Below are 72,089 nucleotides of genomic sequence, written 5' to 3'. Positions count from 1 at the left end.
AACACATGCTTAAATAAATACTACGCCCAGAGTCATAAAGCAAATTAGAAGAGCAGAGACCACTTTTTTACAGTTAGATTTCTTGACAATTTTAAACTTTCCTTTTGCATTCAATGTTTCTCTTGCCTATTTTTGCTAGTAGCAAAATCTCTTAGAAAGCCTCATGAGGGTTGTTTGCTTTCCTCAGGTACAAGAGGACAGAGAGAGGCTATAAAACAACTTTCTGTCTAGCAGTGGCCCAAGGACAAGCGACACCCTGTACAAAACCATTAAGACAAATCTACAGAATCTTAGGAAGACAAAAATGGAATGGTTTCTCATGTTTAAATTAAGATAAACTACAGAGCTGTGGAAAATTGGACTTTATTCCACTCTTTGTTTTAATCTGATTGTTAAAATGGTATTTTTATAATGAACACGCACAGCTTATATAACAAAAAGGGAAGTCGAAGAGAAAGTATTTTCATTTTTATGCCATACTAAAAATTACTACTCTTGAAGGTTTTCAGAGTGAAAAGTGGGAATTCCCATGACTACCCTCCCTAAGAGACCTACCAACTTCACAGCTGAGCATTCATCTGTATGGTCTGTTCCACAGGATTTCCACCTGCTCTCTAGGAACTTGGTACTAGGGGAAGCCTGCTAAGACAGCTTCTACCTAGCCACAGGTGATGTTTCCTTGCCACTAAATCAGTACTCACAATATAGGTCCCAATTAAAGACTTAAAAAAAAAACCCACAATGTCCTCTACTTCACAGATGTATCTAGTCTGTACTACTTACCCATTCTGCACAATCCAAGACATTCTAGACTGAACTTTATGACACTTATGATGTATCACTGCATACATTCTACTAGTATATTTGTCTGTTTCCTTCTATCAGACTATGTGGAGGTTACACTAACTTTTATTATCTGTGTATTCTCACCATACTACAGTGGATAACCCAGACTAAATCATTTTTTCAATTTGAAAGAAAAATAGGAAGAATAGGAGGGAAGAAGTAGAATAAAGAAACAAAGGAGAATGTAAGCATTGCTACATTTATAGTTATAGATTGCTTTATAGTTTGATTAAATTAAACCTAAGAACATTGTAACATTTGAAAATACACAAACATTATACCAACTTACAGTAATGAATTTATGAAAAACCCATTGCCATATTGCAAAACATACATATATAACATAGGCCTTGAAAAGAGACCTGCCTGTACTTTTGGGTGTGCTAAATTGATTAAATTTAAATCTAGGCTTTAATAATAACAATGAACTATATTTTTATATTCTAAACTTTAAATTTTAAAAATTATTTTATTTTTAAAATTTATTTATTTTTAGAGAGAGGGGAAAGGAGAGAGAAAGAGGGAGAGAAACATCAATGTGTGGTTGCCTCTAATGAGCCCTGCACTGGGGATCTGGCCCATAACCCAGGCATGTGCTCCAACTGGGAATCAAATGGGTGACCCTTTGGTTCACAAGCCGGCATTCAATACACTGAGCCACTACAAGGTGGGCTAAACTTTTTAAAAATATCATTGACCTTTAATGAAAGTTGAAAATAAGTTTCACTGAAACTCAATTTTCTGACCACATGGTACAAAATGACATATCAAAGAAGAGTAGTCTCTCTATATCATTAATAAATTACTGAGTTTCTATCAATTTCACGTTAAATTAGTTAAATGTTATATTGATATGTTTGGTATCTGATGGAGTCTACTGATACTGAACATTGAAACAAAAGGAAGGGAGGGTGGAAGGGAGAGAAAGAGAATGTTTTTTGTAAAATAAAATAATAAAATATTCATTCAAGTTTTTGTTTCTTGCATTTTTACTGTTCATTTTACTACTTTTGCAGTTGTATCATATTTAGCTTTAATTCTTACCACTACAACTTAAGCCTTTTCATTTTGTTCTCTCCTTGATGCTGGCTGCCAACACCCTTTATTTACCCTCAATCTCTCTTCAAAACAACACAAATCTCAATATTTCTCACCTCCACCTGACCTGATTGTTTTCCCATCATTAGAAAATGCAGTAGAAAAAAAATGAAAGACAAGCTATACATTATTTTTAAGCATAGTTGATAATAGAATATTATGTTTAAGGAGTACAGCATAGTGCTTCAATATTTATATACCTCAATGTGAATACCATAATAAGTCCATAACCATCTGTCACTGTTCAGAGTTATATGATGGATTTGTTCCCAGTGCTGTATATTGTACCCTAGGTCTTATTTATTTATAACAGGAAGTTTGCTCCTCTTATCCTCTCATCCTCATTCACTTTTTTTCACCTGTTTTTCCAAACCCCTGTGCTCTGGCAATCCTAGTTTGTTCTTTGTATTTGAAAGTCTGTTTCTGTTTTGTTTCATTTGTTTGTTTTTGTTCATTTACGGTTTTTTTTAGATTTCTTATATAAGTGATATCACATGATATTGTCTTTTTCTCTGACTTATTTCATTTAGCAAAATTTCCTCTAGGTTCATTCATGTTGTGACAAGTGGTTATTTTATTTTATTTCTTACTGTAAAGTAATATTCCATTGCACATATACCACATCTTCTTTATTCATTAATATATTGGTCAACATCCAGATTGCTACTCTGTCTTGGCTATTGTGAATAATGCTGCTATAAGCATAGGAGTGTGAATATCTTTTCAAGTTAGTGTATTCCTTCCCTTAGGATAAATACCCAGAAATGGAACTGATGGGTTGTATTATAGTTCTACTTTTAATTTTTTGAGAACCCTCCATACTGTTTCCCACAGTGGCTGCATCTATTTACATGTTCATCAACAGAACACAAGTGCTTTTTTTTCTCATATGCTTGCTGATACTTGCTGTGTGTTGACATTTTGATTATAGTCATTGTAACAGGTGTGAGGTGGTATCTCATTGCGGTTTCAATTTTCATTTTTTGAGGATTAGTAATGTTGAGCATCTTTTCATATGTTTGTTAGAATTTTATGTCTTCTTTGGAAAAATATCTTTTCTGATTCACTCCCATTTTTAACTGGATATTTTTATACTGAGTTTTATGATTTTTGATATATTTTGGATATTATTCCTTATTCCTTATGGAATATGTCTTTTGCAAATATCTTTTCCAGTTCAGCAGTTTTTCTTTTTGTCTTGATGGTTTCCTTTGCTGTGCAAAACTTTTCATTTTGATGTAGTCCCATTTGTTTATTTGTTTTTAGTAGTTTATTTTTAAAAATACCATTCGTTTACTTTTGCTTTTGTTTGCATTGCTCAGGGAGATACATCAAAAAATACACTGCTAAGATTGATGTCAAACAATGTGCTTCCAGTGTTTTCTTCTAGGAGGTCTATGGTTCAGGTCTCTAGGCCACTATCACTCTGACACCACAACCAGACAAAGATACTACAAAAAAAATACAGGTTAATATTTTCAACATAGAAACAAAAACTCATTACAAAATATTAGCAAGACAAATTCAACAATACATTAAAAGAATACACACCATAATCAAGTGAGATTTATTCCATAGATTGCAAGGATGTCTCGATATCCACCAACCAATGTGACACATTAACATAACCAAGCATAACAATCATGATCATCTCAACAGATGCATTCAAAGCTTGGAAAAAAATTCACACTCATTTATGCTAAAAATTCTTTACAAAGTAAGTATAAAGGGAACATGCCTCAGCATAATAAACACTACATATATAAGCCCACAGCTAACAACAAATCAATGGCAAAATGCTGAAAGCTTTTTCTTTAAAATCAGGAATGAGAAAAGGATACCCACTCTCATACCTTTTATTCAACATAATTTTGGAAGTCCTACACACAGCGATCAAACCAAAAATAATAAATAAAAGGCATCCAAACTGGAAAGAAGTAGAACTGTCACTATTTGCAAATGACATGATACTGTACATAGAAAATCCTGAGGACTCCACCAAAAACTATTAGAAATAATAAGTTAATTCAAAAAAGTTATGATACAAAATTGATATGTAGTCTATACTTTACACATTAATAACAAGCTATCAAAAAGAGAAATCAATAAAAACAATTTCATTTATACTGCACCAAAAACAATAACATACCTGGGAATAATTTTAACCAAGATAATAAAATACTAGTTCTCTGAAATAATAAAACATTGGACCTGACTGGTATGGTTCAGTGGTTTGGGCATTGTCCCACAGATTAAAGGTTCAAATCCTGGTCAGGGCACATGCCTGGGTTGCAGGTCAAGTTCCCAGTTGGGGGCAAGAGAGAAGCAACTGATCAATGTCTCTCTCACACATTGGTGTTTTATTCTTTCTCCCTCCCCTTCCTTCTCAGTAAAAATAAATAAATAAAATATTTAAAATAATAATAATAATAATAAGACTGATTAAAGAAATTGGAGATGACATAAATAAATGGAGAGATATACTGTGCTCATGGATTGAAAAGATTAATATATTTTATATGTCCAAACTACTGATGCAATCTGCAGACTTAATGTATTCCCTATCAGAATTCCCAAGGTACTATTCAAAGAAATAAGACAAGCAAATCTAAATTTTTTATGAAATCATAAATGATCCAAATAGCTAAAGCAGCCTTGAGAAAGAACAAAGCTAGAGGTATCATGCTTCCTTATTTCAAAATATACTACAAAGTTTTAATGATCAAAACATTATGGCACTGGAACAAAACAGACACATAGATGAGTGGAACAGAATAGGAGCCCAGAAATAAAGGCATGCTTAGATGGTCAAATAATTAATCTATGACAAAAGAGGCAAGAACATACAATGGGGAAATGCCAGTTCCTTCAATAAATGGTGGTGGGAAAACTAAAAAGACATATGCAAGAAATAAAACTGGACCACTTTTTTACACCATATACCAAAATAAATTCAAAATAGATTAAAGATTTAAATATAATCCCTAAAATTGTACAGCCTTATACTAAGTATATCACATATATGTATTTCTTTTCATTAGGTACTTTAATAATTAAAACTATATTGTATGATATAAATTGATACACATAATGTTATGAAGAAAAAATAAATAGGCATGTATTTATACTTGATTTTTGTTGTGTTTTATTTTATTTACAATAACTGTAGCTGTAGTTTAATTTGAGGAAAAGTTGAAAAACAACCACTGTGAGATTTTTTTAGTGATCACTTTTATGTACTTAAGCAACTTCTCATTGATGAAAGGAAGAAGGAAGTATGAATTGAGAAATCTATACAGTCTAGTAAAATGCCAGTAATTTAAGTCTATTGATTCAATAATCCAGCTCTCATTAAGTCTGACCAAAAATATTCACATTGAAAATTTGTGGAATTAACAGAATCCTTTATGTCTAGTAATTATTTTAAAACTAAACTTTAGGAAAATGGCCAATACTCACAAATTAAAATAAATTAATTTGCACCTATGGAATATGACTGTGTTCATTTGAATATGAAAAAGTGTTATCCTATTCCTCAGATGTGAAATTTTCTCTAGAGTTATCTTTCTAATGCTTCACCATCATTAGCTTGTGTTTCATTGTCCTACACCTGGACTCTTTCACTAGCTTAGATACCAGCATTTATTAGAGGGTTCTAACCAGATGCAGCAAGTAGCAAAGATGTCACATGCCATGTGGGACTGTAATACTGTGCACCTGACAACTGGCAGAGCCCTTGGAAATGAGGCTTAATGGTTAAATGAGTGCAATTAAGTGTGCTGTTGCATCTCTGCTGTCCCTGAGTATGAGAATGCTTAATGTGACTCACCAGCCTCATTCCAAGTTATAGGCGCTTAGAAACTGGATGAGCATAAACAGCAAAAACCACAGTAAATCAGTTGCACAAAAGAATTTATAAATGCAAAAAAAGATAAGCAATTTTGGTCTGGTGGTTTTTTTTCAGTAATACAGCTTAGCATTACACAGTATAGTGATACTAGAATGATTTCTAATTTAACACATTTAACTTTGCTCTATTACAAGTTCATAAAAACGTTATCTTCCTTTGTTAGAGCAGACTAACCACTTGTAAGCCATGCCTTCTCAGGGAGGACAGAAATGTCTTTCAATTCCACTGCCAAACTCAAAATGAGATTGCTAAATTCAGGTTAAGAAATAGTTCTGCATTGACCTACGTTGCAAGTCCTATCCAACAGTCATTTTGAAACAATCAATAGTATAGAAAGCCAAAAGTCCAAGATTACAGAAATTGCCTATTTGGACAGTCAGGCAAAAAAAAAAAAAAGCTAGAACATTATTTTGTGCTTCTCTGATCAATTGTTGTCCTTAGGGGGGGAGAAAGGAAGAAAATATCAACTTTCTCAACTCACAGACAAAGTCATAATTTTAACTTTTGTAGGAAAAAAACACAACTTGGTAAACAGAAAGGAAGATTTCAGACAGAAAGCTGTGTGAACAACCTTGAAGAGGTTTGAAGCAAGGATGTAAGATAATCTGTGCTAAAGACAGCAAGTATAGACAAAAATAAAAGTTATTAACTAGCATGAGCTAAGCCTTTCTATTACAGAACATAGAAAGTGTTCTCTTGCTCCAAAATTATTTTGCACACCAGAAAATTACTTTACTGAAAAATAGTAAGAGAAAGAATGAGTATTTATCATGATTTTCAATTTTAATAAAATTTAAAATCCCAAAATATACTGTGCAAATGAAATAATATGAATGGGCTGAATCGACACTGCTAAGATTGACATAGAAATTTTAGATTTGACTAGATTTGACCTGAAAGTTCACTTGATAATAAAATTTTACATATATATATATATGCTGAAGTAAAACTAAAATTTAACTAAAGGTGAGGAATTAATGTTACTTATTAGCTAGAAATCTGATAATTTAATTATGGTAAGATTTTATGTATTATACATTAATATTTCTATGGCACTCTATAGTCTTTTCCCACAGGAAAAATTAGCAATAAGCAAAAACTAAGAAAATATAGTATTATGCACTTCTGATATATGAAAACAGAGACAAAGACACTCAGTGAGGCCAATGGGATGCAAACACGTGTGGTGTCTGCTAGAGCAGATGGCCCAGCTGATGAGAATTTCAGACAGTTTGCAGCCAGACTTTAGGCCTGACATCAGCTCATTGAGAGAGGAAAAAAAAAAGAGAAAGAAAAGAAAGAAAGAAAGAAAGAAAGAAAGAAAGAAAGAAAGAAAGAAAGAAAGAAAGAAAGAAAGAAGAAAGAAAGAAAGAAAGAAAGAAAGAAAGAAAGAAAGAAAGAAAGAAAGAAAGAAAAAGAAACCCATAAAACACCAACCTGAGAAAGCTTAACTAAACAAAAAAATATATATTGAATTCTAGCTATTGGCTCATTAAGCTTTCATGTTTTTATTTCTGACAATAACCAGGAAAGGAAGATCACAATGAAGAATATGTTAATTGAAAGATTTAGTTTTAGTATAATGATCAACCCTACTTTTCATTTACAAAAATGAATTTGGTCACTTAATAAATGTAACACTGCACAAATTTCATACTCATTGAGTGAGAGAGATGATTTTTTTCTTGTTACACATTAACTAATGAATGGTTAACAGTCGGCATATGGCACATGGTGTTCCTTTCACACCACCGTAAACCATGCCACAGAATGCTATATCACCCTCCTAATAATGCTTTTCTTCTCCTTCTTTCCCATGTGGCATTCAATTCTAAAATAGGTTTTTCTGCACACACTCAGTGTCTCTGATCAATAGTCCATGGTTGGGAATCAGATGTGAATGGAAGTTCTAGTAAACCTTCAATTCCCATCTGGGTCTATAAAGGTTTCATCTGTAGGTACGTATTTTCACAGGATGTGGGATTTCCAGAGAGATCAAGTGGAAAGTAAACTCATCCATTTGCCTCAATGTATAACACCCATGAAAGCAGAACTTTAAGGCTAATTTATTTAGGTCTAATCAACCTCCTTAGTTCAACTCACCTATGTATTCAGGAATTTGACCTTAGAAAGGTGTCAGCAGAACAAAGGCAGGTCAAAGTTAAACACAGGAAATTTTGCCATTACTTCTAATATATAATTAGACTGACAACTCCAAGACTCAATAGTGTAGATTTAAGAGGTGAATTAAATGATAGTGTCATTAGTTATTACTGGCAGCCTCACTCTTTCTCATAATAATTTTTGAAGACATGTTTCTTGGTCAAAGGTATTTGCTTAAGTCATACAGTGAAATTTTTTTTGTCCATAAACATGCAGACAAAAAATTTACTAGTAATCTGTTGTTACACTCAATTCTACAGTTCAGAGGAAAGGTTTTGCCTGAAAATTCCCAGCTTCTGAGGATTTCATGCTAGTGAATGTTGGATGAAGGCTTAATGAAGTTTTTGTCTGCTCCTTTAGTTGTCTGCATCTACTAAGCAGTTTATAAATATTTTTTCTTGTTTAAAATGTAATAGACTTCTTTTTTAATAAAATAACTAGAAGGAATTTATTTTAAAACACACTTTAGGTTCACAGCAAATTAAGCAAAAACTACAGAGTTCCCATATACTCTCTGCCACCATACATGCATAGTCTCCCTCACTGTCAGCATTCCCAACGAGAGTGGTACCTTTGTGACAATCAATGGACCTACGTTGATGATCATTGTCACCCAAAGTCCATTGTTTACATCGGAGTTCGCTCTCACTATCGTAGAATCTATTGGTTTAGACAACTGTGTAATGGCATGTACCTAGCAATATATTAATAGTTTCATAATGAGTAGTGTCACTGCCTTAAAAATCCTCTGTATTTTCATACCTTTTGTATACCTTTTCATACCTTTGTATACTTCTGTATACCTTTTCATCCACCCCTCCTTCATAACTGTTGGCAATCACTGATCATTTTACTGTCCCCATAGTTTTGCTTTTTCTAGAATGGCAGATAGTTGAAGTCATACAGTAAGCAGTCTTTTCAAATTGGATTTTCACTTAATAATATTAATTTGTTTGTCCATGTCTTTTCATGGCTTGCTAGCTCCTTACTTCTTAGTGCTGAATAATATTCCATTGTCTGTATGTACCAGATTATTTATCCTGTCACCTAATGAAGGATATTTTGGTAACTTTCAAGTTTAGACAATTATGAATAAAGCTGCTATAAAGATCAATGTACAGGTTTTTGTGTGGATATAAGTTTCCATTCATTTGGGTAGATACCAAGAAGAACAATGCCTGGAGTGTATAGTCAGAGTAAATTTAGTTTTATAAAAAAACCATGAAACTTGCCCTGGCTGGCGTAGCTCAGTGGATTGAGTAGGGGCTGCGAACCAAAGTGTCGCAGGTTCGATTCCCAGTCAGAGCACATGCCTGGGTTGCAGGCCACGGCCCTCAGCAACCTCACATTGATGTTTCTCTCTCTCTCTCTCTTTCTCCCTCCCTTCCCTCTCTAAAAATAAATAAATAAAATCTTAAAAAAAAAAACATTAAACTCTCTTCCAAAGTGGGTGTACCATTTTCCATTTACCTGCAATGAGTGGGAGTTCCTGTTGCTCACATCTTTGCCAGCATTTGGTGTCAGTGTCCTGGACTTTGGTAGTTCTAGTAGGGCTACTTCATTGTTGCTCTAATTTGCATTTCCCAGAGGGCTTATGCGGAGCTTCTCTGTAGGTCATTCCTTAATAGTGAATTCAAACATTCTTTATTCATACTTGCAGTACATGTCCATTTCTCAATTGGGCAATATTTTTCTGGTAGAAGAAAAGAATAATACATCTGAAATTCACTGGTGCCTACTAAACAATTTGTAAATAGTTCATAATTCTTCTCCCCCATCATATTAAGATGATTTATTTACAATAATTCTACTGTTTTTCCTAGCAGATTATACACCCTAAGAAATATATCATATTTACTTTTGTATCCCCACTTTAAAATACAGATAAGTGCTCAATAAATGTTTTTAATGAGTAAGCATATGTTATAGTTGTACATATTCATGATAACAGAAAATTTTATAAATAAAAATATCATAAATAGAAAAATGTTTTTTTAAATATTTTATTTATTTATTTTTAGAGAAGGAAGGGAAGGAGATAGAGAGAGAGAGAGAGAGAGAAACATCAATGTACGGTTGCTGGGGGTTATGGCCTGCAACCCAGGCATGTACCCTGGCTGGGAATCGAACCTAGGACACTTTGGTTCCCAGCCCAAGCTCAATCCACTGAGCTACGCCAGCCAGGGCTAGAAAAATGTTTTAAACTAAAAATTTCTCACTTTTTTCTATTATCTATTTTTTATTATGACTATACATTAAAACTTACAAGGAAGAAAGTATGAAATAAGATGCAAAATAAGTTACCTGGTGATTTCATATTATGTATTAAGAAGTAGTAAATTCTGTTTTTAAGAAGTTATCTTAATATGTGTTTCTATAAAATTATAACAAACTTTACACTGAAATTCTTTTAAAAAGATAGAATGTTGTTATGAATTAGCATGGCCTTTAGAAAGAAAAACTGTTGGGAACCGCCCTGACTGGTATCAGAGGCTGAAACCCCCGCCTAGCTAAGGCTAAGGGAATGCCCTTGGAACCGTAAGCCGGCAAGGAGATAAAAGCTTATCTTCCTGGCAGGAATGCTGCTTCTGCTGCTGAACCCCAAAAAGCTTGGTCGGTTAGCCAAAGACAGGTAAGATTCCCCACGGGGGGAACGACCCAAGCCAGGCACGATCACTTTTGGGAGGCCCCCCAAAAGAAGGACTTGGGGGGGCTGCAGCAAAAGGGGGGTGATGGACCCTCACTCCTCAGCTTTGACAAAGTCTGAGTTCTCAGCGTCCGGAAGAAAATCTCCTTATCTCTCGGTGGCCTTAGTTCCCGTGCTCCACCTAAGCCTGAAACAATGACAGGGTAGTACAGCTCGGTACTGGGAAGTGCGGATTTCCCGGGGTGATCAGGCCTAAGAAAGAACATGTAAATTACTGTGAAACCTTCTTTGTTTAGAATGCTCTCAGTTGAATGAGAAGGGTCTTAGGAGGAAGCTAGTTTGTTCCTCAGTCTTACAGCTCTTTGACCCCCAACTCAATAGATGGGCAGAGTTCTTTGTTTTCTATAGTTCCTTACTTCCCCTAATGAGTATTGTACTTTACCTGAGTTATTATGTAGCATGAGCCCAATAAAAGCAGGTATGGACTGTAAATCGGCGCGCTCCTCACTAGAAGGGGTGGCCATTTCGTCCCTACTTCTCCACAGAAACTAGTTTGTCTCTGTGCATGTTTTTTCTCGCGTGTTTATCGTCGAGCCATCCACAGCGTTCCGTGGTCACTGCTGGCCGGTGACCCACGCGCAACAAAAAACACTATTTGTACTCATTTATTCATTGTGCAAATGAATATGTAGAAAATAGAAAAATGAAATAAAACACAGCCATTGCTTTATCATGCTTAAAACTTAAAAACTGAATATACTAAAAGGAAGTGTAGAAAAGAAAGATAACTTTCAACTGGGTAGAACATGGAAGCCATCAGAGAAACTAGCAGAAATCTGTGTCCCTTTAGTGGTCTCTTTGCTTCAGGTGAAAAGTGATTTTGTTTAGCAGTATTTATTACTCTTATTATTTGTTTTTGCTGTGTTACTATGCTATTCCTTGAAATGTCATTCTAAAAATAAAATTAAAACACCAAGGGTTTAAAATAACTTTAATTAGGAAATGGGCTTGGCAAACAACACAGCTTCTTTTAAGAAAATTTTAAACAGCCCACAAGGGAAGTGATTAATAGCATATGTTAAATCAGTGGACCTGCATCAAGGAGAATGACCTCTGTCCCTGAGAGCTAAAGAAGGAGATATGTGTCAAATTCTCCTAATTTAATGAAATGCAGTAGTGAATATAAAAAGAAGCTCAAATTGAGCATATTTTGATTATACATTTAGTAAATAAGTTTAGATTTCATAACAAATACTTTCAGGAACCATACTATATAATGATAATTATATGACTTTGTGGTAATATTCAAAGTGTTTAACAAATAACTTCAAAAAACTGAATGGAAAGTTTGATTTCAGTTCAATGATTCAGTCCACTATCGTTTGGAGTACTCTAAATCTATCCTTGAACATTTTTAGGCATTATCCTAAATTGTGTTTCTTTCCACCAGACTTTATTTCAGATTTTTTGAGGCAATGAAAACAGTGGAATGAAAAACAAAAATAATTATAATTGGAAAATGAGAGCATTTGTGAAAAGGACAAAGTAGAAAAAGTATGAGATGAAATAGGATAAAAAATGCATAAAATCCATGCCATGAAGTCTTATAAAACAGCAAGATGTGGGCTATAAGTTTGCTTTTGAGCTTTGTAACAGACAACCCAAAAGGGATTGTGAATTACTTACATGATCAAAGTGTCCATAAGGCAAACATGTATAATTTGAAAAATCATTGGTAATCCTGAAGATAAGATGTGGAATATATTTCCTCCCAGCATTCTGTTCTCTATATGATATGGTTCAGTGTGATGAAATATTCCTGTGATAGACACAGTGATGTGTTTCATACACATCACTGTGTGTATGATGTGTATAACAACATCATACACACAGTGATGTTGTTATACATTTTTCAGTGCACACTAATTATATAATGCTAAAGGTTCAAGCAGAAAATGAGATTTGAATCCAGTCAGAAAACTTCCAATGAATTAGTTTAATCAAAGAATAAAATTAGATTGTCTCCAAAAAATTATTTTTAACTGTGCATCCTCCTGGTATTCTATGATCACTAATTCTTCCTCTTGCACTTTTGGTAACTACTGGGCATTGAAGAGTTTGAGGTTACACTTGCTGTCAAATTCCAGGACAATTCCAAGTGATTTGAAAGCCAGCTGAGTGGTAAGTAGATGCAAAGTTAGATTGTGTAAATTGAAATGACTAATCTGGATTCCAGACCTCTATTAAAAAAAGTAGATAAAAGAAGTACTCATGGTTATGGTCAATATTTTCCCCCTAAAATGTAAAATTTTCTCCAGCAGAGAGAAAAAATATGTAATTAAGTCTTTAAAATTGTATACATATAAGCATAAGTATAATATTTTTAACTTGGAATAAATTTAAAGTGAGCATTACAAAGGTTATTTATAACTACAATAAAATCTTAATAAGTATATCAAATAATTTAGTGGTGAAGATAACAAGACTTTGCAGATAACAAGAGAGTTTAGAACATCACCCTGTTTTGAACTAACTTGCCAAATGATTTCAACAGTGTTTATCAAAGGGATGAGTTTGGTTTTGTCCACTTGTTTACTAAAATATTTTATTTATATCAATAAACCATGTCCTCTGCTTAAAAAATGCTTGATACATATAAATTCAGCAATTAATAATATTCATAAAATGATAACTGTATAAATAGGTATCATTTTGCTAATAGTTTTACAGTGTATCAGACAGGTACTTGCACTGTGCAAGTATTAAATAATTTAATGTTCACAACCAGTCTATGAAGTAGGCACTATTGAAACCTTGATTTAAAGATGAGGAAACTATGGCACAGATTTTCTATGCCTTTTGGCCAGGGTCACCAAATTGTTATGTGGCTGAGGCAGGATGTAAACCCAGGTGGTCTAAATCCAGAGGGCACGATGGAACCACCTCAAACCACAGCTGTGGCAGGTTCAGAAGCCATCTCGATGAGCAGGACAGACATGACATTTTCCTTCACAGAGTTAATGGGAAAGAAATTGCACTTAACGACTAACTACAGTGAAGATGTGTTTGATGCAGGAACTCTAGGAGGGAACTAAGTTCATCTTTAAAAAACAAAGATGAAGAAAAAAAGGAAGAAAGTGTGGGGTGGGAAAGAAAGAACCTTTCAAGAAGAGAAGGGACCTTTCAGGAAAACTTGCAAAGTTCTGCAATTTTATGAATTTACATTCAGTAGTATAGTGTTATCTTTGTTAGTCCTATATGTATCAGATAGTGATCTCTATACTTACTGAATTAATAGACCTACCACTTTATTTTTCACTTCCTACTCTTCCAGATATAAAGTTTAAGTCCTCAGAGTTTTTAAATTACATAATGCTTGCTTGAAAATATTGTAGATTACACAGTGGCATAAATTATCTCATAGCAAATTTCTCTGCTAGTAACATCATTAGCATTACAATGTTTAAATTTTGAAGCATGAACTGCTAAATGCCTAGCATATTTACTTTGTCAGAAAATACATGTTTTCACTTCAAAATATAATCTCATCTATCAGCTAATAATAGTTGCAAGACCCAGACTGCAAAGATATGCAATAATATTTTCAACCCAAGTTGAACACAAAGAATAAGAATTAGTCTCAAAAGCAAGTGACCAGCCCTGGCTGGCATAGCTCAGTGGATTGAGCGCAGGCTGCGAACCAAAGCATCGCAGGTTCGATTCCCAGAAGGGCACATACCTGGGTTTCAGGCCATGGCCCCCAGCAATTGCACATTGATGTTCTTTCTCTCTCTCTTTCTCCCTCCCTTCCCTCTCTAAAAATAAATAAATAAAATATTTTTAAAAAAAGCAAGTGACCTTGTCCACTGGGAGAACATTTTAAGCAACACAGTACAAGCTACACAGTTATACAGCTAGAAATGTCATTTCTACAATGTGAATTTTGAAAGTAAAGGGTTTAAGACACACCCCTAGACCCCTTTGTCTGCCATAATCTAGAGAGCTCAGCAGTATAGAATCAATAATCTTCACTAATACCTGAAATCATTCGTATGGGAAGAAAAAAAAGAAACTCAAAGATCTCAAGGATTTGCAGTTGTAAATAATACCATTGATAAAGGGGAAAATGACAGCAAAAGGTATTAATATTAAAGGTACTATTTTTGTCTTCACAAAATAGGCATCTAGGTTTGAAGATTCCTGGTTAATGAATGGATCAAGTCAATGGCTCAGTCATTGCATGTTAACATTTAGAAGTGTCTACAAGCAAATGTTTTGTTGTTTCTTAGAAACTTACTGTTTAAAAATAAAAACAAGAAACTCATTTGTTACTATGTGTCTTCCATCTCCAAGTACAGTAGACATAACTTTACTTATAATATAAATGAAGTACATTACACAATGTCATTCCAAACAAAAGTTTAGCCTTTCTAACTAAGTGAAATTCTAGATTTCATTTGCTGCACTTTAATTTAAAAAAATCAGTTATTTTTTGAAAGCAAAAGATGTTTTAAACTTCATTAACAGATTTTTACACTTATAAAACATTAAAATATAGTCTCGCCATAACTATGGCTGAATTAGTCTTATAAGAGGCATTGAAATGTTATGATTTTTATGAAACATGCTTTATTTTTCCAATGTGTGAAGGAAATCTTCTATTCTGTGTTTCCTTCCCAACCCTACACTTCATTTGACATTACACATTGATAACTGGTTAATGAACAATGTTAAGCAATATTAAATCTAACTGAAAAATAAATGGAAAGAAACAGGTGACATCATTCCCCTGAAAATCTTGCAGCTTAAAGTTTGCCTATTGGAGCCATAATGATCAGCCCTGCCCCTGCCCCTTTGGTTGTTACGACATCTGTTTTGTCACAATAAAAATGGGCAAAACTCTGACTTAACTTTGGCTACTTGTAGAAGAATTACTTGTGGTAAGAAAATACTCATTATTGCCCTAGCTCATGTGGCTCAGTGGATTGAGCACCGGCCTGCAAACCAAAGAGCTGCCTGTTCAATTCCCACTTTAGTGCACATGCCTGGGTTGTGGGCCTGGTCCCCAGTAAAGGGTGGTGTGCAAGAGGCAACCACACACTGATGTTTCTCTGCCTCTCTTTTTCCCTCCCTTCCCTCTTTCTAAAAATAAATAAAATATTTTTAAAAAGAAAATACTCATTATTAGGCACTATTTTCAAAACAAATAGTTTTTAAAGAGTAAAACTGTAAAATCATGAGAACTGAAAAGAAACAAAATTCAGGCTATTATCTGACCAAGCTCAGTTCACAATTTACAATGTTAATGCATCAATTCCTCTAGTGAAGAAAGCAATCACCAGAAGTGTCACACAGATGGTAACATGTGCTGATGGAGTGATAGGCGCTGTGATAGGTAAAAGTGATAATGTTGAAGATTATAAAGTAACTTTTTGAATGGCAATTTATCAATACATTGTAAAAATCATAAATTATTCCAGCCCTTATTGTGAGAAACCTTTCATCTTAGTCATAATGGGAAATTTGAATAGAAGAAATTAAAGTAATTTGTGTAAAAGTTACTTTTACATTGTTTTATAATAATGATTTTTTAAATTAAGAGTACACATTAAGTCATAGTTATATGATAGATTGAGCTCCCATGAATATGATAAATAATAACCCTATAGAAAGCAGATATTTTATGAATATTTTAAGTAAAACAATTAAGAATTATCATTTTATAGCCACTATAATTGAAACTATTTTTTATAAGATACAAAAAGAAGGAGAAAAAGAGATCAGAATAAGGCATAGATTGATATAAATTGGTTGATAGAGAGGAGAAATTTTGTTTATGGTTAAATGTTTATAAAATATTAATGTAACATTCCATTGGAAACTATAAAATAAAAGTTAATGCTCAGAGTTTTTAAAAATTAAAGGAATTTTCTCATCCAAGTTTCTAAGTTTTTTTAATTAGTAGGTGTCAACATGAATTTGTTTATTTAAAATTTATTTCTCTCATTTTATTTCTATATAAACATATATGTGTAAGTATATATTTCTAGCTTAATGTAAACTTTCATTCTTTCTTCACTAGAATATAAATTCCTAGAGTGAGAATTCTTGTCTGTTTTGTTAACTGAGCTATCAAAATCATCCAGAATAGTGTCTTTCACATAGTAATAGTAAATTTCAGTAAATATCTGCTTGGTGAATGACTGGATCACTTTAAGTAGTTATGAACAGCTCTGTCAGGATTTATATGTTGATGTGTTCATATGTAAATATGTTAGTCTCAGAGTACCCATTCCTCCCCTTTTTAGTGAGTAGGTTGGATTTTATTGTGTTGTATGAAAAAGGAAAATCATGTGGGTACAGTTGGATTCTTTGACAACAAACACATTAAATACTGTACTGATAAAATGTGCATGGCAAGTAGAAAATTTAAAGCTATGTACCAAATATACAGAACATGGCCCACTATATTTCCAAATATTTAGTATGCATATCACTGATGTCAAATAGTAGGGATGGATCCACCAAAAATATGACTGGAAAAAAACTGGATTCTTTGTCCTCTGCAGGATTCCAAGACAGGGAAAATAAAGTATGTTCTTAGACAGAATAACAAATGAGTATTTAATTTAATATATCTGCTCATTTTGAAATATGATGCTTATATTAATATTATAATATTATAAATAGATTCACATATCAAAAGATAATATTATAAGTGGAATATATTAACAGGAAAAAATAAGAATGAAGGTAGGCTTGTGAGTAATGAATGATATTCTACCTAAAGTTCTACCAGAAATCCCATTAACTACATGTTTTGGGTCATTTATTCATAGGCAATAAAATATTCAGTCTGGTAGATGCCAGATACACTTGCAACCAAGCTTATCCTAAGACAATTTCTTTGCCACAATACATATAGATGCTTCTCTGGACCATTAATTTTATATTGCCTTTGCTTAATGCTAAAAATACAATTGTAGGTTTTATTTTTTATGAAGTTATAGGGTTAACTATGCCCTCAAAAAAGTCCTACCTCCAGAATAATTATTTTAACAATGAAGTCATTATAAATATAATTAGTTAAGATGAGATCACAGAGCAGTGGGGTGGGCTCTTAACCCAATGCGTGTGCCCTTATAAGCAAATGATAGGCAGTCACAAGGACAGACTCCCAGGTGAAGATGGAGGCAGAGATCAGAGTTATGCTGCCATCAACCAAAGCATGCCTGGGACACCTAGAGCTGAAGCAGACAAAGCTTCAGTGGGAGCATGGCCCTGCTGATGCCTTGACTTCAGACTTTTAGCCTCCAGAACTGTGAGAGAATACACTTTTACATTTTTCAGTCATCCAGTTCTTGGCACTTTGTAATGGCACGAAGCTATTACAACCCCAGGAAACCATTGCATTAGATAATATCACATAAACAACATTTAAGTTTCAATCCTGGTGCTACCACACCTTATAATCTTTATAATGAGTAATCCTAGTGAGATACTGAACCAAAAAGTCTTAAATTGAAGAGTGACAGTGCCATCTCCATCATCTCCAAACATCTTAGTAACGTTTGCCTCTCTTCTTTCTTCTGTCCTCCGTTCAGCTGCTGTGCATTAAGAGTGCTACCATAGGAGGTAAAGAACACATTCATCTTTTCCTCAAGTTCCTATTATATTTATAAAATCACAATAGGTACTACAGTGTTTTGTATTTTGTACAAACAAAATGTAAACTGATCTCAGAGAATTCAAGTGCTCTGAAAGGAGGTTGAGGTTCCACTCCCTAATGCTAACTAAATTTTCCTGTTCATGTTAGTTCAAAGTAAAGCCAACAGTACCTCTTGAATGCAGATATGTGTGAAGAGCAGACACGCTACACACAGATAAGAATAGCAGGGGAAATCCATATAGCAATACAAGAAAGCATAGCAGACACTTCCTTAGTAACACAGTACTTGTGGTCCATGGGAATGAAGAGAGTATTAACGGAAGAGGTAAGACTAGCAGTCTGCAGGTAACCACAGTCACCGACCTGAGACTGCTGGTCCCCACAAAGTTATCAACAGCAAAAATTTTTAAAGTCAATGCATTTAATGCTTCCCCTTTTGTACCTCATGTCCCAGAGTTTCCTAACAAATTTGACAACATGGGAATCTTTTTGACAGCCCTTTACTGTCTTGGTCCAAGTGTATTGACAGCCTGTATTAATTTCTTGGATAGCACAGAAGGGCAATCTATGGACTAACCACAAGAAAGTAAAGTATTTCAACAACTTTGTCCTGGTATCTGAAGACATGAGATAATTATATTGACCTTTCTCTTGGAAGTTCTAGAGAGAAATGAGATCTTTAGAAAATCTATATTAACATAACCAAAAAACCTCTACATTGTTTATGTGAAAATTTCACATAGTCCCCCCCCAAACTTTCTAGAATTATGACAGTGAGGAAACCAGATACCCAGTGTGATCTTTTAAGTTGCAATCTCTAGCTTTATTCATTACCTACAATTTTAGTGTCTTTCAAACCCTTTCCTGGTGAGTTTATCTTAACAAGTTAAATAGCATGCTAACAATTGTGATCAAATCAAAAGTGAGTGTATGTGAAATTGTTTGTGCTGTGTGTATGTAATACTTTCATATGATATATTAGGGACTTTTCTGATCTTAATAAACACTGATTGCAGTTTTCAAAAAAATGCAAAAAAATATGGTGAATAGTAAATAACTGCACTATTTTCCATAAGTGGAGTATCCGTAAGTATTTGTGAAGACCCTGAGCATTATTAAACTCTTTTTTTTATTTAGATTGAAACAAGTACTTTAATTGATGTATTCTGTAGAGGTATTCGCTTTATATGACACTGCCAAAATACCCTCAAGTTAGTCAAATTTTGAGGAATAAGCTCAAAACATTTGGAAAAATAATTGTTGAATGAAGACTTCACACCTAAGTTTTGGATTGAGATAATAATCCTCCTTACTTTTTGACACTTCCTGCCTAAATCATTTGTTTAATCAACAGCCTGTGGCTTTCTAACAATGTAAAGCTTCTTCAAGCGACAAAGGAAGGCTACCAAATAATTTGAAAATAGTAGTAACAAAGATTAGTTGCACCCCACTAAGCTTGGCCCTCAAAAATCTATACTCATTAGGTTTGCTACGAGTCAACACTGAACCATACACAACTGCTTTACAGTGTACCTGATTATTCTATCACCAATGGTAAAATTTTCTCTTTGAAACTGGTAAACATTAGATTCACATAAGAATTGTGAGCATAATTTGTATGTTTAAATGGTAAACCATTATAATGCCTCCGATGCAGTGTTGTTTATATGAAGTTTACTTGATGCTGAACTTTGAACACAATGACTTCTCATAGAAATTCTTTTGTACTTTAAAATGTTGCAAGTTACAACATTTCACACACAAATGTACACTCACAGCATCTTTGATGAAATCTAATTCTCTCAAGAGATTCACTAGAGACCTAAAAAATCCCTGAAGTGACTAAAGTTTTAACAGTAAGGTTCATTTTGTAAATTCCTATTAAGAAAGGAAATACTAAAAGCCTTCGCTATATTAGAAAGAAAAATTTGATTATTGATTATGAGTGAAAATTTTCTGGGGAACTAAGATATTTAGTACAGTCATAGATAATGTAAGAAGAAAATAAAAAATATGAGAAAGGGAAAAATAAATTGCAGGAAAAAATAATCTTGCCTTATATCATTTTGTATTTATATATTCTATATTTCACATATTTTTCATTAAAAAACAAATCTCATGATGTTATCAAATATCCATTGTAGTCTCAACCACATGTTCACTCACTTTTAATTCTGTCTGCTGATCCTGGATTTCTCTGAAGCTGATACACAAGGTCTGTCTGGGAAAAGTCCAACCACTGTTAATATAACAAGAATGGTGTGCAAGACATTGATGTAACCTGTCAGCCAAGGAGAATGGACTGGAATGTGTATGTGTGAACAATGATGATTTCACCGTACTAGTCAATGGGAGTGGCAGATGCTGTTGAGTGAGCATGCGTAGTGTGTGGCCATCGCATTCAAAATGACTGAGCAAATAGAGAAATAAATCTGCATCAAATTTTGTGTTAAGCTTGAAATTTCTCCTCAGAGACTATTTGGATGATTCAGAAGGCCACAGGTGTGGGAAACTGGTGATTGGCAGTTTTATCACAAAATATGCCTGCTCATGCATTCTGTCTTGTGCAGAGTTTTTTGGCAAAGCATCACATCACCCAGATGACTCAGCCCCCATACAGCCCAGATCTGGTGCCCTGCAACTTCTGGCTTTTCCCAAAACTAAACACCTTTGAAAGGGAAAAGATTTTAGACTGTCAATGAAATCCAGGAAAATACAATGGGACAGTTGATGGTGATTGGGAGAACTGTGTGAGCTCCCAAGGTACCTACTTTGAAAGGGACTGAGGCATCATTGTCCTAGGTACAATGTTCCTCGTGTCTTGTATCTTCTTCAATAAATGTCTCTATTTTTCATAATCTGTGGCTGGATAATTTCTAAACAGGCCTTGGTATGTATGCTTCTATGAGTCAATTTGAATCAGGATATCAGGAAACATACTTAACAATACCATTTTCTTCAGATCACATATTAGAACTAGTGTATGTAAATTAGAACACATATATAAATTTTCTAGAGGTCCTTTATGCTGGTGATCACATTGCTACTAATATCTAGAGGTCTGGCCAGGACTTATTGCACAGACAGCACTGCTAAATGCAGTGCTTTTTCATATGCACAAATTTTCTAGATGCCATTGTAGATCTAGATGATTTGGTAGTCTTCCGTATACTTTGACTTGCTTCTTGGGTGTGATCTTCAAGTTTTTCACTTTATCTGAAGACATGAGGAGCGGTGATGCTATTTTTCTGTTTCCAGAGTCTTTATACACACAGGGCTATTAGTATACACCTTCTGCTCTCTGCAGGATGCAGCTACCTCTGCAATTTCTTTTTTTTTTTATCACTGTCTTTGAAAAATAACATTAGCTGTCATTGCTCACATGAAAGAGGTAGGGGAAAGAAAATTTCACTCATTTTCTGGCAGTATCTGTTTCCTTTCAGGTTTTCTCAGGTTATGACTATATATTTTCTCTGAACTTTTGGTGAGGTTTTGCCTTCTTCCTGTTCTCACTTATATCCATTTTATTTCCTAGTTTCTCTTTTCCATTCGAATTTTTATATCATAATTTTGTTTTATTCACCACATCTCACATCTCAACATTGGAGCTTCCAATCACAGACACCCCCATTTGTCCCTCTGCTTTGCAGGCTTCATCGGGTGATCACATTTTGACAGTTTCAAAGTGTTTTTAAACCGATTTGGCTGTTTTCATACTACACATATTTCAAACCCAGGACCCCAGCTCTTATGATTATGTGCTATAATTTATGAAGACATAGGTGTGAAGCTTTTGAAAAGGCTCAAATTTAGACATGGCTTTTTCTTCAAAGCAAATGAATGATAATGTCTAACTGTCAGAGAACTTAAATTTGGAACTAAAGAGAGGGTTTGCTTCATGTAACTTAAGACAAAAAGGAAAAAGAAAGCAAGCATAATGTCTCACTCACAAGAAACATTTAATTTGAACAATTTTTAGAACAAAAGGATCAAGTCTACCCAAAATCACTGTGTCTGCTACATGTATTTAAAGATATGCATGCAGATTTTGTATAGGCTCAATATTTTCTGCACAGCACATTGCTGTCAACTGGAAGACATTTTCTGTTCATGTCTCTCACCCACAAACTTAATCTTTCCATCTTAACTAGGCACTCACCAGGCAACTTTTGTAATTTGAGGTACAACAGCAAAAGCAGCAAAAATTTCTTTTTTTTCTTCAAAATTTCATGGATAGAGGAGTTATTGTTTTTTTAAGATTTTATTTATTTATTTTTAGAGAGGGAAGGGAGGGAGAAAGAGAGAGAGAGAGAGAAACATCAATGTGTGGTTGCTGGGGGTCATGACCTGCAGCCCAGGCATGTACCCTGACTGGGAATCGAACCTGCGATGCTTTGGTTCACAGCCCGCGCTCAATCCACTGAGCTACACCAGCCAGTGCAAAGAGGAGTCATTCTTACTGTGGATCTTAGAAACCTCTGCATGCTATTTTTTCCTCATTAAATTAAGAACTTTTACCTTTTCACTTAAAGAAAGTACTTTATGGCTTCTGTTTGACACATCTAAATTACCAGCATCACATTTTTGTGTTTTGGAAGCTGTTATTGGTAAAATAAGGGTTACTTGAATACAAACCCTGCAATATCATGATAGTCAATATGATAAAACCCACACAGCTACTAAGTGACCCCTGGGCAGGTAAGAGGTAGCATGGACAGCATGGAAATGCAGGACAAAGTGATGGGTTCATATCTCAGGCTTGACAGAGCAGGACAGCCCAAGTCTTCATCACAATACCCAAAATGGCTTGCAAACTAAATATTATAAATTGTTTATTTCTGGAATTTTCCACTTAATACTTGTAACCACTACTGACTACAGGTAACTGAAGCCACACAAAGAGAAACCATGAATGGGGGAGTGGGGGAACTACAGTGTTTATGTGAGTGTGTATGTGTATTCAGCCTTGAGAGTTAGAAAACAGAGAGATTAAAAAATTAATGCATAAGCAGATGTGGTAACTATGGAAAACATAAAACTTACAAACCACTTACAGCTCTTTCGCTTTTTCTGTAACTTTTATTTAACTTCTCTATTAAATATTTTTCATCTAGATATATAGAGATATAGATAACCTGTACACTAATATGAATTCTCATAATCATTACTAACAAATAGGCTTTATGAGATGTTTTCAGCAAGTAAAATAGAAAAGTTATGAAGTAAAATCCAGATTCTGATAAGGTCAAGTAGTTTCCATTAAATAACAATTCATTGTTAGTGCTAAGTACATCTCTCAAGAATACAGTGGGTCGAGTTTTCGATTCCTAAGTCTAGATGACTAAGAACACATGCACTTTTTGTTTGATTATTTCAGTTGATAAGTGTGTATACATGAAATATAAAGTGATTTCTTATATTTATTTCTCTATACAGTTAATTGTTCATGGCTTTGACCTACTCTAATTTAATAATAAATAAGATGTTATATACTCTTTTATTGTCTAAGATGCATATTTTCCCACATTTTAGAATCTCTGAAAATTAGAACATTTTTATTACTATCATGCAAGCCAATATATTTAACAGTTACATTATTTTATTGTATTTTTTAAAGTTTTATTTATTTATTTTTAGAGAGGGGAATGGAGAGAAAAACATCAATGTGTGTTTGCATCTCTCATGTCCCCTACTGGGGAACTAGCCTGCAACCCAAGCATGTGCCCTGACTGGGAATTGAACCAACGACCCTTTGGCTCACTGGCTGGAGCTCAATTTTGGGCCACACCAGCCAGGGTGACAGTTACATTGTTTTATATATTTAAAAATGAATTATTTTAAAAATATATTTAATATAAACATATCCCTAATATGAAAAAAGTTGATATAAAACATTGCATCAAGTTTTATTGGAGTATATTTTTTGATTTGTTTGAAGTACATATAGTAGTGCATCTTCTCTCCAATGGTGTTTCAGACTAAATGAAAAGTTCAGACTAAATGGCAGTTTCTAGCTTATATAGAACAAAATATTACTTTTAATATTTAATAATTTGGTGATATTAAATGTTAATTTATTTTTAAACATAAATCACTTGGTCTTAAAAACCTCTTAATTCTTAATGTTTACTTAAAATATTATATTCATGATTACTGTGTAAGTTGTAATTTTCATTTTTTATGAAATTAAAAAGAATACTTCTCTGCATAGTAAATAGTCATTTAGGTAGTTCAAATAATAGATTCTAGATTTTTCTCTGAACTTTAAGTTCCTGTATGGCTAAATATAATGAAAAGTGCTTGCTATTTAGTATGGGCTTTTAAAAATAGAATGACTGTAGGGAACAAAAAGTTATTACATTGGCCCATTTGCCCCATGTCTGTGCATGTAGTAGGCAGATTATGGTTTAACATCAGTTCATAATCCTTTAAACAATATATTTGACCAATGATTTTACCATCTAGATTGAATTTTAACTGGTATGTTTTTAAATCCTAAGTGACACAGCCATCTTTTCTCTAGAAAAAATAGAAAAAAATGTTCACACCTAAAATGTAATTTTTTAAAATTTCTTCAAGTATTTAAATTTTCATTGCCCTTAAATTTTCAACTCAATAAAATAATAAAAAAGACTTTTGATATAATTAGACATTTGGGAATAAAATGCATTCAGCTCACATTTCTATATATTTATAACAGCAAATTTTGAAGAATAATAAATGAAGTTACCAATATAAGTTTTATTCATATTAGAAAGGAGTTGGCCATAGCTCAACCTGGATGGATGGCTAATGAAAGCCTTTATTTTAGGATTCCATGGTTAATCTCATTCAAAATGATGGCCACTTCTTGTTTTTGTGTGTAACTATCAGCTACTGTGGTATAGTGACAATTAGAAACAGTAGGATCTCCAGGTGCTTCTCTATAATTAACCAATTGTGGAGTGTTTATATGAACAATACATGGAAGTGTCTTTTTATCCAATAGTAATATGTATGACATGTTACTTCTAAATAAATGAACATAATAACAAACAAAAATAAAAGAAGATTTTGAAAGAGAAAAAAAGGACATTTCCATTTTAGGCAGTCTCCAAAAGAAGCATCAGGAGAATTTTCTGTTAAATGCCATGAAATCTATAAAGCTGTGGCATTAGACCCAGAAAAGGCAATAGACCATGAAAGGTTATGGTCAAAACTTTCTGCCAGAGAATAACTCACATGTGGGCCACAAAGAGCCACAGTTTACTTTTCACTCTCTCAGTTTTGAGTACCTCTGACCAATAAGGAGCATTAGAAAAACATAAAACTAAAAGTGTTTTTGTGATACTATTTCTTAGAAATCATGCATATTGTATAGGACTGTTCGTCTCCATGTTGGTCTTTCCGAACTTGTTGTTGGGCTGTAGAAAATTCACTCCACAACTCTGTGGCTAGGACGTGTGTCACACAGTAAAAAAGGACACCAGAAAAGGGACCTGACTTTTAGCAAATCTAATATTCATTTTCAATCTTTCAAAGGAGTGTTTGATGCCATCAAATTAGAAGGCACAAACATTACCTCAGGAGGTCTAGATCTAAACCCTAATCATCACTGGGTACTTTCATTCAAGGTCAAGTTTTGGGTGGCATTTAAAGATATAAGAATGATTTGTATCTCTATATAAACAGCAACATTTCAGAGGATTCAATATTATTATAATTTTTTAGAATTTGTTAAATAATTTCAATGTTAAATTGGGGTGCATTTTATGAAGCAGACACTGTAACCAAACATTGTCAATATAGCTACTTGAAATAGATAGGTAGCATACCAATTTTAAAGATGAAGAAACAAACACAGTGAAGTTAAACAAATATTTCTCATTTACATAGCCAGGAGTTTTCATCTGTACAGTAAACAAATAAGGAACAGTGGTATTGGAACTAAGTTGGCCCCTAGATGGAAGAAATTTATATGTTCGTTTTTGTGTTTTTAGTCCCACCTGTTCAACTTGCAGAAAATACTGAAAAATAACCCTAGGTCAAGCAGTTATATGGAAAATGTGTAAATATATTCTCTACATCCTCTAATAAACCATCTGAGCTTTCTTCCCCCCCATGTCTCTTGTATATGTGACTGTAGCTGGCAATCACTATAAATATTTCAATATTATAATTAAGATAATTTTCTACTGTTATAGTCACATTTCTCTTAAACTCTGTTATTCTATGAAGCTTATACTTTAAATGAAATTGAAAACAATTTTTAAAAATATGTGTTTCTGTGTTTAGTAAAGTTTAATCCTTTTTTAATAGAACTGACTGAAGAGGATTAGACATGTGTGAAGTGAAATGAATATTAAACACTTAGGAAAAAATAAATAGCTTTGTCAGTGGAGAGTACACGGAATCCAGAGTGAATACTTTAAAAGTGGCACACACACACCAAAGAAGTACAGAGGCATTTTATATACTCTTTCCAATTCAACTTTAGGTACAAACAAGATGCTTATAATGTGATTTTTAGAAAATGTTGCAGATAAAGCAATGAAATTAATTTAGGTGGATAATGTTCTTAATATTTGTGAGAAGAAAAAAATCAACTTTCTCGAGTAATTCAACTCAATTAACTGAGAAAGTTGCATGTCAAATTCTATCTGTGGATGAATTTACTGGATGACTGACTCCATTACCAAATTTGGCAAAAGAACAGATATAATTTCTTTGTATTGATAGTCATTTCTTTAGCAAATTAAGAATGTCACCAGATAAAACTAATATTATTATTACTGCTGTTATTACCACTAACATATCTAGAGTTTTTACTTTGCGAAGAATTTTATATAGATTATTTCTTTTAGTCTTTATACTATATACAAATAATAGTTACTATTATTATCCCCCCTGTAAATATGAGGAAAATGAAGCCAAAGGTGATTTGGACTCAAGATTATACAGGCTTCCTTACGTTAGTGACCCTGCTCAACCAAGACAGCATACTAATGATGTATTCTATCATGTTGCTGACTGAATTATTCATATAATATTGGGAAGAGAGTGATAGTTACCTCTTGTTTTAGAAGTGACACATAGCATGCACTCCATGAGCTTTGCTGTCAGAAAAATTCATGTTTAGCCCCTAGGTCTGTCATGTACTATCTGTGTGATTCTAGGACAAAATTAAGCTTTCTGAGTCTCATAAATAACATGGTACAAAAATAATTTACTACCAACATCAGTACATGGGAGAAGTTGCATAAACATTTACTGAATAAATTACTAAAGTTTCTTATATTCCCTCAGGGAGGAGAGAATAAGGTCAATCAACTCTGTACCAAATATCTCTATAATCATTTCAGTTTTTATAGGCATTAAATAATAATGACTATAATAAGGTTCAAAACTAACATTTAGTTGTTTAAATGTATTATTTATCACTATAGAGGGAGGTGCTATTATTAACTAAGAATTGGAGAACTGTGTTTTTTTTTCAGTTTTGGCATCAAAACAAGTAGGCTGTGAATCCACTCATGTCACAAGCACCCTCTTCTGCCCCTCCCACCTGACAACACAAGAGATGAGTAGGATAACCAAGGTGGAGAGAAATGACATGGCTCCCATTTATTTTCATGTTCCTTTCTTTTTATTTAAGAATGTTGAGTCCTCTACAAAGGCATTCTTCACTCCCAACTCTCATCAGTGACTCAACACTAAACCTCTTTTCCATTCCCACATCTTCATGAAAATTGCAATTGTCAAGGGGAACCTCGTTGATTCTAAAGCCATTGCATGTTTTTCAATTCTTATATTACTTATATTCTCTTGGCATTTGACTCTCTTGTCACTCTTACTTTTTTGAGTCCTGCTGATCAAATAGGAAACTCAAGAAGCATCCGTGAATCACCTCTTCAGAATCTACATCCAAATCAACAAAAATATACCACTTATTTTGCCTACTTATTAGCTCTTAAATCCAACTATTCTGATATCTTTGATAACTTTAGTTCAAGTCCCATCCTTAGGAAACTCTTCTTTCTGTCCCCAATCTTGCTATTCTCAAACTCTTCTCTATTTCATAAGCATATTAATCTGCTAACACAAATTTGACATGATTCCAATTTTGCATAAACTAAACGGATGACATATCCTTTAAGATGAATTCCTAACCTATTAGAATGCTAGTTGTTGCCATTCTGTTCTTCAATTTTAACTTGAACTAAAAATAAAAATCTCATTGTTTCTACTTCCTTATCTGGAATTTTTGTCACTTATTATGTTAACACATTCACTGCTTCTCTGTTACCCATGACTTCTTGTTCTACCAATTATCCATGCTCACTTAGCATAGATCCTCTCTCCAAGTGTAAGCTGATCTTTTACCCAACAATACTTGCTCCGTAACTAACTTCCTTCACGGAGCATATCTGACCTTCAGTTCTCTATGGGATCACTTTATAGCTTCTTCACTGGGGACTTTTCTGACTCTTTCTTCCATAATCAGGAGCATGCTGCTCTGCTGTGCACTGAGCCACTCCCTCTCATAGTACTCATCACATGGAATTATCTACTCATGTTTCTGCCCCCAGTCTGCAAGTTCAAGAGCAGGGCATACAGTCTGTGGTTCCTATTCATCCCCTGCCTTTGGTAGAGTGTCTGACACAGAAATAGACTCAATAAATATTTGTGTAATAGATGAAAGAATGAATGTGCTGAAGAAATTACCAAGTGACCTAGAAATGGTAATGTTTTATGGGACTGACCTGATTGAATCCAAAGTTAGAATACTTTTTTGGAAGAAGTATATACTATGTCACAGTGTAGAAGGGAAAAGAACAGATAACAGAAAAAAATATGGCTGAAATAAAGGCACAGGGAGGAAAGGGAGGAACTAGCTTAGCTGTAGTCTTCAAGATGCTCACAATTACAAAGACATCAAAAGGCATGAAGAGATATTTATTTCAGAATAATTCCTGTGAAAAAATAATTCCTGTCATTATGGTTTCCAATATACACACTTGAACTTATAAAAGAGATTCTTAACAGATATTAAGCTTTGAATCTTTTCAAGATCTCTAACTCTACATTCCTGCTGTGAGAGCTGTTAGCATGCAGTATTTCCAACAGATGAGACATTGAATGTTATACCCCAACCCAATGGGATAAATAATGTAGATATTTAAAACAAGCAGAGTATGCTGTGTTTACTCATTCCTGTATCACTTTTGTCTCATATCCACCTTATAGACTTCAACATTCAAAGATAAACAAAACAAAACCTATCTAACACTTTATTATAAGAAGGTATGTCAACCAGTCCCTATAAATTTAATGCATCTTCTGTTACCACAACAGGGTTCTCCTTTTTCCATCATCACTTTTTAATCTTAGAAACACTTCCCAACTTTATGTGAGAAGTATTCACATAAAAGTTGTAAAAATAGCCTCTCCTCAACGTATCCATTCTATTTGATTATTTTTAAGGGAAAGAAAGTCCATGTAATGCCCCCTTCCCTTAATTTCTTTGGCTGACCTCCAAAATGTAGCTGTCAGCTGGTGTTAGCTAAATAAGTATGAGCCATGGCCCATGGCCCATATACTGTCAGTCACTGGGATGAAAATATGCCCCCCGTATTAGCATTGCTGAACATCAGCAGTAGGGACCATCAGTATAATTCTCTTCAGCCTGATACCTAAAGACTGAGTAAGGACATCAGTTACTGTTATATAAACAGACACAAAATTAGTTCATGGATATGCACTCTAGGTTCAAGAAGTATTTTATTTAAACACGATGAAATCTCACCTTATCAAGACAGTTTTTTATATGATTAACCTCATCTGCCATCTCTTACTTGACAATCTCAAGCTATATTACTTATGTTTAATATTTGAATTGTCACTGTGTAATGTGTTGCTCTGTAAATGTAGTCTTCATCTGTGTGAGTGTGCCTGTGAGTCTGTATATGTGTTTTCTATCTCCTCATTTACTGTTGAACAAGGATGACTGCCTTATATTTTTATACTTTTACCTCTTTCTAGAGTACCTTATCTACATTATTTTTCTTGATAGAGGCTGAATAAAAATGGGAAAACCATCTTTCTTATAATTCTAAAGTATACGTAGTTTTATGAATTTTATAACATTGTTTTCTCCCATTTGCAGATAAAAAGAGCCTGAGGAAGATAATAAATACAAAGTGTCCCAACTTATTGTCATTATCCTGCTGAAATACTCTGACTCTATCATCTGTATTTGTAGCTATAAAAACATGGAGACAGGTATAGATATATTTTTAGCAATAAGAACATATCCATATTTAGTTTTATAAAGTTATTTTTATCTTTTAATGTACAATGTTTTATTCACAATTAAGTCTTTGTAAAAAGTGTGGTTAAATGTTTATAGACTAAAACTAGTGATTTTTTGGATTTTCTTCCCATCAGAGAAAAATACACATAGTACTGTGTCACAGAGGAGTCAATTCACTTTAACAAATCAAATTGCAAGGCCACAAGAACTAAAAACTTTAATAAAAATGTATTGATATCTAAAAGAAAAAAAACCTAATAGTTTCACCTTGGATATCTTGGAATGTGAGGCAAAGTTATATCTGTCTAGACCTCTTAAAAATAACACAAAAATAGAAGAAAAAGGTTATGATTCAATATTTTCAATATATATATATGTATATATAGATGCAGAAGCATCTTAACTAGAAAGATTTTTACTGCAAACTCATTTCTTTGATATGAGGTCGTCATACAAACCGAGTAGCTGTGGCCACCCTTGTTAAGAGTTTTTAACTTCTGTTCTAGATTTTTCATCTTTCACTGAAGTATTGTTGTTGCTGCTGCTGTTACTGTTGTTCTTAATCATTGCAGGAAACAGATATACAAAATCTCACCTAGTAGTGTGTGAGACACGTGCATAGTGAACAGAGGCCTTCTCATTTTATTACCTCTTCTCTTCCTACTCTCTTCTGATGCAACATGGTGATGCCAGATGCTTGCTGATAAAATAAAGTATAGCCATCCATTACTGTGCATCTAGGGACACACTCATACTGATCTCTGGTGAAAGTGGAAGAGATAAGAGATGCTGGCCATCCACTTGTCTCTTGGTGGGTGCCACTAGTGAAGAGAGAGCAAAGGTGCGGGCAGAGTGCCAGTTAGTCCAGTCAGAGGGGAGAGTGACAAGTGGTAGCTTGAAGTACATGTGATACGCATGGGGAAAAATAGAGGCAGAGAGGTAGAAGTTTTGTGTTAACTCTTTAACTCTAAGAGCAATTTCTTATCATATATTATATATATTTAAATACCTTATTTATTTATTAATGCTTATGCTTTTAATTGTATCATTTCACAACCATCTTGGATATTGAATCTCCATTTTAAAAGAAACACGATGAATGAAATTGACTGTTTTATCAAATTTGGAGAATATCTGGTGAATTTAAGTTTTTTAATATTTTAAATATTCTTTAAATATTTTTCCCTCAGCAACTTGTCCTTAAGGGATTCCAATTACATGTTTATTAGGCCCCCTGGAGTTGTCTGATATCACTCAAAAGTAGGGTCTGAGAGAGAGAAACTCATAGAAAGAAACACTAGAATGAGTGTTACCAAGGGCTGAGGGAGGGAGAAGGGGGAGGAGCTGGTCAAAGGGCACAAGCTTCTAGGTGTAAGAAGAGTGAGTATGGGGATCTAATGTGCAGCACAGTTACTGGAGTTAGTAGTACCGTATTATGTACTTGAAAGTTGCTACAAGAGTAGGTATTAAATGTTCTCAGCACAAAAATGAAGGTATAATTATGTGACATTGATAGAAGTACCAGCTAATGCTATAGTATAGTGGTAATCATTTCACAATATATGAGCACATCATATGAAGATAGTATATACCTTAAATTTACAAATTGTTATATGTTACATATATTTTAATAAAGTGGGAAAAGTTAAGATAGATACACAAATTGTAAATTAAATAGTGTTTTAATTTTTAAATTTTACAATTGTACTTTGGAGATCCTGACTTTTAAGAAAAATTTTGTGATGAGGTTCTATGTTTAGTTAGATGAATTTATACTCAACATTGAAATACAATAAAATTGACAGGATCTGCAATTTTGCTGCAACTGGATTTGGTAAAACTTTTAAATGAATCACAAAATAGAGACAATTCACTTGATGAGTTTTTGTCATGTAAAAATATTTGTTAAAGAAAATATTTTGAAGAAACTCAAAAATACAGTACCTATGAAAATATCTATATTTGATATGAAAGTCACACATTTCTAAATAGAAATAAGAAAATTAAGATATCCTCTATTTAGCATTATTTTCTCTGAGCATATATAAAGCATTTAACATCTATAGAGTATTTCTTATTTTTAAAAAATGTTATGATCCACAAAGAAATTTAAATTAGAGATGTCAAGAACTTTAAGTTATTAATAAAAGGCAGTTTTGAAAAAAGTTTCAAGGTTTTACATAGAAAAGACTTGAAAAAAACACTATTTTTTGCTGGTGTATAGCAATGACATGCTATGACAGAGATGGTTAAGAAAGCTGGTTAGAGTATGTGGAATATTTACTAAAAGTATTTTGTTTATCTTAATTATTGATATTTAATAGTGAACATGTTTTTTAAGAATTGCATTTTTATACTCAGATATATATTTTTAGAATTTAAATTTTGAAATACTTTTAGAACTATTTCATAGGATATTCAATAAGTAAATATTTCAAACTTATATAATTTTAATTATTTTCAACATTAATTCAATTACTCATGCAATTGCATGGTTTGAACGATAAAGTACTTGGACATTCTCACTCTCAGATCTACATGTGAAGCTTCAGGGCATTCTCCCTGCCCCAGTGAACACTCTGCTGTCTCTTTCTGTTTCCACCTGGGTTACTACCACTCTCAGGAAAAAGCCTGGGGGTAAAAAGCAGAGAAGTGCAGCCTTCTGCCTTGAACTATGATATCAGAGCTGAGCCCTGTGAGAACTGCAGATGTTCATGATGACTTTAGACTCCCCTTAAAACATTGTCAAAATTTCTGGGAAAATATTTGATATCTTACGATAAGGGAATTAAACAATGTCAGCAAGGCTAAATCCTGGAGACATTCGTAAGGTAAATGCTTACTAGATATTAACTGTAACTTATGAAACTTTGAACTATGGCTATTGATTTATCTTTTTGCTTAATATTTGAAAGAAGACTTGAAGTATCCAGGAAAATGGTGATATGAGGAGGATCTCTGAGAACACATCCATTTTCTCAGTTGCCAGACTTTGTCTTCATTATTAAAAACAAAACAAAACAAACACATTATCAATACTTAATTTTGGCAAACAGACTCAATAAGTGTGTTCTTTTATGGTGAATATAGATGAGAAAAATCCTAACTGGTATGTAAGCGAAGTAAAGTAAATGATTCCTAAAAATAGTCAACCATCTTAACCAAGCAGGGTTTATCTTTAAAAACATTCAAATATAAACTTATTTAAGGTTCTTCTCCATCTTTATTCTTTGAGTGTATCATCTTTCTTCCATCATCTAAGTATCAGCCTTAGCTTTTCATGCGTAATGCCTCATCCTGGTGTAAAGAAAATCAACTGAGTTGCTGCAAAAAGTTTCTAAATTTACTCTCCTCCAAACCAACAGTCTTAAAGGCAGTGTTACTTTTTCCAGGACAATTTCTGGAAGATCCTATACTAAATTCAGAAGGAATATAAGATCAACCATAAAGCATCAGAAAAAAAAAAAGGTAAGTCATAAGTAGACTTTTTCCCTTCACTGGGAAATATGCTAAATGTTCAACCAGATAGTGAGAGAAAGGAAAATATTTGGGGTCTGTCCCATGTTTACATACCATCTGAGCCCAAGTTAGGTTTTTGAGCCTTGTTCTCACACGTCTTCAGAGGGTGATCCCGGCATTATGCAAGATATCCTGGCAGAAACCCTCCAACGATTTCAGGTATCTTTGTGAATAGTTTGTACTTTGTTACCTGTGTGGTGGCCTGCAGTGGGTTTCCTGTCTCTAAGGGCAAAGTTTTAATCTGCATGGCTGTGAGCCTTGTCCAAGGTGAGTGTGTCTCTGCAGATGGGCTGAAGGCAGCCCAGAGAACCTGCTTATCTGAATGTAGTTCTGGAATTTTCCAAACCTCCAAGACTCCCGGAGGCAAGGGTAAGTTTAACTCATTGTTCAGAAAGGAACTAGTGGTTAAGATACTAGAGGGGTTCAGATCCAAGGGATTTAGATTTCCTGAACCTGTGACTAAAGGCAGAGTAGGGGGTCCAGACCCAGCTGCCACAAAACAGTCCACACCTGAGCAGAGCCCCAGGGAATGGAAGAGCTATTGGTTCAGTACCCATGGACTGAGATCGGGGAGGCTGTCCTGTCGCCCAGAGAAGTTAAATTACCTCCAATGAGGAAGAGAAGCAAGAAGCCTAAATCTAAATCAATATCTATATAAAAAAAAAAAAACAGTCCTTATATCTAAAGTGGAAAGGAATGACTTGCCTTACATTATATGATTGGTTTTTTTCCTATTAGTGTAAAAATGGTTTTGTGAGTTCCATTGATTTCAAGTATAGAAAAATTGTTAAAACTTTGTTCTATTAATTTCAAAACTTGTATGCCTGAGGTTTATGAGCCTTATACATTTTAAGTCATGCCCACTGAAGACCATGTTTTTGTGGGGCACTATGATGATCTATAAAGTATTAAAACTTTTAGAAATTTAGTTTCATATAATGTTAAAAAGAGAAAAATTAGAGACTTATGTACAAGGATGTTAATTGAAGAATTGATTATTATAGAGAAAAATCACTAACAACTCAATATCTGTGACTGAGGAATGAGTAATATCTTAATGCTGTTACTCAAAGTTAGGTTTTATACAAGTATTTAATGCAGTAAAAAATCTAATAATATAATATTCAGCACATAAGCAGAATATAAAATATTGAATGGAGGAAACATTGTTATACTTTTCACAAGTTTAAAATAATTGGAATATGTTAATATTTAAAAATTAGATATACTGTATGATCACATTTTTCAAAAATTAAAGATGTATAAGATGTGTATTCCCAAAAAGATGTTATACATCTTGTGATAACAAAATCTGATATAATGTGTGGTCTCTATAATGCTGAATTCTGCATATGAGACAAATTTCCAAAATTGCTTTCTTTTAGGAAAATTACTTAATACAAATTTACTAATTCCCCCCAAATCCCCAGATTTACACAGGCAAAATCCATAATTATATTCTCTTATCCTGAGTTCACTCAGTATACCTTGTCTATTTCACTCACTCTGGCATTGAACCATGTGTAGTTGATTGCCCATTACCTAACTTGGCCAAATGTGGACAGTTTTCCTCCTCTTCTCAACTTCAGACTACTGGAGAGCAGACTAGAGCAAAGCTTGAAATAATTTTTTTTTTTAATTTTTGAGCTGTTTGTCTTTTCCCTGTCTCCAAACTCTGTCTGACATTATGAGTCAGATAGTTGTTACAGAACAGATGCGGGGGGGGGGCAATTATTGGCCCACCCAGGGATGCCAAAAACTGTTACAGAACAGGCACACACAGGGCCAAGGGGGATACAATATACAATTACCGAAAGGACCCCCCACTAGGTGCGATTGTCTGTCACCATACAAAAGAAATCTCTCAATACCAGAGATTAGTGAAAAGGAAAGGAAATGTTTATTTAATGTTATATAGATTTAAAGTACTGACCTAACGTCTTTGTTAAAATATCCAAGTCCTTTTGGATACCCACAGATCCCCATAGTGCTTCCTTCTCCCCCCGCCCTAATTCAGGGTACCATATCTATGGAAAAGAAGCAAACATTTGTGATTCAGGCTACTGACACCATCTGCTGTGTCACAGTCCAGGCAGGATCTCCAATTAATCCAAAACCATATGGCACCTTCTCATGGCCTACTGGCAAGAGTTCTTTCACCCTTCTTCCAGGAAAAGTCTCTCCTTCTTCCCAAGCCACATGGCCAAAAGGAGCACTCCAAAGCTGCATGATCCTCTTCTACCAAAGTTGTAGGTGTCCCCGTTCTAGTCAATACCACATGGTTCCTCTTGGCAAAGCTGTGGGGAGCCAGGGCGGGGGGAGGGGGGTTCGCCACTCTGCCAAAGCTGAGTGGCAGTTCTCTGCTAAAGCCACATGGTTATTCTCTCTACCCAAGTGGTGGGGGTCTGCATTCTGGCAAAACCGCATGTACCTCTCTTCACATGGCTGCAGGGGTCCCCACTCTGCAAGAAGCATGTGGCTTGCTCCCCTTAAGGGCTGTGGTGTCTGGGTTTAAATCCCAGTGCCAATCTTCCTCTGTAGCCCCATTTCTGACCCCTCCCACGATTGGCTACACTTGCAAACACTCCCATATCCTTCCAGCTTTATGCTGCCATCATGAGTATGGGCAGGTGTGGCCCCATGTCATGGAGCCAATCTTCTCCAAGCTCTCAAGCAGGCACTGTAACTCGGGGGACCTGCCCCCCCATTTACATCTTGGATAGAAGTGACTTCCATCCCCCTGGCTCAGAGCATAGCCACAGCTATTTAACACATCTATGCAACCAGTTAAATATTATAGAAATGTTAAATGATCATGCCAGAGGTTGGCTGCAAAGCTGTTGCTATGCAAAACAGCTCTGCATGTTCCTGTTCCATGTGTCTGTTCCCCCAACTCATTCCTGTGGGGGAAGGGGTGAGGACATCCTAATATTTCCTGGACACCTTGAGTTCTGGACCCCATTGCAAATCCCTGTTTGGGGCCCCCCTCTTGCCTGCACCCTGTTACATAGCAAGTACTTAATGCTAAGGGTACGTTTAAAATATATATATTTTTTACAATTGTTCTCTGCCTGTTTCTATTTCCATAAAATTCAGGGTCAGATATCCTAAAACTTCTTTCATTGATTTACCAATGTATGTCATGAAGTATTATTGTGCTTTTTAGTAATCCAATGACAGCATAAAGTTCTCCTTTCTGAGATTCAGGTCTTCATAATTACACATTCTATTTAATCAAGTGTATTATGTTATTCACAATTTTATGAGGTGGTCTCATATTCTCCTGTTATGATTTCAGAAAGTAAGAGACCAGGGACTTGAGTTTAACATTTTCTTGTATGATCTTCTAGATTAATTATGATCTGTCTTGCCCTGGCTGGTGTGGCTCAGTGGATAAAGTGCTGGCCTGTGAACCAAAAGGTTGCTGGTTCGATTCCTAGTCAGGGCACATGCCTGGATTGTGGGCCAGATCCACAGCAGGGGGTGAGCAAGAGGCAACTACATATTGATGTTTCTCTCCCTCTCTTTCTCCCTCCTTTCCCTTCTCTCTAAGAATATATAATAAAAAATATATTTAAAAAAATATGATCTGTCCTTCAGAAAGTGGGGCCAATTTGAATTTCCATGTCAACACATAATGTTTACAGTCAATACTTTGATAGCTTAAGCGTAGTGGTACATAGCAAAAGTAGGACATGAGGAGAGAAAGAAGAATAGCAGGAAAAGGAGGGGCTTAGGAGGAGAAGGAGCGGGAGGAAGAGAAAGAAAAACAAAGAAACAGTGTCATGTTCTTAAAAAAAAAGCTTGGAAAGGTGACGCAGACCCCGGCTCGTGGGGTCCGAGACATTGTGGATGGGGAAGAAACAGTCACATGGACTACCAAGTCCTGTGGAGGAAAAGGGTGAGCGGCTTTGCTCTCAAGGGGAACAAAAGCCAAGGCTTCCACCATGATGGGCCTTTATTTCTTTTTCTGTGCACATTACATAATGGTCCTCATTTACTATGCACAGATTCGCTTTAGGTGGTTACCTTTTACAGAAAACAAAGGAGACAATGCCACTAATCACATCACAGGAGAAGGATATTTGCAAATGAAAAGGGAAAAGTAATTGAACCAGTTACACTCATCCTTGGAAGGTTTAGCTTGGATTTTAGGAAGTCACTTTGCCGTAAATGTTTGCTGCAAATCAGGGTGAGGGAGTTTTAGCAAAAGCAAGACTCAAAGCGGCCTAGGCACATTGCAGGTTTGATTCCCCACAGAAGAACCTATCTATGGGAGTGGGTCCTGTGCATCTCAGAGAGGTAGCTGGGCCCACGCCATGCAGAACGGTCTCCTAAAGAAAGGGTTATCATACTTATTCATCTGAGACTTATCTTGAAGGCTTTTCCACTGTTTAAGATATATTCAGCAAACGTATTATGTTCTTCCTTTTCACGCTACATAAATGTCAGTAAATTATAGTCCTTCAGGTCTTCCCAAAATACTGCTGGAAAGAACATTTCTCTTGGATATCAATTTAATTACTTTAAGAGTGCTCATTGTTATAATATTTCATGGCAAATCCAAGTGCCCTAGAGATTTATAAACTTCTTGAAAAGAAAAAAAAATGGTGTGGGTGCCCTGGTTACTTTTCACAAGTTTTGTGGAATAATGATGATACTACAGCTGTGCTTTGAAAAATGTGAAGTCCTCACACAACGATATCAGGTTAAATGGGTTTAGGAAACACTGGAACTTGTAAAGACTCCAGTGGTGTATTGGAAAATATTATGTATAATATTAAAATGCATATAGTAACAAAATATTGGCATTCTACAAGTCACTGGAAATCATGGTAAAACATTTTAACAGACCAGATTGGCTAAATTTACTTCAGTGGCACAGGTCTTTATTTATTACAAAAGATAATTAAAATGTTCTTTTGACTGTTGAGACAACAGAGAGACAAAATATCTTTAAGCATTTAAAAATGAATTCTAAAATGGTTTTAATTTTGCTCTATCTCTTTTGCTTTCTCTCATTACACTATGAATCTCCTAGTCAGAGTCAAGGCCGGTGATTCAATTATTTATTTAAAAGATTAAACATCTTCCAATAACTACAGGGAAAAATTAATTTTAAACATTTTGAGAATGTTTCTAAAAAAGGTATCTTTTTCTTGTTCTGCTTACGTTTCTTAACTGTTTTAGGAGTTAATCAGTGAATAGTCGTTTTGTTAATATATGCTATTTCTCAGCTGAATATTTCTTGAGAATTTCATTTAAGATGCAGTAATTATTTTTGTTATTTTCATATAAATTAGTAAAATGCATATCTTGTGTTACCAACATAGTGCTGTGGGCAATTAATTAAAAATCAAACATTATTGATAGCTATATTTCAAAAACATTATTTTTTAAATTCTGCACTGTTTACAATGTTTCTCTGTGTTCAGAGTATCACTGATATGCAACTGTAAAAATATTAGCTCAAACCTCCTTAAGAATTGTTTTGTAGATCCCACTGGTGGATATAATGACCTCTTTTACCTTGTCAAAAGGGCAAACTTGTCAAGCTCACAGTGGTCGATACTCTGAAGAGCATCCCTTCAGCCCAGAAACATGGACCAAGCAGGGACTCTGGAATGCAGGTGCTGAGATGTGCAGATCTGACATAGACAAATAGTTTCACAACTCACCAGCTGATCAAGGACGAAGGGACATTCTGCCTCTGAAGCAGAAGCCCACTTAGATTTTCTTGTATCACTTAATGATGTGAGCAGAGACTTAATTCTTTGAAGTGCCTGATTTAAGGAGCTGAAGAGCAAAGGAAGCCGTTTGCTTGATCTGATTCTCATTATTAAAAGAAGCAGATGAGATAAAACACTTTCTATTTTTATGTATTGATGGATTTTGAGGTCAGTATTTTAGTCCGTTCATCTATATTTTGACCTCTTTCATTTCAAAGTTCATTTTAAATTCTGATTAGGAGTGTCAGTTAACTTGTTGATATATCTTTTTGCTGATTACAGCAAAACATTTTCAAATTTGGAATAATAGTTTGTCTTATTTCAATTGACTTATAACCATTCATTTTGTACTCCAATTTAATTAAGAACCCTAACTGAAAATCTCAGAAAATTTACTGAAATAAATTAATGTGTTTTGATATCCTTTAGAAAGTAAGTAAATAAGAAATCTGGATCTTATTCTCACCTAAACATAGTCTCTCCACTAATATGTCTCAAAAAATGTTTAAGAAATAATTTTGTTTTCCTTTTTTCTTTTACTACACAGATTCTCTGTGTTTCTATATAGTATAGATTAAAATGCTACCTACCATTGTAGCATTTCAATGACTTCTTGATGTTTTCTGCAAATTCCCAAGGCGAGACTTTTCTTTTTTTTTTTTTTAATCCTTACCCAATGATACATTTATTAACTTTAGATAGAGAGGATTGGGGGGAGGGGGAGAGAGAGAAATGATGTGTGAGAAAAACATTGATTGGTTGCCTCCAGTAACCACCTCAACTGGGGACTGAACCCACAACCTATTTTATGTGCCCTGACCTGGAATCAAACCCAGGACCTTTTGATGCATGGGACAATGCTTCAATTAATCAAGCCACACTGGCCAGCATGTGATCCTCCCTCTTTGGTCTGCTGTTCCTGCTTAATCATTTTAGATTATGGACCTTATTGCTGTCCAGTACCCGATGCTTCCATTTTTAAAGGTATTACTGGAAATGTAGCATTCAAACCTCCTCCACAAATACTTCCATTTCACATGACATTTGTGTCAAAGCACTACATTTACTGAAGATTTTGGAGAGATGAGATTTAGAACACAAATATGCTAATAGCATCGTAGTCCTAGACACCTTGTTTTTTGTTTGTTTGTTTTTATGAGATTTTACTTACTTATTTTTCAGAAAGAGGAAGAGGGAGGGAGAAAGAGAAGGAGATAAATATCAATTGGCTGCCCACTGACCAAACATGCAACCCAGGCATGTGCCTAATGGGAATCAAACAGAGACCCTTCAGTTTTCAGGACGATGCCCGACCAGCTGAACCACCTGGTTAGGGAAGACACCGTGTTTTAAATCTACTACATCCATACCCTGGTACTTCTCTGAAATTAATTCCCTCACCCTTCTCAGGCTTTGCATGACTCTGACCTATCTCCCAACTGCTATTTATTTTTAATACTAAAACCTTTATGGATCATTATTTTAGCTCTAGCTTACCCATTTCCAGAGGTCTCAACTACTATCCCAAATGGCTTATTATGATTACCATTCATGGACAATGGTTTATTTTCTTAAATAACAATACTTTCATCCTTAGAAAGGTAACAATGTTTCCTTTGTTAACTATGAAGAGATTTTAAAAAATAAACCTTTATCACACTTGACCACATATGGGCAGGGACCCTGATTACCAATATGTGGTTATAGATGTATTTACCTTTCACCTGAGACTGCGTTTAGGTTGGCTTTGGTTGAAGTTAAGCTTAAAAAAGAACAACAACAGCTTGTGTTTCCTTTTTTACCTCCCTTTGGCTTGCAGTCTGAAGGACAGTGATAGCTTTCGTTCCCAGCATCGTCCCTGAGCTAATATGCGGTTGCAGTGACAGTACAACTACAGCATCAATATTGGTATCCTACCTGTGAGAACAACAAAACTGGATCCTTCCCTGGAGGGGGCCTGGTGCCCATGGTATCTCAAAGTTCAAATAAATGCTGTGGGATAAACTACAGATTCTGGCAGTCAGCTCGTCTTCTTGAGATGAAGAAATGATCTGTTTTTAAATGACATCCCTCTTCCTGTTTCAGTTCTGCTGTTGTGCCCCAGCGTATCTCCCGTGAACACCCGACTGTTGCTGCTGCAGCTGACACTGTTCACACCTCGGTTAGGATTTTAAGAAGCAGTGACTACTGATAAACTACCTGTGGTGTGCAGAGTACCTTTATGGAGCCACTCTTAATCATTTTTCCATAAAGTGTAGGCACATACTAAGCCATGTCCCCATATCCTGATACTGGTTATGGTTTCCTGCAGCTAGGTGGTAACAGTTGGAGCTGATAGCTCAAATGTAATTGTGGTTGTGGGCCAGCCAGAATAAAATTTATTATGGTAATAGCTTCCATTTCTCCACTTAATCTTCAACTTTTGGTTAATGGTTCCTAAAATTAATGATTTTATTTTAAAAGTTTTACTTAACAGATTAATAAAGCTATATTGGGAAAATTACTTGCTGTGAGCCTCAACTTCTCCCTCTACAAGACTGGACTAGTAAAGAGGGTTTAAAATCATAGCAAGGGTTACTAACTAAATTTCCCCCATAAACAAGGTTAGTCACTTAAATTAGTAAATCTAGACAGGTGTAAGCAATTAAGAAATTGAAGGACTTTTAAAATATGCAACAGATAAAGGTATTCAAATACAAACAGATACAGGTATTCTTCATCACCCATGCAAAACATTAAGGGAGAAAATCTAGCCGCTATTTACTGGTAACTTAGAAGAATATTTAGTATGCAGGAGGTTCAAAATGTTATTCTTTTTCACTTCTGTTTTTCTTCTACCTACTATCCTTACAAATTTGTAACCCCAGGCTTATGAGTGGTAATCAAAGTGAAAAATAAAGATGGCTAAAGCTTTTTCTATGTCCTGAAAGATCACTGAAACTCTTGGGAAGACATGTACCATGTGAAACATAACTAGGCAAGGGCAATAATGGAAACTGAAGAGTAGCAGAATATGCCACTCCAAAATATGATGGTAGGAGTTTGGGACATTCCATCCCAAAATGTCAGTTTGACATGTTGATTGTTTTGAGCTGTAGGACCTTGGAAAACAGCAGATGCAGGGAGGAGCTTTTTCTGAATTCTTATCTGCCTAAAGGCAGATCCTCCAAAAGGAACTTAGAACTCAGATGGGAGTTTCATCAATCAGGGAAGATTGACTTTTACTGCAGAACAAGAAAGTAAAAGTCAATATTATACTCAAAAAGACTTTGTCACAAACTATCATACTTTCCACCTATTCTTCTAAGATCCCATTTATCTTTCTTAAAAATTATTTACTGTCCCCTAAGAGACCTACAGCCCTTTGCCCCTTTCCCTATTAAGATGGCACTTAATCCTAAATCCTAAAGCCACAAGCCACTTCTTTGATTTACTCATTTTTCTCTTGGTGTTTCCCATATGTATGAGGGGTATATGTTAATAGGCTTCTGTTTATTTTGCTGTTGTTAATCTGTCTTTGATTATGGGGGTCTCAGCTAATAACTCAGAATGACAGAGGAAAAAATAACTTTCCTCCTCTACAAAACATAAGCCAATGTCCTATAAACAATGAAATCACCAAAGTATTTTCTTATGGGATGTTCAGGGAGGATTTCATTAGATAAGCTGGCATTTGAGCTGCCTCTTGCAATAAAATAAGGTAGCCAATGTAATAAAGGTTTGTCAAGGTGTTCAAAATAGCCAGAACCATTTACACAAAAATATAAAGAATTAAACATACGTGGCAACAATTTACCACCATAGAGTCTGGTATTCAACTAATTAGTCTACCATAGAAAACATTCTACAAGGCAACCAGTAAGCTCAATAAGTGTTTACCCAGAATCTTTAATTATTCAGTGATACTTTGAACTGTTTAATTCATTTACCAAAGATTCGTTCCCTGTACCTAATATAATTTGAAAGGATATTTCATTGTATTATGTATTAAATAAAAAACTCAGCATATTTTAATAGGTTTCAACAATATAATAATTTGGAAAGAATTATTTAGGGTTAGCCTGTAATTACTATTGGCATTCCTTATCTTATTGCACCAACATTCAACATTAGTTATTTCATAATTTTGACTCCCTAGTACTTCCCTGCTTTGTGTCAGCACTTTTTTTTCCCCAATCTGGCCTTTTATCATATCCTGCTACACTCAGCCTCTCTTTCCCCCTCAATCTACTTTGAATTAATCTTTCTAGAACACAGTTTTTATCTTAAAACGTCTCTGCTTAGAAACTTTTAGTGGTATCCATTACTACCAAATAATACAAATAATTGCAAAATAATGATTATTCTTCATCATTCAAATTGTGTTGGCAGATGAACCAGAATAGGGTTGAATAAGCTATGAGGGAAAGGGAACAAAGAGAGTGTTGATTTGGAGTAACCAGCACCTTCTGGATTTAAATCATAGTTCAAGTCATTTTGTATATGATTTTGTGTCAGCTACCTAATATTTTCCAACTTCAGGTTCTATAACTAAGCAATCATGTGTTTTTAAAAGTTTCTATAAAGGGTTGTTGTAATTAGAGGTAATATAATAGGTGTTGTAGTATTTGTAGAAATAAACAAAACTGGACCTGGCTAAGTTGGCAAGTTCTGGCAGCATAAATATAAGAATTTCAGACAAATATTCCAGAAGAGACACGGAGACCCAGAAGTACACCGGGAGAAGGCATTTGGGAAATAAACAGGACATCAGAAGAGATTAACAGAAGGTAATAAGAACAAAATAAGAAAGCCAGGGAATTGGTATTAGGTACATATCCTGTAAGAAACAGATATATATTGTCAGGGCTGAATGGAGAGGGTGGAGGGCTTGAACTGAAAAAAAAAGAGAGAGAGAAAGAACTCATGGACACAGACAGCAGTGTGGTAATTGCTGGGGAGAAGGGGTGGGGTGAGATGGAGAAGGGCATAGAGGGGACAAGTAGTGATGGAAAGAGACCTGACTGATGGGGTGGCGAACACACAATGCAGTGTACAGATGATGTGTTGTAGAATTGTGCACCTGCAAACTGTGTAATTTTGTTAACTAGCATCAACCCAATAAATTCAATTTAAAAAATAAATAAGTCTAGGGAGTTCATCATCAGGAAGAAATGATGCAGAGAAGAAATAATTGAGATAAGAAGTTTCATACTACAGATGACACCCAGTCTTAGCAAATGGAATGGCCAAGGCAGAACTCAAGGACTATAAAGATATAACAAAACTTGAAAACCAGCAGTGAGATTCAGCTGATCGCAAGCCCCTAATATGTGAATATGGGCATCTTTTGAGTTTTTCTACTTAGAAAATAGATCTACTTTCATGCCCAGAAAAGGTAGAATCTACAGACTAATAAAATTGGAATAAGTAATATCACCCTTGGAATGATGTTTGGACTAGAGAAAAGATAGGTTTACAATCCAGGCTTTTATTTAATTTTCATGCTAAATATGAACTGGACATTCCAAGGGTTGTTAATGATTTGGAATTTATAAATATTATTTTAATTTGTGGCAGAGATTTCCAGTATAACAACATTCTCTAAATAGAGTAAATAGGAACATGTATTCTAAAACAAGACACAATAAAGAAATGGTCTACAATAAAGCATAAGGGAAAAAGCATTCTTGATGCAGACACTGGATCGCAGTATCCATGTCATTATGGATGGAATGAGACATTCACACAGACTACCGAGTCCAGTGGAGGAAAAGGGACAGCATGGCTTTTCTCTCAAGGGGAGCAAAAGCCTTGGCCTTTGCCGTGACTGGCCTTTATTGGGTTTCTTCGCCCATTACATGATAGTCCTCATTCACTATGCACAAGTTCACTTTAAGTGGTTACCTTTTACAGAAAACAAAGGAACCAATGTTGCTAATCACATCACAGAAGAGGGATATTTGCAAATTAAAAGGCAAAAGTGGTTGAACTGCTTACGCTCATCCTTGGAAGGTTTAGCACAGATTTTAGGAAGTTACTTTGCAGTAAATGTCCTCAATTCAGGGTGAGGGAGTTTTTTAACAAGAGCAAGACTCAAAGTGGCCTAGGCACATTGCAGGCCTGATTCCCCATGGGAGAACCTATCTGTGGGGGTGGATCCTGTGCATCTCCGAGTGGGAGCTGGGCCCATACCATGCAGGATGGTCTCCTACACATTCAAAGCTTCTAAACAAGATCAGTAGTGGAAATGAACAGGCATACCCCCACTAAGAAGATTTAGACCAATTTGTTTAACAAAACCTTTACTATGTTCCAGGTACTTTTATTAACTCTGTTTTACAGATGTGGGAATGGAGTAAAGCAAGTTAAAATCACTCATGTCAGATCATACTGATAAAAAGTGTTATAGTCAGAATTAGAACTCAGTAAGTTTGGTTCTAAGACTATGTTTTTAATCACCATTATTTTTAACTGATTATTTGCTAATAAATAATGGAGTACTATCAAAAAAAGGTACCATTGAAAGCTAAATAAAATATATATGTATAATTTAGATTTTCTACACAATAAGCCATCTCAAAACTTAAAGACATAAAACAGCAATTATTTATTTAGATCACAATTCTTTGAGTCAGCAGAGTGGTTCTTCGTGTCTGGATTGGCTCAGCTGATCTCTATGGGCTATTCTCAGTTGGATGGTCTACAATAGCCTCACTCACAGGTCTAGAAGCTGACCAGCTTTTGGCCAGAGTGCCTTCATTCTTTTTCATAAGGTATGATCTTCCAACAACCTAGGGTATGTTTACTCACATGGTAATTTGGAGGATTCCTGTGTGAATCCAAGATTGCAACATGAGTACTCAAGTTCCAGTGTGAAAGCTGTTTTCAGAGCTTTACGTCAGCGGTTGTCAACCAGGAGCACTATCCCCTGACCCCAAGAGATGTTTGACAATGTTCAGAGATGCTGAATTGGCCAAAAAGTCCATCTAGTTTTTATGTAAAATAAGACATATTTTTGTTTTCACCAATAACTTTATTGATTGGGATATTTTGAGTATGTCAGCTATCTCCTGCTATTGACTTCTAGTGGGTAGAGGCCAGAGGTGCTGCTAAACATCTTCCAGTGTGTAAGACAGTCCCACAGCAAAGAATTATTTGGTTAAAAGGTCAATAGTACCAAGAAACTTTGCAAACCACTTTTGACATGTTTGACCAGTCACAGCACCTTCTCCATGCATTGCACAAATCTATTTTCTGCATTTCAGTTGAATTTTTACCTTTCTTGAAACAATAAAGCATAATATGCAGAAAATGTTGCATATTTTCTTCTACCTTTAACATTAAAATGGCTTCAGAAAAATTCATCAATTTTATGTTTTTTCTAAATGCACACTGATATAACAGCTGTCAAAATACAATCTAACAAAATTGTTTCAAATGGAGTTAAAGACAACTAAGCACTACTAAAGCCATCATATGGAAAAAAAACTAAATGAAGTTTTTTGCCAACCCATACATTTTTTTATCGGGATAGTTGGAGGGTTGTTACTGGCATGTGTGAGTAAAGACCAGAGATGTTGCTAAATACCTTAGAATGATTGGTACAACTATCTTCAACAAAGAATTATCCAATCCAAAATGTGAACAGTGCTGAGGTATAGAAAATCTGATCATTTTGGTTGGTCGCATTTGTTAATGTCCCATGAGCCATAAAACCTAAAATGGACTACCTTATTTCAAGGGGCAAAAAAATAAAATCCTCTCCTGATGAAAAAAAAAAAACTGGTGGTGGTCATTTTGCAAACTGCCATTGCAATAACGCAATAATAATGCAAGTCATTTGAGAAAAATAAGCAAAAATGGCAACAACGCAGCCTCAGCAGCACTAACAGCCGAAGCTAAAGTAACAGATTATAGGGGGTTAAAGGGTTAAAGAGTATTCAACAGGGCAGCAAATAAAACAGAGTGGTTTTCTTTAATATTTTGCCTTTATTTAATCAGACTTTATGCATTTATATATAATTATGTGTGATCTTTTCATAGCCTTTAAAAGATGTCTGTCTTCAGTATGTTTTATATATTTTTGAAACACTAAAATAATCTACATCGTTAAGACATTAGTCTATATATACAAAGTATTTCAAAACATTGTATGGAAAACAACTGCAATTGACCAATAAACTTGTCCATAGTAATTATTGAGGCATTCATATAGTTCGTTAACAGTAAATCCATTTTATATTTTCCTCTCTCCATAAATGTAATTATTGATAAAGGATAAATTAAAATCAATGTGTCTTACTGGAAGATCAATAATTACTGACCATATCATAATAGAGACTTTGCAATAAGAGCTTTCATTTTGCCCATTGTCTGCTGAAGGGATCCCTTAAATCTTAGTCTTTTTTAGTGAGGAAGAAAAAAATTAAAAAAGAATAAGGAGAATTTAACTATTTAACCCATCTACTGTTACTTTAGAAACCCCAAGCACGTAAATTAAGTATTTAGAGCTATTCTTTACTTTTATATTTAATGATCTAGTTATACCTATATGATATAAGATGCCTCATAATAATGACTTAATACTTATGTCATTTTTATGTTTCCAAATATGTGGAGTTTATGTCAATTGTGTAAAAATTAAATAATATTTGACAATCATTATTATATCTGATAGAGTTTAACTAAAAATTACATGAACTATTACCTGGATGAAGTATATAAAATTGCTGATGACCATTGTATACCTGTACAAACTGCAATAATATCTGGTTCAAATAAATATTATTACCTAACTCAAATTAAGATAATCTTATAATTTTTAAAAGGTTTGACAAATCTAAATATATTGCCTAAATGTTCTGGCCACATGATGAAGAGATCCTAAAAGAACAACTTCTTTAAATCTTTATCATGTCAAATACATGTGATCATGTGCTGTGCAAAATTAAGACTTCAAAAAAGATATTAGACAGACACCACCAGAAAATTAAAACTTAAAAAGTGGCTGTAGGAAACATTCATATGTTTTTAGCCCATAAATTTAACACCACAAACTTGTAAATACACACACATACACACACACATATGCCTATGGACCTCCAACTGTATGTACATATGTACATTTTAATAAAGGATGAATTTGTTCATAGAAGTGTAAATATTATTTTCCAAAAGAAATACAAGTTTGTCTTTATGACACGTGTGCTTCAAAACCTTAATGAGAAGCGGCACAGTGCGGTGAGATTAGTGTCTTCATGCAGACCCACTCACATTTCATATCTTATGTAGCACTGGTCTACATGTTTATTGTTGTTAAGTACCTTCCCAGAGTCTTAGCTTACTAGTGTGTAACATGGAATAATAGTCTTACCCTTCCTGTTTGTTATGAAGTACAAAGGAGACAGTGTAAATAAAGTAACTTACTGTGTCAAATAATAACATATGATCAATTAACACATTTACTTCATTAGTTTCCATTATTTTAACAAACATTTTTGTTAGAATTTAATATACATATTTGATTTTAATGAAGTTGTCTACATTGTGTTTTTATCTCATCTCCTTTATGTCTCCTGAGATTTCTGAATTCTTACAGGAGCAGAAAATGAGAAAAGTCTCTGGACTTCCCCAGTGTTAATTTACCTAATTACCCCTACTATTTTTGTTTCTCTATTCCATTTTTTCCACTCTAAAATTTTCTTCCTCACTTCCCTCTGTATATAACATGCCCTCTGATAAAAAAAAAACTTTTAAAATTAGACAATAATTTAGTACCTTCAACTTCTGCCTTTAGAAATAAAATGTTAAAATTAGACAACAGAAAATAAATTTAGGAAAAGTTATCTAGAGGGTCAAACTGCCTGAGTTCCTGATTGGAACATTCTGCGTGTTTTAGCACTTATGTCTGAAAAATAACATAGCTTCTTCTGCTAGCACTCAGAAAGTCCTCCCTTTGTTCTCACAGTGCCAAAGTCACTTTCAGTTTATGTCAGATCGAGAGACAGCCAAAATGATCTTATAGAAAATGCTATGTTTTTAATTCTATCTGTACTGGAATTATGATGCATAACCAATATTCTTTTAATTGATTACTTATAGTGTGTTAAATAGTCACATTATAAAATCTGCAGGACAGAATCATAGATATTTGTAGGCTACAAATAACCCCACAAATAAAATATTTCTGCACAAATCTTTTGTGACTGGCTATGGCAAGAAGGCAATATGAATTGATGGACTCATTTATCTCTACTTCTACAGAGACCAGTTTATTATTTTTTATCGACTATATTAATATAATCTGAATGTTTAACTATGAATAGTCACTGCTATGAGATACCTTTCAACAGCCCAGAACAGTTTAATATTATCAAGGTTACAGCTGTACTTGTTCATAAATAATTCATTTAAAATGCATTTTTTAATTAAAAAATAGATCATATGATTCATTTTGAAGTCCTGTGGGTTGTAGGAAGATCATCTGGGGATGATTCATTAATACCTTCTCTAGAATCTGCAGTTTGCAATCCCACATTTGTTCATAAATGAACTGAGTAATACCACCTCTGATTCCCAGGCTTTCATTGTAAAATTCACAGAAGTACCTTTGTCTAGTTCCTCCATAGATTTAAAAACAATATGGGTTCATCATACTCCAATACACAGATACCAGCCATGTGGTGCTTAGAAACCTTTGCCCATTTGTCAGGCTAAATTATAATCCAGACTTGGCAGCAAAGAAAATTGGGCATTGTATTTTTACTTGCATATAACATTACTGGTAACTGTAAACTGACTCAATAAAATAGAAAATAGTTGAGGATATTTGCAGTTACACATATCTATTGCTACCCATGAGGTCTTCAGGGGACATGATTTTAAAATGGAGTAGCTATTGCAAAGTTTATTTTCAGCTCTATTTTGAAGGATGGCTGAATAATGGGCAATAAATAACCTGACAGGTGGATAAGATTCTCCCAAGATTTGGCATTCGAGGGCTCATATAAACTATCTAGGAGTCACTATAGCTCCATAGGGTCCATTGCAGAGCTTGTGATACTCTAGTGGCATCAGTGGTCAGTGCACCTTTAAAAGCACAAGTCATCTGAGCGATTAGTACACCTGCCAGGATGCTGAGAACATAGGTCTGACCCTTGTAAAAACCCCTTTTCTTTGCAGAGGAAAAACAAACAAAAAACGTTTAGTTCAAGCCCAGAGACAAAGACATAAATTTACCTCACAAGATAACCTTGCTTAGGTAATATGGTTTAAACTATCTCACATGTATTTTCAAACTCTTCCTCTTTACTGTTTTTTTCTATTTCAACATATGAATCCCTCTAAGATTTGCTCATATTGAAAATGTTAGTTATAAAAATGTAACTTTCCATTCACTTTGCATCTCTTTCTGTATACTAAGTGTATAACTATATTTGTGCTTTTTTTTAAGACAAAATGATCTCCACTTCCTTACTTATTCTTCAGCTGAGAGCAGTCTAACATCTTTACCACATTGCTCCAAAAATATTGCATGTTAATAAAGGACAGACTTAAAATTCACTGAAAACTTAGAGGAGTTTCTCATGTCCCAGGGCCACCATACTTGACACTCTGGACATTACATCCTTTGCTTGTGTCACATTACTTTCTCCTTCTACCACACTGGTAACTCCTGTTTAGTCTTTCCTATGAAATATTCTGCATTCTTTAGGTGTACGTGTTCTCTTTTCTCTATAATCTCCTCTATTCACTGTATATTCTGGACAGATACCCATACACAAATATCTCCAGAAACAACTGAAGAGTTGTCAGATCTCAAATACAGATCTCCAAACCATGGCCTCCACTGTAAAAATTTCAAGATATTTATGCAATAGCTTATTGAAGACCTCCACTTGGCAGTTCCAGAGACACTCAGATCAGTGCTTAAAATAGACACCATGTTTACTCCGTCAGTCTATTCTTCCTCCTGTCTCAGTAAATGACATTATTACTTATGCTGTTTTAGATACTTACGCTCTTTAGATACAGCTGCCTCCTCCTTCTGGCAATCCCACCAGGGGACCACAGATATGGCCTTTTTCTTGATGTTTATGGATGCCTTGTGCCGTTAAGATTGTGGGAAAATTCCACAAGAGGCAAACTAGACAAAAACAACTTCATTTAATGAAGAGATATAGATGGGCCTCACACCTGTTGGGGGGACATTAATCTGAGTGCTAACTCCTAAAGAAAGGAAGATTTCATCAGATACCTACAATAGGAGCAGTAATATAGGCCTGGGCACAGAGAAAGCAGTAGCAAATGATGTTTCAATTTCCAAATGGCTCTGACAACTGAAACAAGGCTCTTCAAAAAGATCATTTACTGGAGTGTTGTCTAGATGACTGATCACCTCTAGGCCTGTCTCTAAAGAGTGTTAAACATGCTCATCGGCTTTCCACTCTTCCTCCTCCCCTCATTACAGTGTCAAATCAAAACCAGACAAAAATCTGTGTTTCCTTCTATTACCCTTGATACTATTTCTCTGATAAATAATTACAGAACTATCTACTAGAATTGGGGAAATGGGAATAACATGAGGGAGAAAATCAGATAATATTTTGAAATAATTTTCTGTACACTAACAATAAAAATTATCCTAACCTTTCTTCTCTTTTCATATGCAATTGCCATCCTCCCCTTTTCTCTGCTGAGTAGTAATAAGCTACTAACTTCCAGATCCCTCTGTCATCACTAACAATATTAGCACCCAGATGGCTGTGTTCAGCTTACAGCTAACTCTTAACATCATCCTAGGCAATTTCTTTGCATGTGTAGCTTAGCCCTAAGACATTTTCCAATCCAAGACACAACTACAGATAGGAGAAACAACCCAGCCCAAAGATTGGTCAGCCAAATCTCTGGGAGGAGAATGCCTCCAGAGGCACAGAATGTGTTCATGTTCTATTATTGAAACTGGGGATTGTAAGATCAGTCTAACTACTTTTGTCTGTGCCAACAGGTTTTCCCAGGTGCCACTGCCAACCTACTCAGGCTATAAAACAGAATAGATGAGAATTTGGTTGATGTAGCATTAATATGACAGCATTTAGTAAGGCTCAAATGAGTAGCATCTATTGCTGTTACTATTATAGAGGAAATGTTGCATTATTCAAAATTCATAGGACACTTGACTTTTATCTCCACTTGGAGTAACATCCCCAGTATATTTCCTTCACATGCCATGAACATTACATCCTGGTTCCAGGTTTTTTTCCTGCCACTTACAACCATCATCCTTAATTTTGAACTTTTTACCTGCTCAGATTTCAAATGATACGATGTTCCATCAAAATCTCCCTTTTGTTTCTCAGACTAATTGGTGTTTTTTTTTTTTCAAATTTCTGTCAGTTTGCTTATACTTGACTGTAACTCTTACACAAGATAAATGGACAATAATGGAATATATATTAACCAGTTCTGTACTGATAGCCCATAAGGTAGACAGAACTGGTCTATCTCATACCAAGAAGAATTTACATTTCTTCACTTTCACCACAACCTTAATGTCTAGCTTTGTTACTTTTCTCACCTGGCAGAGAAACAGTACCTGAGGGAAATGCTAGCTACCCAGAGAGAGCTTTAAGTCAGCCACATCCCAGATTGCCGAAGGCCAGCCAGTAGAATGTATCGATCAACATTTCCTGGTACTGCTGCACATTCCTCTAAAGAGCTCATGCATGATGAAAGGCAGAGGATCTCAACGTTTTTTAACTGTAGAAGATACTAGCTGGATAGCATTGTGCCTTCAACTTTCCTCGATCATGCACCCTCTGTTCTCTGTCTAGGCCACTGAAAACATGTAAATCTTTTCAAGATTGGGAAATGAAAAGTATAGAAAGTTAAGTAGTTGAGTTAAGCAGTAGTACCTTCGCCATCTCTGGTGTCTGCTTCACTAATTGGCTGGCACATATAGATTATATCAAAATTTAAGAATCTATCTTTCAATCAAGATAGACTTAATCTATCAATTTATCTTAAGAGAAGCAGAGGGGAAAAATTTAATTTTCACAGGTGAGAGACCCCAGAAAAGAATTTAGTGTCAAGTCCAAGATTGTCATGTAAAGCCCTCAGAGTATAGCCCATCTGTGCCTTAAGAGTCACGTAAAGGGCTACTCAGAAAATGCCACCAGGTTCACACCCTCTCTTCACTCAGCAGTCATTGTCTCTGCTCTGATTTCCTTGGTATTTGTAACCTTGTTTTAATACCTGAGTTTTTCCTTTTCTTTAGTGGCTTTTTATTTGATGACTTGTCTGGAAAGCCTGACCAGGCTGTGGGTTTGCTGCTGTCCCAGTTTGCTTTCCCTGGAGCAAAGCTGCCTGGTGGAGCAGGACACCCCCTGTTCTCTCACTGTTCCAAGTGCAGCTGCACATGTGTCCCAACAAGATATAGGAAGACGGTTAAAGTCATTCACATTGCAGTGCTCCCCGAACACATTTGAAAGCAGAACTCCTCAGATGGTAAGCAGCTGGCCTATTGTGTTCACAATGCAAGAGAAAAATAGAAAACGTGCAACTAGTGTCATTCATAGATCACAATGACCTGGGTTTCAGAGGATGTGATTATAAATTATGAATAGAACACAAATCTGATCACTATTTTACTGGGCGATTAAAATGTCAATAATGGACTTAATGGTAAAATAAGAAGATGTAAATGAATGCAACAAATGTTAAATCTCCAGTTTTAGTTAAAACAAATAACTGGCACAATATAAATAGGAGCGGCAGGAAGAACTTATCACTCCAAGAACTCTAAGAATTTGGCAAATAAAATTAATATTACAGTAAAAGCTAACATTTTTTTCAAAACAAAAAATAACCTAATTCATTAGTAAAATAAACCTAAACTATGAAAATAGAATGGATTCAGAGAGGCAAAACTTGGTGACATGTACTCACTACTTTATAGAGAAGAGAAAAACTGAATCTAGAGCATAAAATAATCTTATTATCCTGGGAGATTTTGTCTGTTACTGAGCAGGGATTGCTCGTTAGACTTCTTGACTTCAATAAAATAGCTGTCAAGATTTTCTTCTAATCTGTCCTTTGAATCTCAGTTCATGAACTTACTTTCTGATATCTAATCCAGTGTTCTTGGCATCAAAATACTAGGAAAGTGGGTGATTTCATTACAAGCCAGACATAGTCTAATCTTCTAAATTTCTTCCAAAATGTGTACTATTTACTGTGCATGAAGAAAGTGGCTTTCATATGCTGTATCAATCTTTGGCATTTAATAACTACATGAGTACAACTGACTCTGCGCCACTGAAAATATTCTGTTTCTCAAAATGTCAAGTGAAAATGAAAGATCTCAAACTGTGACAAATTCTCCTAAAAGTCTCACTGACTGCTGTATCATAATTTGGGTCATTTTTCTAAGCAAACCTTGTCAATCTTGGTGTACACATTCTCAACAACAGTGTAGCAGTCCTAGATTCAATGGGATTCACATGGAAAAGAATTTACCAAATTACTCAGTAATAAAACATTCATTCATTAGTTGGTTTCAAAGTAATTAACTGTACTATCAAAACAAAAAAGAAATTAACAGCCATAGGAAAGACCACATTTCAAGACTTGGATGGAATTCTGAAGTTACTGTGTAACATTTAGAAGAGGATTACTGTAAGAGCTATTTGTAAATATTTGAAGGGTCATCAATTGCTAAAGAGTTCTGATTTGTTGTATGTGAATCTAAAGGGACAGAACCAAGAGATATAAGTGAAAGCAAAAGGGGAATAGATTTTTACCTGTCTCAGTGAAAAGGGCTACCTTGTAGGGTGGTCAGTTTCTGAGATATGAGCCATATTAAGGATTCCCTTCAGAAATATTTTAAAGAATCCCTACACTGAATAAAACTTGAACTAAATAAGTTCTACATGACACTCCAACTTAGAAGACTCTATGCTTAATGCAGTTTCAGTGGAATATCAGTTTACAAACCTTCATGTTCTGACTTTTGGTCCAACTTTTTCTCCATTATTTTCTCTTCTTGTAACCAGCAGTTGTGATTTTTTTCTTTTTTCTTTGTTTTAAGACATGGAGAAGATACTCATTTACCTGTTAGCTTGTTATATATTTCCTTGTGTAATTGTGTTCTGATTTGAGTTGCATGAAAAAGAAATACATTCAAACAGCATCAAATTGTTATTTTACACACATACACACACAAACACATACACAAAACAATCACTTACAGACCAGATAAGGAAACTGTCCCCTGAGTGTATCTCCTTTTCCTAGTTCTGTGCAGTTGTGTTCCATGGCTGGTCATTGCACGTTTGAAAACTAACTCACACAATAATTAGACAGCCAGTACTAACTGTTCACTCAAGGATGTTTTTTTATTAATCTGCCACGTGCAACTCCATTCCTGATATAGCAATTAGGGGATAAGGGGATAATTCATTAATCATACACTCAGGAGAAAATAGCTTATGTGGTCTGTTTTTGTCTGCATCAAACACAGCACCAAACAAGCAATGTTTACAGGAAAGTGCCCTGCCTCGTGAGAATGAAGAAAATGGGACATACATTTAGCAGTTTAATTTTTGTAGAACCCCATTCTATTTGAAACTGCCTTTTTATTATCATTCCTTCACGATACACAAATCTTGAGTTCCCAAATGACAGGCAAATGGTGATGGAGCACTAATCATGGAGGCTCCCTCATGGAACTACAGAGCAGCAGCCAGGACTGGCACAGAGGAATTAACTGAATGTAAGACATGCTAGTATGATATATTCAACAAAATCCAAAGATCTGGAAGCAGAAATTTAATAACAAAGGGGGTATTGTGATTTGTGCATTTGTTAAACTATATCAGAATAAACCTATGTGTCTTTTTAAGAGGCAAATGTGACATTAAATTTTTAGATTCTAAATTAAGAAAATATTTGTTAGCCTCTAAAGGTCATATGTATATCTTGCCTTATAATTTATATCTTTCCACTATGTGCTGTTCACTCTATTATTGTAAAACTCAAAAAATAATGTATTTATTTAAAATAATCTAAGATGATTTCCTGATTTTTTATTGTGATATTAAAATATCAATTTTTAAAGTATTATTTTGGCTAGCTTTTTTTTACATTCATTGCATTTAAAGTTGTGTCGAATGCATTATTTGACTCTAAAATCCAAAAACTTAGCTGCTAGATAATTACTTGATTTTGCTGCAGTTGTTCAGAAGAGCATGCACCTGCCCACAAGTTCACTGAAAGCACATAGACTCTATTCAAGGAGCAGTCAGGGGCAGAGGTACGAGAATGCTACGAAATTTATAAAATAAGATTCATAACTGTTTTCCCTACACTATTTCAGAAGATCCATTGTTTCCTGTTCTTTTTCTCCATTTTTTCACATTCTCTTTCAGCTTTGGGAAACAGAAACAACCTGTATTCAAAGCAGTCACAGTCTCAAGGACTGTTAACTCTTAAGGACAAGTGTAAACTTCCAGCCTCCACTTCTGTACCACTGCAGGCCAGTATGCACAGTGGCTGGACACAGTTTTGAGTTCTACTGCACCTGCCCTCTATCCAAGCCTCCTCCTGCCCTGCCACTCACTCCTAGTACTGGAGACAACTGAATAGATAGTCTTGTTGGTGTTTAAGTGGGGAGCAATGAGGTAATAAAACTGAATGATAAATGTGATTATGAGTTGTACACTTTATCTTGTAGGTTTCAAGGATCTCTTGAAGGTGTTAAAACAGGGGAATTAATGGTAAATGTAGTATATGGGAAGGATAAATTTTCAGTGGATTGCAGGAAGAATTGGGTATGCAGAGGAGAGTACATAAGCAAAAATACTAGTACACAAAGAACAGGTATGCTGTAGAGAAAATATAGAAGGATTGTAATCTCTGCCCTGAAGAAGCTTATATAGTAGCCCTTCTCCCCTATCTGTGGTTTCTCCTTCCATAGTTTCAGTTACCCATAGCCAATTGCAGTCCAAAAACAGTAATTGGAAAATTCCAGAAATAAACAATTCACAAGTTTTAAATTGCACACCTTTCTGAGTAGCATGATGGAGTCCCATGCCCTCCTGCAGCATCCCTCCTGGACCGTCCCTTCGCCCAGTATATCCATTCTGCATATGCTACCTGCCCCTTAGTTACACAGTTGACTTCTTGGACATCAGATCAACTGTTCCTTTATCACAGTGCATGTGTTTTAGTAAGCCTCATTCTACTTAATAATGATCTGCACCAAAACAGGGGTGATCCTGACAATTCTTATATGCAAACAGAAGCCCTATAAAGTGCTCCCTTTAAGTGACAGTGCGTATGCATAAGGAAACATAGTGTATATAGTGTTCAGTATCTACCGTTTCAGGCCTCCACTGGGAGTCCTAAAATGTATCACCCATGTATAAGAGGAGACTATGGTACTCTTTGGAAAGGCAGAACTGAGGTGTATAAAATCATTTCTTCTATTCACTGGAATTAGCTGAATACTGTTGCTATAAAACAGTGGCTCATTTCATCATATAACAAAAATGAGAATAATACACAAACCTGTTAATATTCTGAAATGTATGGATGACAATATCCAGAACATTGTAAGTCAATAAAGGCAAAATGCCAAAAAAAATGTGGCCTTATTGAACTTTTAAATCTTTATTATAGTTAGCAAATAAAATGGAAAAAAATACAAAAGATACTAAAGCCTTAGAAAAATGTTGGAGCTCCATTATGAAATATCAGCTCTTTTATATACCCAGACATTTGCCTGATGGCTTCCCTCTGCATGTATTTGTTTAGGAGAAAGGAATGGGAGAATGAGATGGGAAGCAGTTAGAGTTCAGGGTTAGAAAAACAAGGCAAGGGGTAGATACACAGAAGTGCCCGTGTTGGATGGGGATTCTGCTGACAGTGTTGTTGTCAGAATGTAAAAGGATAACAGAAAAAAATCAGCATGAGAACAGCAGTCTTGTCCACAATGCCTCCAGAGAAGAATAGCGTTGGTTTGTGAATAAATGCTCTTTATGTTTCTGGCTCAGTTTTGCCTTGTCTGCTACCTAATTTAGCCCACATTTTACCTGCTGGCTGACACTTTTTACATACACACTAGCACTCTTTATTCCTTGGAAATGCTCAGCTATGTAACATTACCTAAGGCACCATTACAGTGTCAGTTTATCTGGTTAGAACAAAGTGCTCAATAATCTAAAGGCACAAGGAGTTGGTTTAATTAGGTCATTTGGCTTTGTCCAGAAAACCTCTCCCTTGGAAGTCCTGAGGCTGTCTCTCTGACTCTGGCCCCTTAGGGACAGGGGAGTTGCAGTGGCACACAACCACCGTCTGGGAAAACATTCAAAGAACCTGCTGTGACAAGAGGGTCATTTTAAGGATGTTATCCTGCGAGAAAGCCACGTTGTTTCTTCACTTGTCAAGTTGTTAGGAGGTTAGTTTGTCTTGTTTATACTCCGTAGATGCAGCCAATGTCAACCTATAATTTGAACAGCTACTTAAGTAGTCTACTACAACACAGCTGCTTCACACATAGAGGACTTTGGGAAACCCTCTGGAGCAGGTATGTAATCACACCTAGTTCTGGACTCTGTTGGGATCCAGTATTTGCAGATAAGGTCAAAAGGTAATGTTCTTAAGTGGTACTTTACAGGCAGCCAAGAAGCCCTATACAAGTGTTGCTATAAGTCTATTTCTCAGAGCCATAAAGAATAAAAGGGTTGCTACTACATTCTTTGTAAACCTTTCATTTCACTTAAAACTTGATGTGAGATTGACATCACACCCTGACTTGTCCACTGTCACACGCAAGGACAGGAACACTGGGTTACTTCTTTCTGTGAGGTATGAAGTACTTTCAATTTTCACCATTGTTATTTGGTGACACCGAGGCATTTGGAAAACTACTTTTGTATTTGGGGTCAATGAAAAAATGTAATTGTTTTATATGGCATCTTTATAGATCACATTTTGAAACATAACATTTTACAAACATATTAATTATCTACAACAACTAAACAAATTATAAAATTGGGAGCTGATGATTGTACCTAGTATGTTGGAGAAAAACAGAGTTCCAGGTATATTTGAACTTCACTGTCACAACAAGGCAGAAAAATAAGAGTGGGTCTGCTATTTTAAACCTGATTTTATTGAAGAAACACCATTTAATTTTAGAATAAAGCAAATAATCTTAGTGGATGGAAAACTTAAAACATATAGAAGTAAATTAGCCTCTAAATTATTCATTTTTGTAATCCAAGAACATGATATACTGTCTAGCACATCATAATGCCTTAATATGGCAGACCATACAGCCTACAAACACTGAAAAAATATATAATGAAAATGCACTGTTGAGTTTGGAAATATATTAGAGAAATCCCCAGGAGCCAAAGACTGAGATAAAATTGTGGAAGAGGTAGGTAAAGAATTGTTAGTGTTATTAACACAGGCTTGGAGTTGCTCTCACAGAAGCAGATTGGCGAAATGAGTCCTTGAACCAGCAGAGTGAATCAGATATAAGATCCACGGTAAAGCTAAGAGCAACTGAGGACAACTTCTACAGAAACTGGTAGAGTAGGGGAGAGGGAAAAAATGATGTCCTGAGGCAGAAGGAAATTTGTCTCTCTTGGGTTTGTTCACCATTAATCATATCTACCCTCCAACCTGTTTAGAAATTTTTGGTAAAATATCTTTGTGTTTAGACCAAAAGCATTTCTCTTTTGTTTTTATCCAGTGTCCAGATTCATTTATTCATTAAATATATACTGCCATTTTTACATATTTTTCAGGTTTGGGTTAATGAATATAGGAAAACATTAGATATTTATCTTGAGCAAGTCAATAAAAATAACTACCACAACATAATAAAACCCTAGTTTAATAGAACTTTCAGACAATATAAGCCAGTCAGCTTTAAAAAAAAGTCCAATGAATCTTTTAAGATTTAAAAATATAATCTTTGAAATGAAACACTTAACAGTTGAATTAAAGAGTAAATTAGAGCCCTGGCTGGCGTAGCTCAGTGGATTGAGTGCGGGCTGGGAACCAAAGTGTCCCAGGTTCGATTCCCAGTCAGGGCACATTCCTGGGTTGCAGGCCAGAACACCCAGCAACCGCACATTGATGTCTCTCTCTCTCTCTCTCCCTCCCTCCTTTCCCTCTCTAAAAATAAATAAATAAAATCTTTAAAAAAAGAGAGAGTAAATTAGACATAGTTAAAGACAAATTTAGTGAACACTAAATAATTCAACCAAATGCATCATACAGAGATAGAATAATTCAACCAAATGCATCATACAGAGATAGAATGGGATATACTGAGAAAAGAGACAGAAGAAGTATATGAAATCAATGAAAAAACAAAGCCAAGTTAGAGGTTGAGTAACAACTTTTACCTCACTTTTTGTGATATTTGAGCCATCGTACATTTTTGAACAGTGAAGTGACATGAACTGATACACACTTTGAAAGTGATTACAGTGAGAGTTCTGAAAGGAGTCTGTTAGGGAGCGAGGGTATGATTAGAAAGACCAGCTAAGAGCTGTTACAGAAATCCAGGCTTGGACCTGGGTATTGCAACAGTGGAAGTGATAAAATGTGGTCTGATCCTGGGACAGTTTTGAAGGTACGGCCAACAAGATTTCCAAACTGATTGGCTACAGAGTGGCAAAATGAGAACTCAGCCCTGACCAGTGTGGCTCAGTTGGTCAACAGTCTGTCATCCCACAAAGCAAAAGGTTGCTTGTTGGATTACTGGTCAGCACACGTCAGTCTGGGGTGTAGGTCCTCTCCCTTGTTGGAGCATATGCAAGAAGCAACCAATTGATGTTTCTCTCACACATCTATGTTCCTCTCCCTCTCTTCCTCCCTCACCCTCTCTAAAACTAAATAAAATCTTTAAAAAATGGAATCAAAGAGCATTTAATACTTTTTGGCTTGTGGGGCTTGAAGTAAGAAATTGGCTTTAACTGTGATGAAGAGGCTGCAAATAAAGGCCATTTGGGGAATAAAGACCAGTGACCAGTTTGTTTTAAAGATGTTATGTTTGAGAAAAGGATGTTCAAATGTAGCAAAAGATTGCTAGAATTGGGATGATTTAACCCATTTTTATGTTATCAATTAACCTTGCCCTTATTTGTTAATAAGTCCTTCATTAAACTCTGTTCAATTACCTTGAGATTTCTGTTCCCTGCCACAACTATAAATGATACAATTATAAAATGAATAATTAATAAATGTAATACAAACTTTCCTAACCATGTGGGTTCTTAATCATAATCTTTTCAAGTGTATATTTTTTTCACAAATTGATCTTCAAAACTAAAAGACAAGTTTACTAGATTAAATTGCTGGTATACTAATGCATTTGTCTTACCCAAATTCCAAATAATGTAAATAATATATGCTACTTTAATGAAACTTTCATAAAAAGTAAACAAAAAAGCAGTTAACAGATGACCTGTATTCATGTCATGATCTACTGCTGTGGGAACGGCTATGGACAAACTATGTGTAAATTCACTTTATGCTGTTCTGTTTTGCTTTGCTTTGTTTCTCTCCCAACCTGAAAGTCAGCAATGACATGTCCTGGCAAAATCTGGGAATGCTATTAACCATATTGCTATAAAGAGGGAAAGGCTAATGTATACAAGACTATGCCTAACCTTACTATTAGCTAACAGAGATGTTCATAACATACACCATGGGATATTTTGAGAAAGCAAATGCAAAAATGTGGAATTTATCAATTAACTCTATGAAAATGAAAAAAGAGTCATGTTTAAAGCTAAGGGATGTTTAGACTCCCCAAGGGACAAAGTATAGCCTTTATCTTTTTAAATGTTCACCATCTGAACATTACTCTCCTCCCTCTTTGTGAGGTACAGTGTGGTGGGGGCAGGGGCCACTCCGGCAACATTGCCGTTACCCAAAACAGATGCCACTCATGTTCCAACACCTCCTCCAGTGGTGCCCCTTGTCGGTGTCACGCTCAATAACGCATTTGCTCTCAAAACTCAGAATTAATTGTATAGAGAAAGAAATAAAAGCCATACTTTTTTAGAACTATGTTTGTATTGAAATTTAAACACCCAAGTGAAAGAGATTTACATAAAAGAATATGACCTACCCGATATATTGTACATGAGTGAAAATTGCTTCTCAGTTCTTCATAAAATTTTAGCTTGACTGGCAGGTACAATATAAAAACAATATGCATGCTCTGCTTTCATTTAGATTTTCACTCTCTCATGTCACATTGGATTATATTTTTTTAGTGTTTTACTACAGCAGTAATCACTTCAAAGTGTATTAGTGCTGTGCCCTTATGTGATATGAACAAATATGTATCAGACTATTGAATTTTTGCTTTAACCCTTGGTCTGACATGGCCTGACATACTGTCTCTGTTTATATGAAAAATGTAAAATAGTAGTTTTGCACATCACAAACACATCACATCATATAAGAGCAGAGATTTATATCAAATAACTCAACAAAATGTTGTCAAGTAGGTATGATACTCTAAGACATGGAAACTAGTGTCCTTATTTAATAATATACATTTAATTCTAATACATGAGTTCATAAATATTTTACTAAGGGCTTAAAACATGGTAAGTGATATATTAATTATAGGGGAAAAAAAGTGGATATTCAGGGTCTGGCAGAAGTAAGGCCTACTTGAGTGTGGTTGGTAGGATAATAATATGGGTATAATAATTTATAGCTTTAATTTGAGCTTTTCACCTAAAATGTCATATGGTGTGCTTGAGTGTGATATCATTATGTGACAGAATCACATGCTTATGATTTTGTAATAAAATAGGGACATTATTTGTGCCAGGCCCTGTGTTTCACATGGTACAATGGAAAATACAAATACATAAAGCATAAGTAGAAAATGTCCACATAGATGTTCAGTGTTATAGTGGGTGCAGGTAGAGGGGTGGGAGGCCATGGAGGAGGCCTGCAAACTAACCCTAGAACTTCAAAGTAAGTTGCTTGAAAAAGATGACTTGATATTATTTGCCCAACTGTCACACAAAACATAGTTAAAGTACTTCGGAACCTAGAAAACTAATACTTTTTCTATGCCAGAATGTACTTGCCCAGTTTTTATAATTTTTCAAATTTATTAGGCATGATTCTTTAAGAAAATTTACTCTTTTTGAATAGAGAAGTGACAATAACATTTGAATTAATATCCAAATTATTTTTAATAATTTATGAAATAAACTCTTTTACCTTTACATTATATGAAGAATGAGATAAAAATTTTATGTGTGCTAAGTGGATATGAAACTTCATGGGTATTAAAACTGGATATTTCCAGCAAGGGTTCCTATAAGTGGTTATTGGAAAAATTAATGTGGGAAAAATGATAAGCCCTAACCTAGACAGCAAGTGTATGTGTGGAGATTGGCTGAAATAATCATTTACGTATATTGGGTGCAGTTGGCAGGACCTACTATATGAGGGAATATGGGGAGTGAGATGAAGGACTTATCTGACTTGGTGGATTAGATGTTTGGTAAGGAGGACATCTCTTGCATCTTGCATGAGTGCAAGAGTGCAAGGGTAGATCTGGACATACAGAAGTGAAAGTGGTGGTGGAATATCCAAATATCCTTATGATCTAAAGCTCAAAACTTCAGAAGTATCTGAGTATTTCAAATACTTGAGAAATATTTGAAAGTTATTGATATGCAGATGGTAATTATTAAGGTAGATGAGATCATCAAAAGGGAATACACATAAGGAATGCAAAAACCCAAAGTAGGAATCCAAATAGTACAACATTTAAGAAGCAAGTGGAAATGAGAGTGTCAATGTCAACAATGGGAGGGGGGAGAGAACAAGAACAAAACATTACAGAGATGCATGGAAAACATAGAGAGACTGTTGCCATGGAAGTCAAATGAATGGGCAGGTTTTAGAGGAATATCAGCAGTATCCATGCAGCCAAGATGCCCAGTAAGGCCAAGGACAGAAAAGGGACTATGAACCTACAATTCCAGGAATTTAAAACTAGGAAATTCAGGGCCAACCTCCTGCTGGGGAGAACCAAGAGATAAAGAAAAAGTTAAGCTAAACACAACAGTGAAGTCATCGGAAATATAATGTACTGAAGAAAATACAGAAGGTAGTTCACTTTATTCAAAAATGTTGCCTACTTTCAGTAAATTATGAACAAATAGATAAAAGTAACAACATTTTTATAGAAAGAATGTCCATGTTCTGATGAAGCATGATAAAATTTGGGAACTGAAGAAAACTCACACTGATAATTTACCATAAAAATTGTGAAATATTGGCACATTTCAGTATGGTAATTCTCCATTTTTTATTTCTCTGAAAATAATTGTGGGTAGCCTAGCTCTCACACATTACAATTTATAGAGAAACTGCCTTCAAATCTAAAAATTTGAAAGAGGAAGTTTCAAAACTAAACCCTTACAGGGAAGGAAAAATCCCATCATTATTTTCAATGATGTTGTTTTGCTCCCTTTTATTGCTTTTTCTGTATCAGAAAACTTATCTTCTCAAAAGGACTATTTAAAAGCATGAATGTAAGGACAAAGTACAACCCATGTGGAAAGGCCAGTTATAAGTATAAGCAGTGAATGAACTCTCATTCTGGATAAACATCAAGGTGTTATTTTCCATTTGATTTTTTAAATATGAAATTCAGTCTTGGTAAACAATGTTATTATGTTATCTTAAGTAATACTTTTTTCCCACATGCCATAATTGTTTCTCTAATTTAATTTGTTCTATAACATATCAACTAAGTTAGAAGCAATAAATTTTAATATCCTTAAAAATTTTCATTTTTAAGAACAAGTTGGTTGCAATGCCATAATTTCCCTCAGAGAGCTGGTACTCATGCATGTAATACATGAACTTACACAAGAAAGAATTTCATGAATGCAGAAATAAATAAATTTAACATTTAAAAACAAATGTCCAATATTTTGAAGTGCACAAAGAGATAACAAAATAGTGCAGTTATTTATACAACATAAAGTGTAAATGATAGGAAGTGAAAAGCAGAGAGAAAAACATTGTCTATAAAATTTTACTGAGTATTCAAAAACTTTTTAAGTGGCATAATTAATTTATAGTTTTATATGTGTAGAATAAAATAGTAACAGTGAAGTGAATAAAGACTTCTCAGCACGTGCCCCCCTTCTTCGTTGTTCACTCCAGTATCTCCCTACCTATGGCTTTAATTACTATGAGGGTGCCCACAACTCTCATACCTGCTTTTGACATTCTTCATCTCTCCTTTGGCTATTTAGTGATTTCACATGCCTGTCTCAAAAATACTTCAGACTTTATCTAATATCAAACCTATGACCTTTCTGCATAAACTAATTCTTCTTGTTTAGGTGCTACTATTTCCATGAAATGTATAGCCCTTTACTTAGTTTAACAAGCCAGACCCTGAAGTCATTTTTGACATTCGTATTTCCTTGTTTATTATTATAGGGTATTATAACTATATGCATCTTTTATTTTAAAAGCTATTGATGACTTTGCAACTTGTTTTGGAAATATGTAAATAATTATTGGTAAAATTCTATTTCAATAGTCTTAAAACCCACTACCAAGCCAATGGTTCAACATCCTTGATCCCTCTCTCTGTCTCCATCTCTGTCTTCCTCACCCCACTCCTTCTTTCCATCCACTTTCCTTCCTTATGCTATTACTATCTTTCTATTTTTCTTAATCTTCAAAGTAGTTCAAATTCTTTTAGTAGTTATAATTTTATGTATGTTTTATGGATCCATTCATTAATTTATGCATTCATTCAACATGTATTTATTATACACCTACTTGTAAATTGCATTATAAGGAATTTATGTCTTGACACAAATTACAAGAATTCCTCAACATAACTTTTAGCAATTGTTTGAGGCCCTGTTTTAAAAGGATGGTTGAACTGGGTTTAAGATAGGACAATTGCCTATTCATATCCTGCACTATTTTTAGATGTCCATGGAGGTGCCTGTAAATTAGTTTGGACTGCCTTTCCAACCACATTATGGACTCATCCATTCAACAACCATCATAATCATTATGCAATGAATCCTGTGTTGCGACTGAATATAAAGATTAATATAATGCAGTGTATACTATGTCATAGCACAGAGAAACAATACAATAAAAAAATAAAATAAAGAAATTTGTATGTTAACCACACTGTGATAGAATGAACTTCATGGTAAAGAATGATTTTCTCCTGGGAAATTGTGCAGTTTTTGAGGAGATGCTTCCTCTCTAGAATAGTATCACAATGCTCTTCACAAGTAACTGAAGTTCCTATTCTCTACCTAATCATTTAGGTTAGATATACAGTGTTCCTAGAAGCCTCTATTAATTGTTGATTCTGCTGAAGTGATGCGTGGGTCACCCACCAGCAGTGATCACAGAACGCTGCAGATGGCTCGACGATACGCGAGAAAAAACATGCACAGAGACAAACTAGTTTCTGTGGAGAAGTAGGGACAAAATGGTCACCCCCTCTAGTGAGGAGCACGCCGATTTACTGTCCAAACCTGCTTTTATTGGGCTCATTTTGCATAATAATTCAGGTAAAGTACAGTACTCATTAGGGGGAAGTAAGGAACCATAGAAAACAAGGAAGTCTGAGGGTCTATTTTGAGTCGGGGTCAAAGAGCTGTAAGACTTTGAGGAACAAACTAACTTCCTCCTAGGACCCTTCTCATTCAACTGAGAGCATTCTAAACAAAGAAGGTTTCACAGTAATTTACATATTCTTTCTTAGACCTGATCATCTGGGGAATCTACCCTTTTCAGCATGGAGCTGCACCACCCTGTTATTGTTTCAGGCTTAGGTGGAGCAAGGGGACTAAGACAACCAAGAGATAAGGAGATTTTCTCCCAGACGATGAGAACTCAGGCTATGTCAAAGCCAAGGAGCGAGGGTCCATCACCCTCTTTTGCTGCAGCCCCCCAAGTCCTTCTTTTGGGGGGCCTCCCAAGTGATCATGCCTGTCTTAGGTCATTCCCCCCTTGGGGAATCTTACCCGTCTTTGGCTAACCGACCAAGCTTTGGGGTTCAGTTGTGAATAAAGCAGCAGAAGCAGCATTCCTGCAAGGGAGATAAGCTTTTGTCTCCTTGGTGGCTTATGGTTCCAAGGGCATTCCCTTAGCCTTAGCCTAGGCGGGGGTTTCAGCTTTTGATACCAGTCAGGGCGGTTCCCAACACTGAAGAAAATGTCATTGCAAGTGGTGTGATGGGTCAGAAAATAGATACCAATTTCACCTGTTGTAAACTTTGTCTATGACCATTACTATAAACAGTAATATAATTTGTATTATGCGGAATTAGAATTATTTAAGGAAAACATTAGTCACTATCTTAAACCAGTGTAAAGGAATCTGTTAAAGAAAGGGCAGTAGTTGCCAACTTATCATTCTGGTCAGAAATACAGAAGTCATTTTGTGATAGGAAAAAGATATCAAGAAAGCAAACTAAAAAAGAAAAACAGAAACCAATATAAGTGGGTCCGGATGTTAAGTCAACATTGGGCCCATGTTGAAGTAAGTTAAGGTTACCCAAGCTACGATGAGAATACTCGAGATCAGTGTTGAGAAGGATGGGGAAGTCACTGTAGATCAAAATCATAGGTTCAAACGAGGAACACAAATTGTTCCTCACACTGTACAAAAGCCATGCCCCTGCTCATTAGGTCACAAAAAATATTGTTCTGACAACTATTCAAAAAATTTTCTGGTCACATTACTTTATAAAGTAGCTTGATGTAACTATACAAATTTTCAGTTTTCAACATATAAACACTAAAATATACATTACAGATGTAGATATTTGCTTGTATGTTAGTAATTCAATATTTTGATTATCCAGCATTACAGTAGACATTTGAGAGTGTTTAAAACTGGGAGAGACCTTAAACATATCAGCCCCATTCCTTTATTTTACCAATGTTATAACTTAGACACAGAGAATTTAAGTGACATGTGGTCATACATGTAATTAGTGTTGAAACCAAGATTAAAACCTTGATATTCTAACCTAGCAGGATGTCTTTCGCCGATGTAGCTATCACTGTATACATGGGTATGGTTGTTAACAGAAATGCAATACCTACAGTAATACATGAATAATTCTGTGACAAAAAGTAGGTATAACAATGATTACAATTAGTTTTAGTTCATTCATATAAAAACATAAATGTGTCATTTCATCATTTCATACTTCCATGTGCAACAAAACCTTATTGGGAAGTACACATGCAAAAATGTCAGCTTATATTCAATGACCTGTTCAGAAGTATAATTTGACTTAACGCCATCTTAAATATTCCTTCAAACCACATATTTCTTTCATGCAGAGAAACATTCTTTGAGAAATGTCCTAAAATATTAAAAGTAAATATTTTTTCTATGAAACAAGAAAAAAAGGAATAGAAAGTGATGATGAAGAAGATGTTAGGCTTCAATCTGTCAAAGGAAAGCATTGTGTTCTTCAATTACTCTGAGTTTGAAGGAAAGGAATGAGTAAGTACAGAGGTGTTACAAAAACCTCATCTCTTACCTTGCTGTCATCTCATACCTTCATATGATATGACCCCCTCAGCTGCAAATAGCTCTCATGAAGGCAGACAAAGGGCAAAAAGATCAGCACCGCCGTCCTCCTCCTTGACAGGTGAATGTAAGTGGCACTTCTAATGCTGTTACTAATTTATTAAGTATTCCAAAGTTAGAATTTAATCGGAATATTTTTGTCACATTATCCATCACTAACTTAGAAGAGATGGAATTTTCTTAAACAGCTGCACAGTGCAGTGCCTTAGGCAGGCTTTTAGTCATTTCAGTTTGTCACAACGGACTAGCTCCATTTTAATGATTTAGTTAATTGTGTGACAAGCTATGAAAAACGGGAGTGACCCAATGCCTGGTCCGAGGAATATGCCAATGTCTAGCAGTTAAGTTATTGAGAACCACTCTCATTTGCAAATAAAAAAAAAACAAGTTCCCACTTTTTCTTTTATAAATTTCATATTTCATATGGTGAGCAAAAATCAGGTTAGAGAATAGCAGTTCATTTATATAAAGATGAGATGAACATAAAAAAAAGTCACATTAGCAGTTTAAATGATGGAATTAAATAAGATATACTTTAGGCGAAAAGATAATTAAGTGTTGAAAATGTAATGATCCACTTGACACTGGAAGAATAGAAGATGCAGAGAATTCCAAATACAACCTCCCATATAGAAATCACATTTAATATTCCTGACAAGTGGGTATGTGCATCTAAAAGTACTGTGTTTCTTTAAGACTTAACCTATCATTTAATTATGGCACACATATTATATAAAATATATAGTTTATAATCACTGTAGAGTCAAGGAAAAGAATCTTTTATAAAAATCATGCATCACAGAAATAGCAACTAGAAAATAATAATAACAATGTCTTTGCTCTGCTCTGCTCTGATTTTGCATAAGAATTTTATTGATACAACCTTAGATGGCCCTGCTAATTCCTTGTTTCAGAGCATTAAAATTTTTCACTCCTCATGGCAGAAAAGTAAGAAAGAAAATAAATAACTATGAATAAGTCAAAACACAGGTGGCAGTAGCACATCTTCATATTCAAATAAAAATATCGTATTAATCTCTATGGGATTTTGACAATAAGATGTTCTGTAGAGTCAGAAGATCCAGGTTAAAGTAACTAATTGAAGCAGTTTAGGTAATCTCCCATGCTGAAGTTTCTGTGTCTGTCAAGTTGGACTAATATTATTTATCTACATAATTATTGTGAAGATAATATGTGAATTTGTGTAAAAGCAATAATATAGGTTTATGTTACAAACTTGTATGTTATGCTGGCAGAGATTGGGAAGTGAAGAGGGCTAGAGGGCAATCTCTCTGGTACTCTGAAGGAGATCACCAGGCAACAAAACATCACAAGTATATCACAGCCCATTCCAGGTATCACAGACTATGGAGTCACCATTTAATGGTTCATTGAGGATACTATTGGAACACTCAGAAAAAAATAATAGCACCTGTCCTACAGATACCTCAAACTGTTACATAATCTAAACACAAACAAGTTATGAGATACATTATTAGCTGGGCAAATAAATGGATTGGGTGATATACCCTATCTTTTGCTTCTCTATTTTTATAATATTTAGAAATTCTGGGCTCAACACTTTTAGCTCCATGCTCAAAAAACTCTTAAGTGGAATAGATGTGAATTGTAATTCAATGCTGACATATGAACAGTGACCCAGTCATGACAAACCAAACTCATAGCAATTCTATGACAGCCAACACATCATCAGTTTATAGTTCATATCATAGTCATAGAGTGTAGTATTGTCTAAATAACCTTCTAAAATGCTGAATGAAAACATGCATTCTAACCATCTGTAACTGAAAAAAATATTTAAAAAGAGTACAAGATAGATTCCATTTATATTTTTTATTTAGTATATATTTTTTTAATTTTAAAAATTTCATGCACAATTTTTTATTCCTGAAAAGCACCATAAAAGTACCATAGGAGACAGGATTTTTATTGTTTAACTTTAAGCCATGTGATGAGACTAAAAATATTTTAAGCTCTATTACAAAATGAACATGTTCCTTTAAAAAAAACAGATATACATAAAAATTAATTCATCAGAATATCTACATCTGTATATAGAATCAGTTTTCCTAAGTGTCTGCCTACAAAGTCTCCAGTCCATTGTTAAAAGTTTGTTGAAATTGAAATTAGTAATTACTTTTAATGTTTCAGCATTTTCCTTATAATTTATTTACAGCTGACTTCTCCTCCAAATTAATTCAAATGGCTAAATGTGATCTTTTACATATCATCAATCAAAACTCACTATATATCCAAAACCTTCCAGATGTGCTTGTTTATGCCTCATTTATACTTAGTGACCAGGAGTTAGGTGCTTATGTACCAACTGGAGTATTAGTATGTAATTATTAAAGATACTTCTGCTTACTATTGCTTAAGCCTTGACAACTTCTGAAAATTTTAGTCACCTTAAACTTATGGAATTTAGAAAAAGAACTTTCTCTGTAGAGGATTTTGTATTTCAAATTTACTTCTTTTTTTTTTTTTAAGGTAAGATTATTAAGCCATTGGATAAAGTATGTCCTTCAGGATTTGTTTCTAGGAACCAC

The 72,089-nt window shown here is 34.8% G+C and overlaps 1 long non-coding RNA gene across 1 annotated transcript; it reads left to right on the top strand.

Moving 5' to 3' along the window:
• The first annotated feature begins 33,874 nt into the window (after positions 1–33,874).
• Positions 33,875–42,376, top strand: LOC123821292. The gene is made up of 2 exons (XR_006786101.1): positions 33,875–34,093; positions 41,959–42,376. It is a non-coding gene; the product is annotated as an uncharacterized LOC123821292 (long non-coding RNA).
• Positions 42,377–72,089: the final 29,713 nt, after the last annotated feature.

This window comes from Phyllostomus hastatus, unplaced genomic scaffold (assembly GCF_019186645.2).
Source record: "Phyllostomus hastatus isolate PE091 unplaced genomic scaffold, TTU_PhHast_1.1 phas_contig_40, whole genome shotgun sequence".
Lineage (NCBI taxonomy): Eukaryota > Metazoa > Chordata > Mammalia > Chiroptera > Phyllostomidae > Phyllostomus > Phyllostomus hastatus.
The sequence above is the reverse complement of the archived record's forward strand: the minus strand, read 5'-3'. Positions and strand labels throughout refer to the sequence as shown.